Below are 72,089 nucleotides of genomic sequence, written 5' to 3'. Positions count from 1 at the left end.
GAATGGTTCTACAGGTTGAGCCCTGGCCGAGGTGGGGGCTGAAATTCCGGCTGTGGGACGGGCCAGGACAGCCCAGGGGAGGGGCGGCTCCCTTCTAATCACACAAGTTCAGCGAGGGCTTCAGCGGCCGGGGTTGGGGGGTAAAACGACAGTGAGACAGCCCCACGCGCCATAGTGTCGGTACCTGCAGAGGAACCCAGCTCCTGCAGAAAATACAGGATCTGAGAGGAGCATGGGACCAGAGTTCTCTCTGCTGGGCGCTGAAGATTCGATGATGGGTCTGGAAGAGTCTGTCCCCAAAGGAGCTTGCTGTCAGGTAGAGGAAACAGACACGGGACACACTGCAAGGTGTGGTGGGCACTGCTCTGATGGTCCGTTTGGTGACGGGAGAAGGTGCTTTGAAGCCTCCGCGGCCCTCATCCAGGTCCGGGAGGGCTGTGGGCCTTATCACGTTTGTCCAGGAAACCCTCAAAGCGGAATTTCCCTCCGCTCCTTCCTCCGGTCTCTCCCACCCCCTTGCTGTCCCTAAGTTCAGAGACCATGGCCACCACCCCCAGCAGAGCCCAGGCCGGCTCCTCTCCCAGCATCAGACGCTGTCCCAGGCTCTCAGGACTGGAGCTCAGACATGACTTTAAAATGAATGAATTTTGCGGAGAAACATCAGCCCTCAGCCCAAGTTCCTAGCACACTGTAGATGCTCGGTGAACTTTGTGAAGGAGGAAGAGGGAAGGAGGAGGAAGAACGGACTCTGGCTGATCAAGGTTCCCATGCCTTAATGATCTGTCCCGGGGCAAGAGACAAGCTGTGGGGGAGTGGATTTCCCAAAGGTGGCGGCACCATCTTGTGGGTGAGCATCTCCCTCCACTCGGGGGTCGGGGTGGGTGGGGGTGGGGGGGGGGGGGCGAGGTCAACACCCCTCCGTGGAGCATGGGGTCTGCTTCCTCCCCTGAAATCTGGGGAGCCTGAGACTGTTTTGGAAGTGATGTCCCATGATGATAGAGTTCCCTCCTGGCATTCTCTCTTGGGACGTGGCCCCTGGGATCCCTGAGGGACATATAGAAGTCCCTCTACCCTGAAGCCGCCAGCCTGGAGGGGCCACATATAGCTAGAGATGCCTCCAGTCTCACATGGTTGAGTCATCTCAGGAGCCAGACACGGGAGTAGGTCAACCTTCTGATGACTCTCCACCCCGGCCACTGAGCTGCCGGCCCTACCCAAATTGCAGATTCATTAACAAAATAATATTGTTGGAGGCCACTCCATTCTGGGGGTGGTGTCGTTTCACAGCATCAGATAATGAAACACAAGACCTGAAGCTAGGACTGACCACCTATCCCGGTCTGCTTAGGACTAAAAGGTTTCTGGGACTCAAGACTTTCGGTGCTAAAACTGGGAGAGTCCCAGGCACACTGGGCCGGTTGGTCACACCGTAAAGCAGCGGTTCTCAAACTTTAGTGTGCATCAGAAACACCTGGGGACTTCCTGAAACACAGGTGGCCGGGTCTGACCCCCGGAGTTCCCATTAGTGGGTCTCCTGTGGGGTCCAATAATTTGCATTTCTAACAAGTTCCCAGATGCCATTGCTGCTGCTGGTTGGATCCCAAACTTCCAGAACGACTGGCCAGAAGGAAGGGCTGAACTGAGGACCTGCAGATCCCTATTGTTGTATCCCAGTACTTCCTTCTGTCTGACCCAGCAGTGTGGCAGGAAATGGAGGGGCTCAAGGTCCTCTGGCTGACAACCAGGAGACACCCACGTCTTCCTGGCAGGGCGGTTGGGCGCTCTGGAAACAAGCCTAAGCCCAGAAGTGCCCAGCCTACTCGCCGCCAGGGGAGGAGCAAAGTGAACTCACTCGCTCAGAGCGCAGATCAGCCCTTGGCCCTGGAGGGGCGCCCGCGTGCCACCGCCCCCTCAGGAAGCAACCCAGAGCGACCTCAGGAGCCAGCCCTCTGGGAAAGGGACTCGCCTGCCTCCCAGGGCCCCCGCTTGAGGTTGAGAGCTGGAAGGGACCTGTGCAACACTGGGCGACCTCCTCTTTTAACTGGGGAGGAGGGGAATGTGAGTTGACGTGACTTGCCAAGACCGTCCATCAAGAATGAGGCGCAGTCAGAAGGTTCCCACCTCAGACTGGTCCCCCAGCTCAGCCTGGAATGCCACAGCGCTCTCCCCACAGCTCCTAACTCCACTTCGTCCCACACCTGTGAGCCCTCATTTCCCCACGGGCCCTCCACATCTTGGGTGTCTCAGTCCACAGCAGCTCTGGCCACTGTGAACTGCAGGCCTGAGCACAGGAGAAGCAGAGGTGGCGTGTGCTTACTGGAGGACACCAAGCACGGTCGTAGCCAAACCTCAGCTTACAATCGCAGATTCCTGGGCCCACCCCCGGGGGTCTGAGACCAGCCCAGGCACCGACATTTTCAGCAAGAGTCCTAGGTGATTTCGCTGCCGGTGGCATTGGCCACACCCTGAGAAAGAACTGCCTGGCATCATCTTCCACAGAAGCCACCCAGGAAGAAGTGACGGACTGACAGAAGCCCAACTCAGACTTGGGAGGAAGGGGGAATTTATTGTTCCCCAAACCCAGCTAGTGGACAAAGCAGAGCAAGGATATCATTGGGCCTCATGCACAAAGGGGAGTCGAGGCCTGGAATGAGTTCTCTTGTCTCTGCTGGCTAATTTCTCCACCCACTTGGAAAATAATCACCCACAGGGAACATCTTCCATCAGAGAACTGACTCACTCTCTCCCAAATTAAGAAAGTCTGGGGGAGGGCTGCCAGGGTCGGGTGCTTCTCCCTGGATGAATGAACTGCGATCAGGTGAGTGGGGCCCACATGGGCCCCAGTAACCCAGTCTCGGGGGCTAAGGGAGAGAAATGCAGTGAAGGAGGGAGGAAGACCATATAGATTCTTAACTCCAGTCTGTGGAGGCTGCTGCCAACCACTGAGTCTCTGGGCAGGAGACCTGGTGGGTAGCCAGCCTCCAAGATGGCCCCATGATTCTTATCTGGTATGCGTGTCCCTATGTACCCTTTCACGGTGAACAAGGTTGACCTGTGTAAGCAAGAAGATAGTGCAGAAGTGACGGATAGTTTTCCAGGTGAGGCCCTGAGAAACATTGCCACTTCTGCCTTGCTCATTCTTGGGTCTCTGGCTGGGGGAAGCCAGCTGCCATGTTGTAAGGACACTCAATCAGCCTATGGAGCAGGGCTGGGAGGAGGCTGAGGTGAGGCACTTGCCTCCTGTGCAGAATTTCAGGGAATGCCCCAAAAGTCAGTAATCTCAATCTTTTAATGTAATATTTTAAAAAATTAAATTAATGCAAAAAAAAATCCACGATAAAAAAATATCAAAATTTTAAATAAAGACAGGCTTAGTCACAGTACCATGCTGCACCATATTGGAGCCTGAAGCAGAGGGAGAATTCCGTGCTGTTGGTCCTGATCCCGGGCGCAGGAGCCTGCCAGGAGTGTGGGAGGTCTCTGTCCCTTCCCCGGCTGAAGATCTCACTCCCCTGCCAGGTGACTGGTTAGGAAAAAGCATGCGCGTGTGGAGTCATCTGGATCATCTGTCTCCAGGAGGAAGGCAATCGAGCAGGGCCTTACCCTCCGTGTCAGGACAAGGGCGGCGAGCCGGCGTGTCCGCTCAGGCCAGCTCTGGGTCTACAGGCTGACGCCGATAATGAGTAATTGGAGCCCCATTTGCAGAATGCTTATCATGTGCCGGGCCCTCTGCCAAGTACTTTTTGGAATCACTCCTCAGAACAACTCGGGAGATGGGTTCTGTTTACACAGTTTTACAGATGAGGGAACAGAAGTACAGAGCACCAGTGAAGTGTTCAGAGGGTGAGCGGTGGAGTCGGGCTCTGACTCAGGCAGTCTGACTCTAGAAACGACTCGTCACCTTTGGCATCGGGAGTCAGCCAGCCGGGAAGGGGACTCTTGGTCCTGCAAGTGTTTGCTGTCTGCACTGGGGAATCTGCCTGACCTCTGTAAGGCTGTCTTCACCTCTGCATGGTGGGGACAATAAATGGGAGCCGTTTAAAGCACTTAGCACCGTATTTGTTACAAAGTAAATAAACAGCCAGCATTAGCCGCGGTTATTCTTCTCTTGGGTGGAAATGAACTCGAGATGGTAGCTCCCACTCAGGGACAGACTCCCTCTAGTCTGCTTCCTTTCTCACTGACCTGGATAACCACCCGCCCTCACTCAGCAGGGCCCCCTTGGCCTCTCATGGGCTTGTACCTACTCCCCACACACCCCTCTCACAGTGAAGCTCAGAAAATCAGGGAGATGCTGGGGAGAGTCTGGGGCGGGTGGGAGAGAGGGACAGGGAAGTGAGCCAGGCCAGGAGAGGCTGTGGGCCTGGTGCAGGACATTCCCCCTGGGCTAGGATCCCCTGAGAGCCTCAAGTAAGCTCACCTGTGGCTCCAGCCTTGACCCACGAGACCACCTTCCAGAGCAGGTACAGGTGAGCGCAGGCCACCCCCAGGCCACCACCCAGCTGATCCCAGAGGCTTCCGAGGTGGGGCTGAAGACCAGGGAACAGGGGCAGGCTGGGACCTGCATGGGATGCTGGCTGGAGGGGATGGAGGAACCACCTCTGCCCTTTCTTCCCATTCCCTCCCTAGTCACTTTCTACAGCAGCTCGTGGCACAGGTGAGGCCCACCGACTGTGTGTGCACTGGTGTGCAGGCGGCGAGCATGGCTCCAGCCAGGTGCTACTGCCCGTTCAGCCGGGCCATCCCACACACCCACCACGGCTTCCCAAGAGTCTGTCAAGTCTTCTGAGAAGACATGCTCTCTTCTCTTCTCGGCCCTTTGCCCCCTCCCTTCTGGGGAAGGGGACAGCGCTCGCCGCATCATGGCTCTCCCGGTGCTGTGACACAAACTGTCTGAGGCACACAGATGAAGACGGCCCTGCCCTCCAGGCCTCCCCGGGTTCTGGGTCCCGTCTGCGGAGAGGGACAGGCACGAGCCCATTTGGTTCCAATGTCTGGGCCATGGTGGGAGGCCATGGGGGGCAGGGGCAGGGGCAGGGAGGGAGGACGGAGTCCTGAAGGTTGTGAAGACTCAGCCAGGGGCAGGAGGGGCTTTCCCCGGAGGAGAAGCCCTGAAGGGTAACTCTGAGGAGTTCTGGGGGTGTGTTCTGGGAGTGGGGGACAGTGAGAGAGGGTGGGGAGGGAGGCGGGCCGGGTGTCGGGGAGCTTCGTCACTAGCCCTGCTTTCGCAGTTTGCCTTTTATCTAGAATTTTTTATTTTATCTATTTTATTTTATCTATCTGGGGAGCCACAGGAGGGACACGATTAGATCTGCCTTTTGGAAACCTCCCTGGCTGCGCTGCAGAGAACGGACGGATGAGTGGGGAGGCCTGGCAGCGGAGAACCAGGATGGAGAGCCGAGCGAGCCGGGGCTGGCCCGACGGAGGGGGAGCAGCCAGTGCGGGTGATGGCTGGGAGGGGAGAGTCGCTAGGACTTGGGGGCTGACGAGAGGGAGTCCACGGAGGACTATGCGCCCGGGAGGACCATGCGCCCACCTGGGGATTCAGGAGGAGGCAGGTTTGGGAAGCTTCAGAGTGGAGATGCCAGGGGGACTCCGCAGCAGAGTCCAGTGGGTGCCAGGACAGCGTTGTGTGGCATCTCCCTTCACCATTGTGTGCATGAGTAGCAGGCCCGCTATGTTAATACGCACGTCACTCAACCCTCCTTCCCCCGCTCCTCCCATGGGTGTCCCCTCCCATGTGCCTAAGACCCCCGGAACCCCCCCTGTTTAAAGGGTGGCGCTGGTTGGTGTGGGGTCCATGGTCTCCCGTGGAGAACCCCAAAAGACTTGCTAACACTGCTCAGGGCCCCTCCCCGTCAGGTGGGGTGACCCTCAGTATGAACTGTGGCCCAGCTCAGGGAAGGTCCTGTCACCTGTCAGCACCCTCTCCAAAATTTATCTTGAATTCAACCCCTGTCTTCACTGCACCACCCAGTTCAAGCCGCCACAACCTCCACTCTCGATGCACCACCCAGAGAAATCTTTTCAGAAGATAAACCAGAGCATGTCTCTCCTCGTTTTCACATTCTTCCGGCCAGCTCCCCACTGCACCTGGAACAGAATCTAAACTCTTGTCTGGCCCACAAAGCCCTAGGGGATTTGCCCCTGCCTTCTTCTCTGATCTCATGCCTACTACTCCCCTGCCCTTGCTTCTCGCTGCACTGGCCATCTTTCTTCAAATACATAAAATCTGCTCCTGCGGCAGGGCCTTTGCACTTGCTGTTCCCTCCCTAGAAGTCTCTGCAGGCTAAGTGATCATTCAGGCCGCAAACACAATATCCCCTCAGAGCAGCTTTCTTGAATTCTCAAGCTAAGTTGGTGGCCCCGGTGCAGTGTCACACCTTCTGTTTTCTTCATTGCTCCTTCATTATCTGACAATATTGCTTTTCCTTGTTTACTTGGAGTGTCTCTGCCCAGCAAGATGTCAGGTGTCTGATGACAGCAGGGCCCTGCTGGCCTCGATGCCCCAGTATCACCAGTGTCTAGTAGTGGGAGAGCAGGTGCACAGGAATAACAATGAATTGTTACTGAATGCTATAGAGCCCCTGGTCCAAACTGCTTCCTAGCCCTGGCATCTGGGCAGCCTGGTGACATCCCTGCCCCTAAAGACAGCACCTAGTGACAATGTCAGGCTGAGGGGTAGTGAGAGGATCCTGTGTCATCCTTAGTGATGGACTGACTCCCCACACTGTGCTCTCTGTGCCCACGCAGCCAGTCTCCTCCTGCACAGTCCGGGCCAGGTCAGTCTGTGCCCTCCCAGCTAGTCCGCACTAGGGCTAGCCTTTCTCCAGCCCCTCTCCCCCCTGCCAGTGCCAAAGTCCCCTCCACTCCCTGCTCTGGGGAAATGACACTCCTTTTAGAGAGCCACCCACCCGACTCTGGTTGGAGCTGAGCTGGCGGTGAAGACAGGAGCTGAGGGGAGCTGGAGGAGGGGAGAGGTCACGCGGAGCACAGAGCAGCGAGCACTAACTTCGGTTAGAGAGTCCTCTGAGAATAGGGTGAAAGCTGAAAAGGCCCCGCGTCACTGCAGCCTATCCATGGCGTCCACAGACCAAGTTGGGAGCCTCCCTCCAGCCCATGCTCTCAACTGCTAACGCCGCCGTTTACTGCTTCCTGGTTGCCAAAGGCGTTTTATACACGTGACCTCATTAAACCTGACAGGGAGCCCCGAGTCCTAGGTTACAAGAAGAAGCCGGACGCCAGGGTGGGTGCCTCCCCTGGCGCAGGGTGAGAGAGGAACTGGGAACCCTGGCCTTTAGGAGACAGATGGAGAGGGGAGGGGCGCCCAGAGGTGCAGCAGGAGACCAGGAGAGGATGCTGGAGGCCAGCGGAGCAGAGAATCTCAAGAAGGAACTAGTAAACAGGGTCCAATAGCACAAGGCAGCCCAGGACGCAAAGGTGTTGATGGCTTTAACCACAGAGACTGCTGGTGACCTTCAGTGGGACAGAAGCCAGCGTAGTGTTGGGACAGTAGAGACAAGCCTAGGACCTTTTCCTAAGCAGCTGGCATGTGTAATGGAAAGATGGGGCAAAAGCTAATGGAGGCCGGGCTCGCGGGACGTGAGCTCTCTCCTTTTTGAGATGAAACTTGAGCACGCTCACATCTGAAGGGTGCAGGCGGCCGGGCCAAGAAGAGGCCCTAAATGGCGCGGGGGGACTCTGAGACAAGGGATGGGAGGGCATTGGGGGAAGCAAGGCCAGCGGAGGGGAGCAGGACGCAGGGCGGAGATAAGGGCCTCTCGCTTGTTGGAATTGGGCCTGATGGCAGTTGGAGGGGAGCGAGGGCGGGCAAGGCTGCAGAAGGGAGGGCGGGCAAGGCTGCAGAAGGACCCAGAAGCCTGGGGCCACAGGACCTGGAGCAGCCCCTCGGGAGGGAGCAGGGAGACCTCTGCAGCAGCACGACAGCCCAAGCGTGCAGACTCAGTGATTGTGTTCCTCCTCATCCCGCAGACCCTCCTTTTCTGGAGGCAGCAGTCCCGTCCCCACTTTGTTAGTAGCGTGGCTCCCCGAGAGCCAGTTTCAACGAGACACATGGATCACAGAAGAAAACTGTTTCATAAAAGCCAACGAGAACTGGGCAACAAATGAAAAGGGTCATAGCCTCCACCTACAGGTAAAATAGCACAGTCCCACGGAGGTGCACGGACCAAGGCCCCACAGGACTGGAGACCAGAGAATTCAGGGAAAGGTTTCCATCTAAGATGACGGGTAGCCCCCAATCCAGCTTTGCTTCTGCTGCAAATGGCTCGGGGTTTTCGGGGCAGTGCGGCGTTTCCTTGTTTTCTCAAACTTACGGTCAAAAGGGAGTGGAACTACATAGCTGCAGGCAGGCAGCGACCCTGGGCACAGCCTCGGGCTCAGCCTGGCGAAGTGACTGCCCCCAGCCCTGTTGCCCTCGCCCTGACAGTGGACGGTGCCAGCAGGCGCTACTGGGAGTGGGGCTGCTCCCCTCCTGTGGGGGAGCTGCTTTAGCCACTCATTCTTCCTTTCTGTTTAATTCTGTCTGCAGAATTTGGGGCTGTTTCTGACCAGGATGGAGACCAGTGTAGTGGGGGTACCAGAAGGAATGATGTCTGTTCTGAGCACAAAAGAACTGCCCAGGAGGGAAGAAACTGTCACAAAACTTGTCAGAGATCAGCTCATCTGGTCCAATCCTCCCATTTCACAGGTAAGAAATCCAAGCGCAGCCCAGAGAAGTTGTCTCGTCAACCTTACAGTTGGTGGCAGTGTGTGCTCTACCTGCAGAGTGGGGACACACACACACACACTATCCCAGGAAGACAGGGAAACTGAGAAAAGAGGGAAGCAGCCTGTTCAGACACCAGCAGTTAGTACGTGAAACCAGAGAGTATTCCAGAGACTCTCTGGGACACCCATTTTGGGGCCAGAAGAAAGAAAAACCTTCACTTTCATTTTATGTAACCCCCCAGGATTGGCCGTCTGTCTGTGCACTCAGTGCTTTGCTGTATAATATAAAGACTTCCCCAAGACTCAAGGGAGTCAAGGGAGAACGGTCCTTTAGACAGAAACAGTATTCAGAGGATATTAAACACACAGGGACATAAAAACAGTGTTTGCCACAGCATTTTTAAAGGGATTTACTTATACTAAAGAGCAAAATGAATGTGTTCCAGGAGATCCTGTCCCCCTCTCCCAGCCAGCTCGCCTTGAAAGGTTTCTGGGGACAGGCATCTCCCTCAAAGACAAGGAATTGAGGTTTTGGGCTACTGCTGGCTGCCTTATCTAGAAAAGGCTGAACTGAGGAGTCCCTGACAGTCACTGTGGGGGACAATGCAGTCCAAAACCCCTCAGTCTCCTCACAGACTGCTCAGAAAAGGACCTGAAAACAAGGCAGAGAGAAGCCCCCAAAAAGTCAAGTAAAGGTCTTTTGAGAAGACGAAGATGATGCTTACTGAATGCACACCTCAAAGGACAATCCCCAACTGGCTGTGACAGATCTTTGTCCTCCAGACCCTGGACTCTGAAGCTCGTTCTCAATATAACCCTGAAACCCAGGGGATGGGTGCAGACGGCACCGTTCACTCTCTATCCTCTTGCCCCAGGATCCAGGATGGATGCGGACAGCACCGTCCACTCTCTATCCTCTCGCCCCAGGATGGGTGCGGACAGCACCGTCCACTCTCTATCCTCTAGCCCCCTCTGCACCTGTTCTTTAAAAGGTTCAACAATCCTGCTCATGCTACTGGGTAAAAAAGCAACAGCCTTCAAAAAACTGTCTACAGGGATGGTTCAACATCCGCAAATCAATCAACGTGATACACCACATCAACAAACTGAGGAATAAAAACCACATGATCATCTCAATAGATGCAGAGAAGGCATTTGACAAGATCCAACAGCCATTTATGATAAAAACTCTGAACAAAATGGGCATAGAAGGAAACTACCTCAACATAATAAAGGCCATATACGACAAACCCATAGCCAACATCATACTCAATGGGCAAAAACTGAACGCCATCCCCCTGAAAACAGGAACGAGACAAGGATGCCCTCTATCACCACTCTTATTTAACATAGTACTGGAGGTTTTGGCCAGAGCAATCAGGCAAGAAAAAGGAATAAAAGGAATCCAAATAGGGAGGGAAGAAGTGAAACTCTCGCTGTTTGCAGACGACATGTAGAAAACCCCAAAGAATCCACTGGAAAACTCTTAGAAGTAATCAACAACTACAGCAAAGTTGCACGGTATAAAATCAATTTGCATAAATCAGTAGCATTTCTATACTCCAGTAATGAACCAACAGAAAAAGAACTCAAGAATACAATACCATTCACAATCGCAACAAAAAGAATAAAATACCTTGGGGTAAATTTAACTAAGGAAGTGAAGCACCTATATAATGAAAATTACAAGGCCTTTCTGAGAGAATTGGATGACGACATAAGGAGATGGAAAGACATTCCATGTACATGGATTGGAAGAATAAACATAGTTAAAATGTCCGTTCTACCTAAAGCAATCTACAGATTCAACACCATCCCAATCAGAATCCCAATGACATTCTTTACAGAATTAGAACAAAGAATCCTAAAATTCATATGGGGCAACAAAAGACCCCGAATTTCTAAAGCAATCCTGAGAAAAAAGAACAAAACGGGAGGCATCACAATCCCTGACTTCAAAACATACTACAAAGCTACAGTAATCAAAACAGCATGGTACTGGTACAAAAACAGGTGCACAGATCAATGGAACAGAACTGAAAGTCCAGAAATAAAACCACACATCTATGGACAGCTTATCTTTGACAAAGGAGCTGAGGGCATACAATGGAGAAAACAAAGTCTTTTCAACAAATGGTGCTGGGAAAACTGGAAAGCCACATGTAAAAGAATGAAAATTGACCATTCTTTTTCACCATTCACCAAAATAAACTCAAAATGGATTAAAGACCTAAAGGTGAGACCGGAAACCATAAGGCTTCTGGAAGAAAACGTAGGCAGTACACTCTTTGACATCAATATTAAAAGGATCTTTTCAGACACCATGCCTTCTCAGAGAAGGGAAACAATAGAAAGAATAAACAAATGGGACTTCATTAGATTAAAGAGCTTCTTCAAGGCAAATGAAAACAGGATTGAAACAAAAAAAACAACCCACTAACTGGGAAAAAATATTTGCAAGTCATATATCTGACAAAGGCTTAATATCCATAATATATAAAGAACTCTCACAACTCAACCACAAAACATCAAACAACCCAATCAAAAAATGGGCTGGAGACATGAACAGACATTTCTCCAAAGAAGATATACTGATGGCCAATAGGCACATGAAAAGATGCTCATCATCGCTGATCATCAGGGAAATGCAAATCAAAACTACACTAAGATATCACCTTACACCCATTAGAATGACAAAAATATCTAAAACTAATAGCAACAAATGTTGGAGAGGTTGCGGAGAAAAAGGAACCCTCATACACTGCTGGTGGGAATGCAAACTGGTGCAGCCACTATGGAAAACAGTATGGAGATTCCTCAAAAAATTAAAAATAGAACTACCATACGATCCAGCCATCCCACTACTGGGTATTTATCCAAAGAGCTTGAAGTCAGCAATCCCAAAAGTCCTATGTACCCCAATGTTCACTGCAGCACTGTTTACAATAGCCAAGACGTGGAAGCAACCTAAGTGCCCATCAACAGATGATTGGATAAAGAAGATGTGGTACATATATACAATGGAATACTACTCAGCTGCAAAATAGAACAAAATCATTCCATTTGCAATACCATGGATGGACCTTGAGAGAATTATGTTAAGTGAAATAAGCCAGCGAGAGAAAGATAATCTGTGTATGACTCCACTCATAAGAGGAATTTAAAATTATGGACTAAGAACAGTTTAGTGGATACCAGGGGAAAGGTGGGGTGGGGGGTGGGCACAAAGGGTGAAGTGGTGCACCTACAACATGACTGACAAACATTAATGTACAACTGAAATTTCACAAGATTGTAATCTATCAATAACTCAATAAAAAAAATTAATGTGTCTAACGCACAGAATGAGAGAAAATATTTGCAAATCATCTATCAGTTAAGGGACTGATATCCAGAATATATAAAGAACTACAATTCAACAATAGCAAAACAACCAAATTAAAAAATGGGCAAAAGACTTGAATAGACATTTCTCCAAAGAAGATATACGCACAAGAAAAGATGCTCAATATCACTAATTATTAGGGAAATGCAAATCCAAAAAAATATGACACCACTTCACAACCATTAGGATGGCTGTTTCATAGACAAACATTAAAAACAAGTCTCGAGAGAAACTGGAACTCTTGTGCATTGCTAGTGGGAATGTCAAATGGCACAGCCACTGTGGAAAATAATATGGCAATTCCTCAAAAAGTTAATAATAGGGGCTGGCCCCATGGCCAAGTGGTTAAGTTCGTGCACTCCACTTCAGTGGCCCAGGGTCTTGCCGGTTCAGATCCTGAGTGCGGACATGGCACTGCTCGTCAGGCCACGCTGATGTGGTGGTCCCACATGGCACAGGTTGAAGAACCCACAACTAAAAATATACAACTATGTACCAGGGGGCTTTGGGGAGAAAAAAAGGAAAAATAAAATCTTAAAAAAAAAAAAAAAAAGTTAAAAATAGAACTACCATCTGATCCATATCCCATTGCTGAGTATATAGCCAAAAGATGAAAAGTGGGGTCTGCACACTCATGTTCATGGCAGCATTATTCACAATAGCCAAGAGGTACAAACCACCCAGTGTCCATCAATGGATGAAGAGATGAACAAGATGGGGTAGACACATACAAAGGAATGTTATTCAGCCTTAAAAAGGAATGAGATTCTGATACAGGCTGTAATGTGGAGGAACCTGGAAGACATTATGCTAACTGAAATAAGCCAGAAACAAAAAAGACAAACACTGTATGATGCCACTCATATGAGGCACCTGGAGTGGAGATTCAGAGAGACAGAAAGGAGAATGGTGACGACCGGGGGCTGGGGGAGGGATGTGGGAAGTTATTGTTCAATGGGGACAGAGTTCCAGTTTGGGATGACAAAGTTCTGGAGATGGATACTGGAGATGGCTGCACAACACGTGCATATATTTAACGCCACTGAAATGCACACTTAAAAATGGTTAATGCGGTAAATTTTATGTTATGTATATTTTACTACAATAAAAATACATTTAAAAAATCCACCTGTCGCCAGATTGGTAGAATTGCCATGTCTCAAAGCCAGTATCAGGAGGTCCAGTTCTAGGGTGGAGAGAAGAAAGGTGAAATCCTTTCAGGATGGAATAACTTACTCTAAAAGCCTCCTCGATACAGGATCAGTATGCAAAACAATTAGCAACAACCATGAGAAAAGGTATTTTAATATACATTAACAATGAGGAAAAAAGAACCCAAATAATATTCCCAATTGTACCCTTCCTTGGGCCCACTCGGGAGCTATCACAAAGTGATCAAGCACACTGAGCACCAGCAGGCAAACTAGCCCACCCTGAGAGAAGATGCACTGAGCACAGTGTGCCACGCTGAGCATGGAGGAAAAAGGTGGATGCTGCCAGAGACAGCGAAGAAGAAATGAGCTAAAACCATAACGAGTTTCATAATGGCCAAGAGTGGGCTAGTGCATCAGTTCAGACAGCGGAGGCCCAGACAAGGACACTCGTGCTCACTTGGAAGCCCTTCCAGGTGGGACCTCCAGTGGTCCAGGGCAGGAGGCTGAGTGCCCCCGGCAGCACAGCCACGCAGGGGTGATCGGCTGCTCTTAGGAACAGGCAGGAAGACGAACCAGCTCCCCCGGAGCCCTTATTTTCATAAGGTTTATGAAGCAAAAACCTTAAGCTGCTGGATAAAGGAAGCAAACCTCTGCAGCCCAGGCAAAAACCTATTGAAAAGCCACTAGAAAGGAAATGAAGTATACACTGCTGTGATGTTCTTATACAGTACACAAAATGGTATATTTGGAGGCAGACTGTGATATGCTAAAGACATATATTGTAAACTCCAGCACAAACACTGAACAAACAAACAAAACAAACAAAAGAATAAGTCAATATGGGAGAGAGAAAATGGCACCATAAGAAATACTCAATCCAGGGGGCTGGCCCTGTGGCATTAGTGGTTAAGTCCTGCGTGCTCCGCTCCGGCAGCCCAGATTCGCAGGTTAGGATCCCAGGCGCAGACCTACACCACTCATCAAGCCATGCTGTGGCGGTGACCCACATATGAAATAAAGGAAGATCGGCACAGATGTTAGCTCAGAGTGAATCTTCCTCACCAAAAAACAAAACAAAACACTCAATCCAAAAGAAGGCAATAAAAGAAGGGAAAAATAATCCAAAGCACACATAAGACAAGAGAAAAGAGCAAGACTACAGATTTTAGATCCAACCCTATCAATAATTATATTAAATGTAAATTATCTAAACACTCCAATTAAGAGCAAATGACTATCAGATTGGATTTTTAAAAAAGATCCAACTATATGCTATTAACTAGAAACCTTCTTTAAACAGACATAGATAGGTTAAAAGAAAAAAAGATGGAATAAGATATACCCCGTAAATGTCAATCAAAAGAAAGCTGGAGGGGCAACATTAACACCAGATGAAACAGACTTGGGAACAAGGCATGTAGCTTAGGGATGAAGAGACACACTACATAATAAAAAAGGGGTCAATCCCTCAAGACATAATCATAAATGTATAGACACTCAATAACAGAGCTTCAAAATACATGGAGCAACAACTGACACACACACAAAAGACAAGAAATCGACAAACCCACAATTTAGTCGAAGACTTCAACACTCCTCCTTGGCAGCTGACAGAACAAGCAGATATAAAATCAGTAAGGCTGTAAAAGACCAACACCACTATCAAAACCTTGACCTGCTCGACAGTCACACAACATTCCACCCAACAACAGGAAACTACACGTCCTATTTAAGTGAATGCAGAACGTCCACGAGAGGAGATCATTCTGGGACATAACGCAAGTCTCACTAAATTCAAAAGGATTGAAATCATACACAATATGTTCTTTGACCATACGGAATTAAATTAGAAATCAACAATAAAAAAACACTCGGGCGATCTCTAAATAGTTGGAAATGAAACAATGCACTTCTAAATAACTCATGCATCAAAAAAGAAACCACAAAGGAAATTAGAAAATATTTTAAACTAAGTATGAAAAAAACCCAACATACCAAATTTATGGGGTGCAGATAAAGCAGTGTTTAGAGGGAAATTTATAGCTTTCAATGATTAGATTAGACAAAGAAAGATCTCCAATTAATAATCTAAGCTTCTACCTTAAGAAATTAGGGGGAAAGAAACAAAACCAAATTAAACCCAAAACAAGCAAAAGGAAAGAAGTAATAATAAGAGATCAAATCAATTAAATTTAAAATATAGAAACAGTAGAAAAAACCCAAGGAAACCAAAAGCTTCTTCCTTGAAAAGATCAATGAATTGTTAAGTGTCTAGGCAATAAGATCAAGGAAGAGAAGGTACAAACTAACAAAGGGAATGAAGGAGGAGACAACAGACACTACAGAGCCCCAGACACTAAGTGAACAATACGAAATATGAAGAAATTTATGCTAATACATGATAGCTTGATAAAATGGACAAATTCCTCGAAAGGGACAAACTACCACAGCTCATTCAAGAAGAAACAGAAAGCCTGAACAGCCCTAGATATCTATCAAAGAAACTGAGTTCACAGTTAAAAAAGAGAAAATTCCAGGCCTAGATAGCTTCTCTGAAGAATTCTATCAAGATTTAAGGAAGACATAGTCACAATCCTACAATACTCTTCCAGAAAATAGAGAAGGTATACTTCCCAATTCATTTTATGAGGTCTTCATTACTCTGATACCAAAACCAGACAAAGATACTACCAGAAAAAAAACCCTGCATATTAATATCCCTCATGAACGCAGACATAAAACTCCTTAACAAGGTGTTAGCAAATCGAATCCAGCAATATACAGAAAGGATCACTACCAAGTTGGGTTTATCCTAGAAATGCAAAGTTGGTTAAACATTCAAAAAGCAATCAACATAATTCACTACATATCACTAGGCCAGTCAACTCACATGATCTCATTCCCATAGATGCAAAAGAAGCATTTGGCATATTCAACATATAATAATAAAAACTCTCAGCAAACTAAGAATAGAAGGGAACTTCCTCAACCTGATAAAGAAAAACCTACAGCTATCGTCATCCTTAATGGTTAAACACTGAATGTCTTCCCTTTAAGATAGAATAAAGAGGGGCCAGCCCCATGGCTAGTGGTTCAGTTCAGTGTGCTCCACTTTGGCAGCCTGGGTTCAGTTCCCACGTGTGGACCTGCACCACTTGTCAGCAGCCAGGCTGTGGCAGTGACCCACATACAAAATAGAGCAAGACTGGCACAGACATCAGCTCAGGGCTAACCTTCCTCAGCAGGAAAAAAAACGATGGAATCAAGAAAGGATGTCCACTCTTACTACTTCTTTTAAACATTGTACTGGAAGTCCCACCCTGCGCACTAGGAAAGAAAAACAAATAAAAGGCATACCGACTGGAAATAAAGAACTGAAACCTTCTTTGTAGAAGACATGATCTTCCGCACAAAAAGTCTTAAAGAATCTACAAAAAAGTAACCATAACCAAAAAAGTTTAGCAAGGTCACAAGTACAAGTTCCATATAAAAGTTAAGTGAGAAATTGGAAATTGAAATTATAGGGAAAAAGGTACCATTTATAATGTTATCAAAAAAATGTGAAATACGTAAGAATAAATCTACCAAAGTATGTACAAAACTTGTACAGTGTAAACTATAACACACGGCTGAGAAAATTAAAGACTTAATAAAATGGATATATATACCACATTCACAAATTGGAAGACCCAATATTAAGATATCAATTTTCCCCAAATTGATCTGTACATTATGCAATCCCACATATATGGTCAACTAATTTTTGGCAAAGGTGCCAAGGTAATTCAAGAGGAAAGCCAGTCTATTTTTTTTAAGATTGGCACCTGAGCTAACAACTGTTGCCCATCTTATTTTTTTCTGCTTTTTCTCCCCAAATCCCCCCAGTACATAGTTGTATATTTCACTTGTGGGTCCTTCTAGTTGTAGCATGTGGGATGCCGCCTCAGTGTGGCCTGACAAGCAGTGCCACACCCACGCCCAGGATTCGAACCAGCAATACCCTGGGCCACTAAAGCAGAGCGCATGAACTTAACCACTCGGCCATGGGGCTGGCCCTGGAAAGACAATCTTTTTAATAAATGGTGGTAAAATAAGGGGACAACTCAGAAAAACTTTGTTACCTCACATTATATACAAAATCAACTTGAAATGGATCATACAGCTAAAATGTAAAACAAACTATAAAACTTCTAGAAGGAAATAGAGCAGAAAACGTTGAGTTAGCCCAAGGTTTCTCAGAACACAAAAACCATAAATCATAAAAGGAAAAAGAAGCTGATAATTGGGGCTGGTCTGGTGGCATAGTGGTTAAGTTCACATGCTCTGCTTCAGTGGCCTGGGGTTCGCGGGTTCAGAACCTGGGCATAGACCTACACACTGCTCATCAAGCCATGCTGTGGCAGCATCCCATGTACAAAATAGAGGAAGATTAGCACAGATGTTAGCTGAGGGCAAATCTTCCTCAAGAAAAAGAGGAAGATTGGTAATGGATGTTAGCTCAGGGCCAATCTTCCTCACCAAAAACAAAAACTGAAAATTGAACTTCATTAAATTAAAATATCTGCTCATCAAGAGGCACCATTAAAAAAAGGAAAGGACAAGCCAAAAGATGGGAGAAAATATTTGCAAAACATATTCCTGATTAAGGGCTTGTATCCTGAAATATAAGGAACTCTTACAAATAGTTTAAATAGTAAGAGCCCAGTCAAAAAAGGGCAGAAGCTTTGAATTTGCTATTTCACCAAATATCGATGACAAATAAGCCCATGAACAGATGGTCAACATCTTAGTCATTAGGGAACTGGAAATTAAAACCACAATAAGGTACCTCCTATTAAGTGGCTAAAATTTTAAAACTGACCTATAATGTACTGGTGAGGATATGAAGCAACCAGAACTCTCAAATAGTGTTGGTGGGAATGCAAAACTGGCACAGCTACTTTGAAAAACTTTGACAGTTTGTTAAAAATATTAAACCTATACTTACTAGATGACTTAGCAAACCCACTCCTAGATATTACCCCACAAGAAATGAGAACACACGTCCACAAAGATACCTACAAGTGAATGAGTACAACAGCTTTATGCCTAACTACCTAAAAGTGGGAAAACCCAAATATCACCACCAAGGGAAAGGAGAAACAAAGTGTGGTACATCCATACAATGGAGCACTTCTCAGTAGTGAATGGACCAGATACACCACCACCACCAGATGAGTCTCGAAAGCATTATGCTAAGTGAAAGGAGCCAGACACGGAAAGCCCCATGCTACATGACTACTTATACGACACTCTGGCAAAGGCAAATCTACAGGGTCAGAAATCAGGTCACTGGTCGCCAGGAGGCATGAAAAGGAGACTGACTCCAATAGGACAAGGCAACAATTTCTGGCATCATGACATCTAGCGGTGTAACTAAAAAGACTACATTTGTATGAAAATTATAACTCAATAACCCTCAATATAAACCTGATTATTTAAAAAACAAAGATAATCTATAATAGCAACAAGAAAGATTTAAAGATTTACTTATAAAACAAAGGAAACTCCACTGAGATACATATGCAAAATGACATAGTATAAATGATACTATAATGATATAGTATAAATGAAATGATCATTTACTGCAAAATTCTAATGGCAAAAGATTGGAAACAACCTAAATATCTTTTATTAGTGAAGCTGTAAAATTCATTGATTGAGAGGCCAAAAATAAACAGAAACATCTATGGCCAACTGATTTTCAACAAGGATTCCAAAACCATTCAGTGGAAAATGGTTTTGTCTCCAACAAATGGTGCTGGGACAACCACATGCCAAGGAATGAAGCTGGACCCCTACCTCACTCTATATACAAAAAAGGACTCCAAATGGATCAATGACCTAAATTTAATAAGATCCCAAACTATAAAACTATTAGAAGCAAACAGAGGTAAATCTTGGGGCCGGCCTGGTGGCACAGTGGTTAAGCTTCCACCTTCCACTTTAGCGGTCTGGGGTTTGCCGGTTTGGATCCCAGCTGCAGATCTACACACCACTTATCAAGCCATGCTATGGCAGGCATTCCACATATAAAGTAGAGGAAGATGGGCATGGATGTTAGCTCAGGGCCAGTCTTCCTCAGCAGAAAGAGGAGGATTGGCGGCAGATGTTAGCTCAGGGCTAATCTTCCTCAAAAAAAATAAATGAGAAAAAAAGTTAACTGGCCAAATGACATACCATATATTCAGAAAAAGAATGAGGCTCTTATGTATGTATTGATATAGGAAGATTACCAAAATAAATTTTTAAGCGAAAAAAGTTGTAGAACACACTAGGTAAGGGAGAATGTATAAATATGTACCTATTTACTTGGATATGAATGATATATATGAAACCGGTAATACTGGTTGCCTCTAAGGAGCAAAGGCTGAGTCCTCGGGTGGCTGGGGACAGGGTGGGAAACTCTTTTTCACAGAAGCCTTTTGAATTTTGAATCATGTAAATGTATTAATATTCAAAAAGTTAAAAGGAAAAAAAAAGTAAAATTCATACAGCAAAGTACCAAAGCTATCCAAAACAATCTTGAAAAATAAAGCGGAAGGGAAGGGCATTTCACTCTCCCAGATAGTAAGACTTATTTTAAAGCTAAAGTAATTAAGAGTGTGATTCTAGTACAAAAGTAGACAAAAAAATAATATCAGAATAAAAAGCCCACAGATATACACACACAAAGCGTGTGTGTGTGTGTATACACTTTGTATCTATATAGCAGACTCATAAATACATACATAAAAATATACAAAGGATAACTAGTCTATGAACGATACTGGAATAATTTTAGTTATTTCTATAGAAACATAACATCAAACTCCTACCTCACGCCCAAAATAAATCTCAGGTGTACTTAACACTTAAACGCAAAGAACATTTTAAAATACAGAAGACTAGTAACACGGAGAGACGCTTACTCTCACTGGTTAGCAAGGAAATGCAAATTAAACCACAGACGAAATTCTGTTTTACACCCATCAAATTGGTAAAGTTGCTTCTGGGAGGTGAAGTTGGCACCATCACTTACAGAGCAGTTTTGCATTATCGAGAACAGGTGAAGATCTACATGGCTTCTGGCTTAGGTCTATTTTGTGGTACACACACTGGAGAAACTCCTGCACTTCTACATAAGCAGACATGTGCAAGAACGTCTACAGCAGTGGAAACCTGAGGAAAACCCTGAATTCCAACAGCAGGACAGTGACCACATGGAGATATACGGTACCCACACGGTGGATTACTCTAAGAGTAGAGCTATATGCAGCCACCCACTAAAATCACTGTAGATCAGGAAAAAGTGTCAAATGATATTATTTTCTATAAAATTCAAAGCATTCTGCAAAACTATACTATCTCCTTTTTCTGGCAACATATATTGTTATAAAGACCACATGGAACGATAAACATGAAAATCAGGATGACGACTGTCTTTGGGAGGAACGGAGAGGAATGGTGATCAGGGGAAGGCACACAGGGCTCAAACTATCATTAACGTTTCATCATGGAGACAAGAGCTGAAGCAAATAAGGCAAAAGGGCTAATGTGACCAGTGTGCGTGGTGGCACATGAGCACTCATTTACGCTCCATGAGTATGCCAGGATTGTATCATAATCGAAAACTAGAAAAAAAACAGAAGGAAAGTTCCCAAATGATAACTATGATCTCCCAGTGGTAGGTTTATAACTTTAGTTTTATTCATTTCACCTATAGATCCTGTCTAAATTTTCTAAAATGAATGAACTGCAGAAGGGTTTTATAATAGAAAAAATCAATGAAAAGTTAGATATTTTAAAAGTCACCTGATAAATGCAGTCTGCTAACTGTCTCCAGAATCCACTTCCACTCCATAACAGACCCTTACCCCTCTCTGAGTGTTGGCTGGGCAGATGACTGCCCAGTTAGAGACACTGCAGTCGGAGGAGGCCACACAGCTAAGTACTTGCTAACGGAAAGCCAACAGAAGCAACGGTTTTTCCCTTCAAAACTGGGCATGGACCAACCCTCTCCTTATCCTGCTTTAAGCGGTGATGCGATCCTGGCAAGCCTGCCTCTAACTATGCACACAAAATCAAATACCAACCCTTAGGATGGTGGAGCAACAAAATTAAAGAAACGTGCGGCCGTCAATCCCTTCATGACCTCCTTTGGCCTATACAGGAGAGCAAACTGTTTTATTTGAACCATTTCATTTTTGAGTCTCTGTTGTTCCAGATTAGCCAGTATTCTAACTAATAATGGCAGGAAAGACCTCTTAAGGGTTGTATCTTCCATCTCGTCTACTAAAGATACCATTTAAGAACAAAGAATGATCAATCTTTTAAAAAGGCAATCTAAGCTCACATTAAAAATCAGTAGGCCAAATCTCCACCAATTAATCTATAAATTCAATGCAATATTCCAATGTAAATCCCATTAAGATTTTTCATGAAATCTGACAAGCGAATGATTAAATTCATATGGAAGAAAGCCAAGAAAAAGGGGAGATTTGCCTTGTATCAGAATATATTTTAAAACTATAGCAATTTAAGTGTAATATTAGCACATAAAAGGTCAAATAGATAAATGGAACAGAGTTCAGAATCAGACTCATATATATATATGGATATAAGTAAAAGCCATAAAGGAAAAAACGGAATAAAACTGACAACAGTTTATAACATCTGTGACCAAACAGACACATACACACACAAAACACTAAACCAAACTAACAGACTAGCAACAAAATGGGAGAAAGCACTTATATATAATGTATGATTAGTATACAAACTATATTTTTAAATGCTAATAATCAATATAAAAAATTACCCACCTGAAAAATGGGTAAAGGACATAAACAAGTCTTAGAGGAGAGGAAATACAAGTGACCAATAAAAATGGGTGTTTCATCTTTCTAGTTATCAGGGAAACACACATAAAAATGAAGTTTTATTTTTCACCCATCAGATTGACCAACACTGATAATAACTATCAAGTGTTGACGGAAAAAAAGCAGTATTCTTTTGGGGCTGGCCCCGTGGCCGAGTGGTTAAGTTTGCGTACTCCACTTCGGTGGCCCAGGGTTTTGCCTGTTCGGATCCTGGGGGTAGACACGGCACCCTCATCAGGCCATGCTGAGGTGGCATCCCACATGCCACAACTAGAAGGACCCACAACTGAAAATACACAACTATGTACCAGGGGTGCTTTGGGGAGAAAAAGGAAAAAAACAAAATCTTTAAAAAAAGCAGTATTCTCATACTACCAGGGAAATTGGTTTAGCCACCCTGGAGGACAACCTGGCAGGGTCCATTAAAATAAAAAATGCACAGAACTTATGATCCAGCAGTTCCATTTTTTGGTATATATACTCTTGAAAAACTCATGCAGGTTTGCAGTAAGACATATAAAAGGATGTTCACTGGAAAACCATTCACAATAAGAAATCGAAGTAACCTAAAACGTTCAATCACAGAAAAAGGGCCAGAGAGCCACTCTATGGAAAAACACACAGCAGATAAGAACACAGGAGACCCAGATTCACTAACAAGAAAAATTCTCCAAACACGACCTGGAATTTTAAAAGTTGCAAAATTGTAGACTTTATGAAAAAGACATGTTTATGTTTTCCATATTTTACCATGTCCCACCCCAAAAAAGTTATATCACCTTCAACTGGAGACATTTAAATTCATTATCTCAGAAAAGGGCAAAAATTGTTATAATTGTATAGATATACCATTAAGGAAAGGTCAATAAAAAATCAGCACTTACTATCGAATTTGTACTTGCTCTTTTCAGATACAGCCTTGCAAGTCACCAGGTCGTCGTCTGGCCGAACTGAGCAATCACACACAAGCGTTCGTTACAGCTACAACAGGTAAGTTAACTGCTATTTTATACTTTTACCCCATGTTTAACTACCTGAGTCAAATGCCAATGTCAATTCTGGAAAAGTCAGCCTCTTAGTTTCCTGGTACTGAATTAAGTACCCTAATCAAATCACAACCCATAAGTGGCATGTCAACTAATAAAAATGGAGCTAGCGCTTCCGTCTTTCATTGCAGAACAAATCAAGCAAAATAATAAACACCTGAAACAATGACGATGTAATAAATTCAAAATAAGGGTGGTGAAAAGGACAATAATCAACCTGATCTTAAAAAACTTTCAATAAGCAAGCTGAAAAATCCTAGGCAAATAATGAGAGATGAAAGTGCAATACTGAGTAACACACATTTTGAAAAGTTAGTGAATGGACGTTAAGATCTGCTCTGCCCCAGGTAGATACACATGCTTCTATTTTAGGGTGCCGACGGAAGTGCTGAACTGAGAAGGAGCTGGGGACAGACGGAGAGCTGGCTTTGGCTGTAGACTGCTCTACTCTGGGTCCCACGGAACGAACGGCTCCCATTTCTCATTTTGAACTGCTTGCTCCTCCTCTTCCGTACGACAGACGGTCAGACTCAGCAGCCTGGTTTCCATCGTGTGCTCGCATGTCGGCAGCTCTCCCTAACTGTTCTCTGGTTTGGCTTCATGATACCCCAACACAGAAAAAACCAAGATGATCACCTCATTCTCTCTCTCTCCACATTTCAAAAGGAAAAACAACTTTAATGTCCACGTCACTGCATTTCAGGGGTGTCATTTTTAGAACCATCTCTGGCACTCCCCCTCACACTGACTGGGCACCCCCCTCACCACTGCTTTGCAGGGGCCACACCTCAGGAGCTCTTTGTAAAGTAGGCCCTCTCCATATACTGCAAACATGGTAAGCATACGGTTGTGCAGGGGAAATAATTCTATACTAAGTCACTTTCAATAAGAAAGGTCAGTGCCTTCCTTTCCACCAAGAAGTCTGAAACATTTTAAATCTATTTCAACCCTCTAGGGTAATTCACACCAAAACTAAATAATCAGCCAGAAATAGTCTGCTGTTGTGTTTTAACTTTTTAAACAGAGAAGATCATTTAAAACATTTCTTCTTGTCCTACCCAAATGATGAGATACAGAACTAGTGCTTCAAAGAGTAACTATATCAATGAAACGTCAACAAGTTACGGATCAACATTTTAATTGATTAAATATATTATTTTCAGGATCTTTTTGAAATTGCACTTGTACTGTACTAATCAACAGCCAAAGGCAATAAAAAAGTTTAAAACCAAAAACGTTCCGACATGAACACGTGACAGGAATTGCTGCTATGTAAAGTAACATACACTGCTCCCAAGAACAATTATATTTTTAGAAGATAATTCATCTTAACATGTGCAAGGACAAATCTGTAATCAAAGGCTGGAAGAAATATATATTAGTGCCTGCTTTTTAAAAGTTTATTTTACATTTTAAATACAATATTTTCTCATTTAAAAAAAAGCCAGGAAGTGCCTAACCCCGTGGTTTCTAGACCATATATACATGAGAGTTGATGGACAGCCTGACAAATGTTCTGGATGTAACAGTGTAGACACCTATGAGCTGGGACTACTGAATCAAAATTAGAAAACACAAATTAAGCACTGCTTAGGAGAAAATAATCCAGTTTCTGAACAAGCAAAAGAGAACAGAGTTAGATTTACCATCTAACGTCAGGTAAACAAAACAGGTAAAAAAAACAGAAATACAACACACAAAAAAAATAAACAGCCCCTTATGTAGTGAACTGGATATACTGCAGCTAATCGATGGAAACCCTCCGACAAGGAGTGATTTATTATTTGAAATTTTAAAAATCTAAGTATTTCAGTAACAACATATAATAACATCACGTGTATACTGCCATCTTTGTCCCTTTCTATCTATACCGCCCTCCCTTCTGAAAACAAGAATCTCTACACTAGTCAATCACTTATACAAATTTGAGGCAATTAATCCATATTTGTTTTTAGGAAAACAAAGATGTACCTCTTCCCATCAATAAAGATATAATACAGATTAAAGCTATAAAAAATTTAAGCATGGACATATGCATTTCCAATTCTCTCTAATAAGTAATTCCAAACTGGAATCATGTAGGGTTTGTGCCTAAGTAGCAACAAATTAAAAAAAAAAACGGACTCTCTCTGGCAGTGATTTCCATATTAGTGCAATGTTATTCCCCACACACTGAATTATATTTAAATGATTTCAAACATTTTAATTCAGTAGGTGCCAATTTGAGTTTACAAAATATAGTTAGCTATATGCTTGTGTAGAAAACAGTTTCGATTTGAGAAGCTCTAAAAAGCAAAATCAAGACAAAAATGAACTAATTTTGCTTTGCTACGGTAGTATGAATGTCAGATGAAGAAAAAGGACTGAGAGTTTGTGAAGGCTTGCTTACATAGATGTCTGAGGTTCTATTTATCTTGATACCTCAAATTATCAATCAGGTTGGAACATTCTATCTTAAGATTATCTCAAAAATAATTCTCTGTAATATAACTGAACTAAACAGCCATGCCCAAAGCAAAAACAATCTGGGTCATTCAGAACAAGATCAAATTGAGGCAATTTCATTTTCTATTATCATCTGTGAGGTCTTAAGTTTTTAAGTTTTAAAAATGACGACCTTCAGTCAAAGTCAGCTGCACCTCATGTAGACTATTAACAAAAGGATTTCCAATGAGAGGGCAGGGTAACTACGGGCTCTCATAAGACATGTGGAGCAGGCAGCAACGGACTAGCCATCAGCCAGGTGGGGTCAACGTTGGGAGGTTTTATTTCGGAGACTTTAAAGATTTAACACACAGCTCGTGTAACGGCAGCATCCACTAGTGACTCTGCTGGTCAGCACCCAAGGGCCAGCTGAGTCTGAGGAATCCCGTTAACCCCAAAGCATTAACTCCTAAGAGTCTCAAGGAAATCCTGATTCCCAGCAAGAGTTCACAAACCATCAGACCAAAATCAACAGGGTAAACACTGACTGCAACGCTCTACAAAGTCAAAAGAAATTCCAAATTAAATGCCATTGTCTGCCCAACCCTAGACTCCAGACTCTGTAACAACATCTTTATCTAGTATAATAGACTCTGTAGTAGACTGATTTTGACCTCCACAAAGAATAGGAGTTGTCAAACTTGAGGAGATAGACTCCTCTCCCTGGATATTGGTGGCTGCCGGCATACACTTCTTCATGACAGTCCCGTCGGTACACAGGCACAATCTCATCCAGCAGAGGCTTGTTGGCATTTTTTTTGGCTTTCTCTTCAGAACTGATGTTTTCTATGAGAGAGAATAAAGACAAGTCAGTGCAGAGATCCAAAAAAACCCTGTTTGCATCAAGCATTAAAACGCTATCCTTTCTTTGAGAAATTGCTCAGGAGAATTCTCTCAATCCGTTCTACAACTCATGTGCATGCGAGCATATACTGGTTCACTCCCTCATTCATTTACTCCTATATCTGAGCAACTGCCACGCGCCAAGCACTGTCTGGGCCCTGGGAGCCCAGTGGTAAACATCTGGTGGTGGTAGCAGTCAGTATCCTCTCTCTCTCTGTACTCTGACCACTGCTGCTATTTCTAAGCCCCACTTCTCCCCTTCCACATCCATTCAATTCCTAATTCCTCCCAACAGAAGGAATCTCACTCATCTGAGTAAGACCAAGGAAGGGACCAGCCCGGTGGTGCAGCGGTTAAGTTCCCACATTCTGCTTCGGCAGCTCGGGGTTCGCCGATTCAGATCCTGGGTGTGCACATGGCACCACTTGGCAAGCCATGCTGTGGCAGGCATCCCACATATAAAGCAGAGGGAGATGGGCATGGATGCTGGCTCAGGGCCAGTCTTCCTCAGGCAAAAGAGGAGGAGTGGCGGCACGTTAGCTCACGGCTAAACTTCCTTAAAAAAAAAAAAGACCAAGGAAAATGTTGCTCTGATCCTCCTTTTCAACAATATGTAAGTCCACTCTGCTTTAGGAAGTTTCTGGAAAGGGAGCTTATGTGGACTATTAATTTCTTTATGTCTTAAATATAAAGAGTAAAACAAGAAAAACCACAGTAGAGAGGTAGGCATTTAGAGACAGTGAAAACTCAATTATTTTCACTAGGCCTGTGTTGCTCAGGGATGATCCCAGAGGCAAAAAATGAGTTCTGATTCTAGGTTTGCCCTGGTTAACAGTTTTCTGAACTGTACTGATACAAGGTTAGGAAAAAAATACCTCTATAAACCTGCAGGAAAGAGAAAATTATGAACCAGCTTCAAAGTCTGTTTCACATATTAAATATAAACAGCCCCAAGAAAAACAGGTCAAGAGAATATTCAGCACAGAAAAGACGACGACTTTCAGGTTTATAACATGGCAGAGTGAATTTCGGCAACAGGAGTTAAAAGCATGACGACTGTCAATGGCCACCACTAGGAACTTAAACAAGGAAAGTCTGAGAAACTCTCACAGCCTAGAGGAGCTCAAGGAGATATGACAACTAACTATAACGTGGCATCCCGGATGGGATCCACTAACATCAGGTAAAAACTAAGGAAATTTGAATAAATATGAACTTCAGTTAATAATGTATCACTATTGTTTCACTAGTTTGATGAATGCACCATAGTACAATATAAGATGTTAACCATAGGGGAAACTGGATGCAGAGTATATGGGAACTCTGCACTATCTTTGAAACTTTTCTGTAAATCTAAAACTATTCTAAAACAAAAAGTTTATTTGTAGGGGCCGGCCCCTTGGCCAAGTGGTTAAGTTCGTGCTCTCCACTTCGGTGGCCCGGGTTTCGCTGGTTTGGATCCCGGGCATGGACACAGTACCGCTCATCAGGCCACGCTGAGGGGCGTCCCACACAGCACAACCAGAGGCACTCACAACTAGAATATACAACTATGTACTGGGGCGCTTTGGGGAGAAGAAGGGGGTAAAAAAAAAATTGGCAACAGATGTTAGCACAGGCGCCAATCTTTAAAAAAAAAAAAAGTCTATTTTTTAAAAAAGCAGATGACACTCTTATAAATAGGCCCAAATCAGATTTGCTTTGTCATAGCAATACTTAAAATTAAATGTCCTTCATTTACAAATGAGAAATACAGAGCCATTTAAAATGTATACTATTGCCTATAACGATATCCATGAAACCGATTATTGGTCCACAAAGTGAAGATGTAAATTTTGTACAAAATTTGTAAAGCTAAAAGTTACTGGGATGGATGAACAATGCATCTTACATCACTTTAAGCAGACTTGGGACCTGGAAACAATAAAGAAAGTGGAGAATGAGAGCAGTAGGATGGGTTACCACCCACGCTTCTTCCAAGAAAACAAACTCCTCTATCTTTCAAGAACTAAGATAAACCAAAGCAACAAACCAACAAAAAACCTGGACTCCTCTTCCCCCTTCAACTGAGCTAGAAAGGACTCCCCCCATAAACCGCACAACGAGGACAGACATGGTGGCACAGCAGCAGCCCTCCGAAGGAGGCATGAGGCACATGGACAAATGCAGTCTGTGAGCCACATCTTCAGGCGGGAGAAAGATATGCTCACTCTGAGCACACAATTCTCGGGAGCAATAAATCCTCACTGTTCTTACTGTTGATACAGAGGTTTTAACGGATTCGTTTTACTTGTAAATCATTTTATGATTAGGAACGGCACAAGGACAGGTAATGCCACTTTCCATTTGAGGATATCATCTATTAGAGCAAAGGTCAAGGACATCAAGGTTCCCAGCTCTAGAGGGACTAGACCCCGGCCATTGTTACCAGTGCTCTTCCCAACATCAATAACCCCCAAACGATAATCGGTGGAGGGCTCAACTAGGAGGTACCCTCCTTTTAGAAGCTCTGTGGCAGCCAAGTAGGAGAAATATATTACCTCAACCTATTTCTGAACACAGAATTCTTCCACATTATTCACAAAGCTCTTTGTAAGTACAATAATTTGCACACACACACAAAAACTTTCCTTCCCAGACATCTGCAAACAGTCTGATTTTAACGAGTCCCTGTACATCAGAAGGGCCAGCACAGGGCTCAGTCCCTGGTCCCGATGTTGCGGTGGGCACCTGAGACGATGGCAGCGGCACCCACCCTGCAGCCTGCTCAGTCTCTCTCTCACCTCCTGGTGGTTCTTTTCTTTCTCGTTTAGTCAGTAGTATCCTTGGGCAACGCATTACTTTGCTAGCGGAACTCAGAAATAAAGATTGCTGAAAACAAAATGCCATGTAAGACAAGTGTGTGTGTCTCCATATCACTGCAGCCCAGAGGGCGCACACTGCGGCACGGTGTGGCGATGCGATTCACCTGTGTACCTCAAAAGCTGCGTGAGCGTGAGCCTCCCTCCACGCACCTCCACCACCACCTCCTGAAACTCACTCCAGCATCGCTCCGGGAAACGTTCCCAGCCCTCTTCAAGAACACGCGGTCTGCCTGCACGTCACCGGAAAGGAGAGGGATGGCCAAGAACTGAGAAGGTGCCGCCCCAGCCTCGCAGTCGAGGCTCCCGCCACACCACTCTCAATCAAGCCAACGAATATTTAAGTGCTTACGAAGAGTGTACAAAAGTCCTGAGTTCTAACTTTTCTGGATAACAAAATTAAAGAGTCTATCTTCTCAATCAATAAGCAATACATTCGATAACACACTTCTTAGACCAATGTACTTCAGGCTGTCCTTGGAAACACTCAAGTTTGTCTACTTAGAGAAAAGAAAAAACTACACTCAAGTAAAATAGGAAAGAATGATTTCAAGTTTTTTAGGTAGGATGTTCTGGTGAGTTTCTGTATTTACATCAAAAAATCTTAGTAAAAAGCCAATATCAGAAATATAAATTTAAATAAATTCCAGAGTTGGCAGAATTTCTTGCTTGCTCCTTTAAAAATTTTCAAAATGACCTTCTGCATTTAGCTTTTCAACACACAAGGCTGGAAGTAAAATAATATTCAGAAAGCAGTAAAATAAATAGCCAAACAGACCTCATTATCATTCAAAAAAAGATTCATGTCTGGCCCCAGTCCCCTACAGGAGGCTGGCTTCTCTCACAGCCTTTTCAGCCCAAGGTCCCACTAATGAAGAGACTGACCCCCGTCCAGGAAGTGTTAATCAGCAAACATAAGGCTGGCTGACATCTGAACCACTGCCACTTTTGCCAGCATACAACCCAGCAGCTACCGAATACAGACCCATGGTTCTACCTTCCTCGTCCTCGTCGTCATCGCTGGACTCACTGACATGCACGCTGACAGCAGTGTTTGGAGAGTCTGTCCATTCAAAATATACCCCAAACCCAATGTCATAATTGTCTGTAGCAAATTCCCAAAAGAGATACGATCCTTCTTCATGGGTGGGTACTCGAACAGTGACCACTTCTCCTCGGCCCACCGTAATCACGGAATCCGCATCCTGCCGAATCTTCTCTTTAAAGTCTTTGATCTGGGGTCGTGTCCACATGGATGGAGCTGCTATTACTGGAAGAGATTCTAAAGGCAACAGGAATTACAAAAGCTACAGAGGATGAGCCTTCACCTGCAGGCAGCAACATCAGCAGAGGACCACCTGCCCAGCTGTACTTAGGCACCAAGTGCAATACGGTCCACCTCGGACCAGGGACTCAGGAGTGTAAGAGCCTCCCCATTCAGTCTCCCCCTAAGTTACTACATTTCACAGTGTCACAGGTATGCAGAGGGCGTCACACCACTTCAGGTGACAGAGCAATCCACAATCTTAGAGGTGATTTTTCCCAACGCCCTATTTACATATGGGGATTTAAGAATGACCCTGGAAACTCCCTACCTGGAGCCAGAGAATCGTTCTAACAAACAAGAGAGATGTGGACTTCGGAATAAACTCACTTTTGGATGCGGACAAAGAAAGCTGGGCCTTGACTTCAGTCTCTCTCTTGAAAAAAAGTCTTGACCTCTGAATATTCCAAAGTTCTAGGGGCTATTCTAGGAGCTCAAAGAAACAGAGACACTGGGACAGGACTAGAACCGCTGGGCACTGAGTCAAAAGGGGTACGGGCTTGTTACCGAGCAGTATCCAGGTGTGCTGGACTACTCAACGGGTCTTCCCTTTGAGGGAAAACAGAGCCTTTGACAAAAGATTCATTAGAAAATACTGGTAAACTCTTATAACAGGAAAAAGGAAAAAAAAGGAGGAGAGCTGTAAACCAAGGGATTTCAAAGTCTTTCCTGAAGCTCTTTTGTATTACTTGTTCTAAAAAGGCAAGGACGATTTCTGAAACCAGCTTCCTTATGAACCTTACCACTGTCCCTGGTCACTGTCACTGAAATGCTCTTCTCTTCCTACTCAGTTAACTCCTATTCTTGCTTCAGATCTCTCAGCTCAATTGTCCCTTCCCCAGGAAAGCCTCCAGTGACTTCTCTGACTAGGTCACAGGCCCCATATTACATGCTCTCAAACTAAAATATACCTCTCACTCCATCACAGTACTTACCACGACTACAGTTTATATTTTATGTATGTTACTTTGTCTCACCACTGTACCCCTAGCACTCAGAAAATCTTCAACCAATTGTTGAATGAATGAGCTGCCCATGAAAAGAGAGCAGACCTTTGAAAATCCCAAGTTATCTCATAGGTAAAACGGTACTTTAGTCTCAAAAAATACATTGTAATATGGCAGCCAGCCTCCAAGATGGCCCCCAGTAATCCACCTCTGGGTATTCATGCACTGAGGTCACCACCCAAAATGTATCAGGGTTGGTGTGTGTGACCAATAGGATGCAGCAGAAGTGTTGATGTGCTACTTCCCAAGGAAGGGCACAAGACACGGCCACTTCTGCCTTGTTCTCTTTTGAATCACGTGCTCTGGAGGAAGCCAGCCACTGTGCTGAGGACACTGAAGCAGCTCTAAGGAGAGACTTCCCAGCACAAGAACTGAGGCCTCCTGCCAAGCGCCAGCGCCAACTTGCCAGCCGTATGAGGGAACCATTCTGGAAGCACAGCCTCTAGTCCCAGGCAAGCCATCACATGATTACAGTCCCAGACACTAGCTTGACTGCAACCCATGAGAGACCAGAACCACCGGCACTCAGCTAAGCTGCTCCTGAATTCCTGACCCACAGAAACCGTGTGAGATAATAAATGTTTACTATTATTTTAAGCTGCTAAATTTGGGTGTTATTTGTCACACAGCACTAGAGAACCAATATATATAATAAGACAACCCAAAGTGTCCACAGGATATCTGATTTGCTCTTCTATACTATTGGAAGGGTCACCAGAAGCATGAGATTCAGACTAAAATGAGTGAAAAAGCATTCAATTCTCACAAATATGTAACTACTATCAAAATCTAGTTACCCTGTCTTCCTGACTTGTGCTTTTCACGAAGTCTAAATTATGACATCTGGGTGGACGAACACATACGCCAAACTGTACCTTTTGGTCCATTCTCCAGGGCTTCTTCTGCAGCTTCTGGTTCAAGTTCTTTTTCAGAGTTGTCAGTGTGGGTTTTGGCCTGTCCATTAACTGACAGCATATCACTCGGTGCAGCTGCATTCACTTTTGATGATGCAGGCAAAGAAGCCCCAGCTACTGCTACTTCCTGTTGCTTCTGCAATGCTGCCTACAAGTCGAGACAAAGTGAAGATACGCTGACCAGGAAGGCTAACAAATGGGACATTCGCCTTGGAATGCATTCTGACCCCCAGTTTTTGCCCTACCACAGCACTCTCCTTCAAGAAATTACTAATAAACTTTATCAGTTTTTATCCTATCTATAATGAATTTTAGTACAATATCAAACCAACAGCTGAAAATGATAAAAAAAATCAACATGTCCAAAAATCTACAACTGAGGATCACATTTCTGTGACTTGAGGATCACCAGAAAAACTAGGAAAAATTAAAGTAGGTAGAAATAATCAACCCAAAATAAAATTAAGGGCAAAAACTGAACATTGTAACATTTGTTCTTAATATTGAAAGAAGAAAATCTTCTTGATACAATTCAGATACAAAAAATTTGAATCAGGAAAATTAAACCTGGTAGAAATAAATGGTCACAGAAGAAAATTCACAAAGGCAGAAGCAGTAATTGGTAAAAATCTGATGTGGGCCCCCAAAGTAACCAACAAATAAAATACAATTATTCTAATAGGGACCAAAAAAATCAATAAATTAAATCTTCACTGTAAACTATATACAAAAAATTCTTATCACAATTAAATTGAAAACTATTAATCACGTTGTAAAATGAATTAAATAGGCTTATAAAATGGAGTTTGAGGTCAAAACACTTTCTCAATGAAAATTCGTCACTGTTTACATAATTATGATTAAAATATGTATATTCATAAATATGAAATAAAAATGTCTTCTGAGTCAAAATTGGAGAGTAAATACACCTTAAACCCAAAGGACAACTATTTTGGGACGTTCTTCTCTTACATTAAGATGGATAGTTATTACTAGTAGAAATACCTAAGTATTACTTAAGTAACTTTTGGGGGAACTTTAAATTGAATTATTACATACAGAGAAGTATCTAAATCATAAATGCACAGCTTGATCATTTTTCATAAATCAAACATACATGTAACCAACACCCAGATCCAGACTCTCTGCATCTCAGGACCCTCCCTGGCGCCCCTTCCCATAAACTCCCCAAGGGTAACACCTATTCTGACTTGTGAGACTACAGATTTGCTTTGCCCGTCTTTGAAGTTTATATAAATGGAATTGTACAATATATGCTCTTTTCTGTGTCTGGCTTCTTTCACAACATTATTTTTGTGAGGTTCATCTCCAGGGTCACAAGTAATTGTATTTAGTTTGTTTGCATTGTTATAGGATATTCCATTGTGAAAATACAAAATTTACTTATCCATTTTACTGCTGATGAGCATCTAAGTAACTTTTTAAACTAAAACACTAATTTATAAGTAAGCATATGTTTACAATAGTAAAAAAGAAAGAGAAAATTTAGAGGAAAAAGCTGTTATAATCTCATGGTTTAGGGACAGTGACGTATTTTGGCATATCTGTATAAACATTTCATTTGACATATCATTTACAAACCACTTACTTAAACAAATGGCAATACCTCTCTGCAGCTAGCGCAGGCTAGTAACACTTAAGATTTTAAAATACCTTCTTCCAAGGCCTAGATTCTCAATAATTTCCGAATTCGTTTTCTAGAAAGTACCAGCTTCCAGAAAAAGTGCATAGAACAAAAACAAGCCAGCACACTCAGAACATTCACTACATGAAGGAAAGCAAAAGAAGCATTTCTGTTGATGATCAGCAGGTCCAGCGCACAGCCCCTCCGTCCAGTAAGCCTTTCTTGAAACTCTCTAGCAGAATAAACAACTCCTTCCCCGGGATCCACTGTCCATGAATATACATCTATTGTATGTAATAGACTGAAATTATTTTCATAATCCTCTTCTATACTTTTAAGTTTTAAAAGCACAGAAAGATACAGCAACAATGTAACAAACACCCCGTAACTATACACCCAAATTAACAAGTGTTCGCATTTTGTCATTTTGCTCAGTATTTATATAAAAATTAATACTTTCTGGGGCTGAAGTTCCCTGTGTTTCTTCCTCAGTCCCTTTCCTTTTCTCTTCCCAGAGACAACTGATCAATTTGATAAACCAAATTTGATCGCTATAATCTAAATTACAGCTTTCTAGCTCTGTTTCAAATATTCTTGGTTTTGCCCTATTGACTGTGTTCTCATTAAGTGAGAGCAGTCTACAAACAGGACAGTGTGTGTGTGAGCTATCCCACTGAAAAATTATCTCCAAGCCTATCAAAGAAGCAGGAAAAGGGGAGTGATACGCTAAAGTAGAAACAGGCTTTAGAGGACAGAAAAGAAATTCCTCAAAAATACCGCTTGTTATCTTGAAGGAACTCTTGTTTGACATCCTTTTCCTCCTCTCATGGACTGCACAAAACCTGCACTGCTTTTTAACTGTTCACTAATGGTAAAGACTCAGGCAAAAACGTAGTTTAGGTAAGAATAATTTTCAAGGACTTTAAAGAGCTTGGCAAAACAACAAAGCATTACTTCATCTAACAAGAAATGTTGAGCAACACTAACGTAACACTTTTCTTCACTCAGATTTTTTGACAGGTGGTAACTGCTTTATAAGTGAAAATTAAATAAGTAAAACTTAGCTAGGTTAAGATCAAGGAGGCATTTTAGACCTGTGCAAGATGTAAAAAATGAATGTAAGGGGCCAGCCACGTGGCACAGTGGTTAAGGCCAGCATGCTCTGCTTCAGCCGCCCGCATTTACAGGTTCAGATCCCAGGCACAGACCTACACCATTCATCAGCCATGCTGTGGCTGTGACCCACATACAAAGTAGAGGAGGACTGGCACAGATGTTAGCTCAGGTCTAATCTTCCTCAAGCAAAAAAAGAGGAAGATTAGCAAGAGATGTTAGCTCAGGGCTAATCTTACTCACCAAAAAAAAAAAAGAAAGAAAGTAAAGTTGGTTATTTTCCATATGTACCAAACACTCCTAGAGAGTAACTATTTTCTCATGGTACTCCTCTGGTAGTCCTGTGAGGTTAACAAAACAGGTACCAGGATTTTATATCCCATTCTTACTGATTGGGAGAAAAGGCAGAACAATCAGAGTAGCAGGTAACTTGTCTGAGCTTAAACAAGAGCGCCAAAGCCAGCACAGAATCCAAGGGTTATCTGCCCCCGCCCCCAACTCAAACCCTTGTTTTTCCCCCCCTAAACCACCTACTCCTGTGTGGAAGCAAAGTGTGGGGGTAGGGAGGTGGAGGACTACCACTGTGTTGTGGATGAGCACTGTCTAGCTGCTGTACTTAGCACAAACATCAAGATAGACCCACCCAGCTCTGCAGAACCAACTGACAGCCTCAGGGGACAGGGTGCTCCTACTGGAAGCTATCCGGGCCTGTGACAGTGCACTGCCTGAAGGACATCCTTGAGCTAACGCCAGTGAGTCCTCACGGTTCCAGGACCACTATCAGAGTCTACGTCAGACTCACGAGAATGACACTCGGTTCATGCAACTCCCAAACACCCTTACGACAATAGGACGGTGGCCCCATCATTTATTGCTTCACTATCATATACTGTCTTTCATAACTGCCAGTGAAACTCTAAAGTCTCCCCCCCCAAGGAAGGTCAGCTAAAAGTTACTTTATACCTCAGGAGCTAACTAATGCAAAATTCATTAGCAACTGTTAAAGAACTTGAGTTCCAACGAAACTAAAAACCCTCTCTGAGGCTGAATTCTGGGCTTGTCTATCGTACCTGTTGCTGTGCAAGCTGGACTTGATACAACTGCTGCATATACTGCTGATAGTGCTGCTCCTGCAACTGGCGGATGAGAATCTGCTGCTGCTCGTAGTTCCCTGGATACTGCTGGGCTGCGTACTGCTGGAACTGCACGGCAGTCTGGGAGTTTAAGGCTGCCATTATCTGCTGCCTAGAAACATTAAAAAATATATACTAGTCTGACTACAGGAGATCGTTCACGACAAAATAAAATGTCCTTGTCATTTATAATGTATAACTCTTAAAATTGACTAAGCTAGTAATATATATCAATCAGCATGTGTCCCAGGCCCAAAAGAAAGACTTAAGAAAATAAACTTGGCCTCTAATTTTTCACTTGGGTTTTTCAAGGAAGATCTGGGATGGAGAGGAAGAATAAGCATGTCATTGTCATTGTCGTTGTCATCATCATCACCACCACCACCATCGTCACTGCTAGCATTTATTGCACCTGTACTATGAGCCATGAGTGTTCACAGCACTTCCACATACTAAGCCACTCGGTCCTCACACCATGCTCTGAGGCAGGGTTCCAGGGAGGAGGGAGTGAGGGTGCTCAGTAACTTGACCATGATTACAGTGCTAGTAGATGCCAGAGCCAGGCTTCAAGGCTAGGCTCTTTGGCTCCAGCCTATGTCTCTAACCATGATGCTCTAAGAGGACGGGTTGTCATCGATGGCAAGATGAGATATTTCAGTGGTGGCCATGGCTTCTCTACCTAAATACATGAAAAGCAGTAAGAGGCAGAAGAATAGCTAAAAGATGTTACAGGTGGCCCTGTGTAAGTATAAATAAAACCAGTGAAAATGTGAGGATCCTTAGCATTTCATTTAAAGTCTGTCTTAAAGAGAACACTGAAAATAATATCTGGGCACACTAGGTTTAGAGATACTAATTTCTGTAAACTATTACAATTCTCTTTTACCTTTTTTCAGAGGAACCACATGCTTCTTAACTCAGTTATGTGACCACCTTAACAAAGACCTCAAAGCCATCTATTAATAGATAAACAGATAAATAACAAAGCAAAATCTCACAAACTGCTGAATAAAACAGGACACTGGGTCCACCTAGGGCATGCCTCTCCCCCTCCCCACCCCTCATAGTCTCTCTCCAGAGAAGAATGAGGCTCTGGGTCAGTTTGAAGCTTTTGAGGAACAAATAATCAAGAAAAATCAATGGACTCTGTTGTTCTCTGGTTTAATCTATATGCTGTGCCACCTCTTGGACCCCAGGCCTTCTTCTCACAGTGTTTTATGGCTGGTAATCCCTTCCTCCTTGGGCCCTTGGCTCCCTCTTGAAGAACCAGTCCCTTCTGAGACAGGTGCTCTCATCGCCCTTACTGAATAAGAAATGGCTTCAGCTCCCAAGTTCCGTACTAGGGGACTAGGAATAGATATCTGACAGGCTGGATCAACTAGCTTCTCTGTCCTGGGGATCTGTAACTGGGTCTCTGAGATCCCAGCCAGTCTCTGTCAGATGCATGGAAACAAAGACCACATAAACGCAGGCTGGGACAGCCTTGCACATGCCAAAGCAGAGTGTGACAACTTGCAGAGAACAGGAAGAATGAAACAGAGACAAAAGCTGAGAAGCAAAGACAAGAAATCATGTGAACCCAGAGACAGAGAGAAAGCGAGAAACCTTAGCTCCTGTTCTAGTCATGAGTTCTGGGAACGAATCCCAAATCCTTCCAATACAGTCCCCTTTTTGCAACCAAATGATGCTTAAGATGAGGCCCTCTTTGCTAACACATCATTGGTACAAACGGCAAGCAGCTAACATCGGTCTACCTCCCAGTCATACAAACCACAGAATGACTGTAAGGCACACAATGCTAAAAGGTCGATGACAACAGTGTGGCAGTCCACTTCTCCTGCTTAATCTAAGCCAGAAAACAAGCTTACTTTTGCTGCTCCAACCGAAGCCTCTCTTCCTCTATCCGCCTCCTCTCCTCCTCCTCCCGCCGAAGCCTTTCTTCTTCTTCTCTTCTGCGTTTCTCTTCCTCCTTTTGCACACGTTCTCTTTCTTCCTCTTCACGCCGCCTTCGCTCCTCCTCCTCCTTCCTACACCGTTGAGGACAGACAATGAACCTCAGACAAGGAATCCCGTCTAAAAACAACTTAAGACTTTATTTTCCAGTGAAAATCAACACAACCTTTTTAGAGAACAATGTGGTAATATTATTAAAATTTGCAAAGCATACACTCCACTAGTACAAATTTATCATATGGAGTCAATCTCACAGTATACAGGATCACAGCAAGAAATACTGCTGCACAGCAACAGAAAAAGATGTCTGTCAGTAAGATACTACTACTTAAATCACTGTAATATACCCATACCCTGAAGATTCCCCTCTATATATACTCACAGCACAAGCTCTTCCTTCACACTACTCGCTGTAGTTGCAATTAAATTCGTGTGATAAATTTACCAATATATCCGTCAATCATTAAAATGCATGCTGTGTAAGGGCAGACACTGCCTGTCTCACACCGCTACATCCTCAGGATTTAGCACAGTGCTGGAAAGAACAAGCACTCAACGAATGCGTACAGAAATGAATAATTCACCCTGAAATGCCAAACAGGCACAAACAAAGGACAGAACTACATGGCCAAATATGTAAAGACATTTACTATATTTGTTTAATGAAAAATCCAGGTAAATACACAGAAAAAGGTCTGGAAAGACATACCTTAAACTTGTCATTTGTTAGCTATAGAGAGAAGAGTGGTATTAAAAAGAAAGGTGGGAAGGAAGGTCTTCAGTTTGTGCTTCATAAACTGTCACAAATGGAAAATCATTTATATTGCATATATTTGTATATTATTTCTGAAATTTAAAAAAATTTAGGGGCCAGCCTGGTGGTGCAGCAGTTAAGTTCCCACGTTCTGCTTTGGCAGCCCGGGGTTCACCGGTTCGGATCCCGGGTGTGGACATGGTACCACTTGCAAGCCATGCTGCGGCAGGCGTCCCACATATAAAGTAGAGGAAGATGGGCACGGATGTGAGCTCAGGGCCAGTCTTCCTCAGCAAAAAGAGAAGGATTGGCTGCAGATGTTAGCTCAGGGCTAATCTCCACCCCCCTCAAAATAAATAAATAAATTTAAAGTTTTTTAATTTAAAAAAGAAAACAAGAGTTGCAAACCTAGGTGCAGACCTCACCTAGCCCCCCAACCACAAGGGAGGACGGACTCCTGCACTAGGAATGGGTGCACACGGGTCTGAGAGTGCTGTGGAGCACAGGGGGGCTGCAGACAGGATGAAAGACAAGCTGCTGAGGATTCTCAGAGAAGACACCATCTCTTGGTCCTACCGTGAGAACTGTCTGGGTTACCCTATTCTCCTCTCCAAACTCCTATAAGTGATTAACAACACACCCGAGCCACAGTCAAGGCTCAAAATATAGCAATAACATGACCTACTTGTAATGTGTCTCAGCTGGTACACAGGCCAAAATGTTCCACAAGCCAGAGCTCAGGCTTCAGGATAGAGGAAGTCTAGTCTTTAAATGCTTTGGAAGGATTCTATATGGGCTTCACCTCATGACAGAAGTATATTTTTGAAAGGAAAAACGCAGCTTATAATGTTTAGCAGTAACTTAAATATTCAATTTATCATTAAAAAAAGAACTTAGAAAGCAATGTTTACATACTTCCAAAGACTTTATAGCTACACCTCATTGGTTCAACATCACTACATGTGGACTGTAGTACATAAATCAATTTTCCAGTAAAGGAATCTCATTCCATTCTGATAAGAATCAAAACTTCCTTTGCATAAATATCTTCCGAAAATGTATTAAGCTATTTCTTATTCCCTTAAACAGAATAAATTATATCTAGTGCTCTCTCTCACGATGACTCAGGAGTTATAACCACAAACATAAAAATCATATATGTCATAATACAGTGATGGAGAAGTTTATCTTCATATTAAATGGCCCCTGACTGCCACACTTTATAATTCTTGTGTCTAGTTTTCGTAGTTTCTGTCTTATCCCTATCAGGCTATTTTCTCTTCTAATCTGTTATGTCCAATCCAGGTTAAGGTGGGAAATCAGAGAACCAACTGTTTCTAAAGTAAGTATAACATAATCTGAGGAAAAACTGGTTTTATGGCATCATTCTCATTGCCTAGAAATTTCAGATAGTCAGTTATTGAAAATATAACCTCTTCAATAAATAAGATAAGGTGCTAACTATAATTCTGTTGAGTTCACAATCATGACAGAGAAACCCGCAAAGAGAACAGCGCATTCAGCAGCTGTTCCCCCTCCAACCCCTGGAAATCAGTAAGAAGCCACCTGGAAGACAGAGCCAATACGAAATGGCTACTTAAGGCCTATGTGCAGCACAGCTGGTAACCATGACATGGAGTATGAATATTCTAGAAACTCAAGGGAGACAGCAGCAAAGGGTGTGTCAGACCAGAGAGCAAGGAGGAGGGGCGGCTGAGTTCATGGTGCTTGCTCAAAAACTTAAGGGTAGTAACACAAGAGGAATGCTGCCATGCTGGATGGGTAGTTCCTTTTAAAAGTATAGTCAGATGGAAGCAGCAAGCCCCGTCCCCCCAAAACTAATAATATAAACACCTGCTCACATCAGGAAGTTTGAGCAACTGCCATAAGAAGTGGGGATCCAAGGGCAGTAGGACACCTGATCTAGAATAGACACCCCGTAAAGCAAAAGCATCAGTACATTGGGCTGCATAAGGACAGAGCACTCCGTGCCCTCAAACTTCACCTTTTTTTCTCTTGCTCTTCCTTCTCTATTTTGTGGGATGCAACATATGTCGAGAAGAGATGGCAACACCTGTTTAGGAGCTTGACAAACTCTACCATGGCGTCCTCTTTAGACATGTTTCCCAGGGCTGCCCACTCTCTCCTGTAAGGAATAACAAGAAAAGTTACCTCCTCTTCTCAACAGAATGAGAATTTGATTAATCCTAAACATGAACAATTCTCAATTATAACTAAAATGAAGAATGATTCTACTATAAACAAAAGGCTCAAAACATCCAGTTTCAACGGCATGTATTGATTTCCTAAATTAGATACGCCACACGCAATCCAAACTCACTACTGTAAACTAGAATGGAACTCCACTGCCCATAATTTCCATACTAGCAAAAGAGTATCAGAGTGTTACTTTCCTTCTATCATATTTTAGCCTTAACTAAATAAACTACTCAATGTATTCTCTTTTCTCACAACTCTCTATATGTCCCAATAAGAGAATCAATTACTATATATTTTAAATGGCTGCTTTTAATATTACTTAGGAAGAATCAAATAAAGCTGTCCTTATGTTCATAATCAGAGGAGTAAACTTCTTCCACAATATTTAGCCATAAACATCTCCAAGCCAAAAACAGATAAACATCCGGAGTTTCCAGAAGCTGTAAGCAAAAATGTTTCAGTTCTTATTCTGAGCCAATGAACCAGCTCTTTACATCTTAACCAATTTACTTTATACCCTTTTTCAATATTATTCTCATTATATGCATTATACAACAAAATACTTACCTCCTGTCATTCCCCAACACGTCAAAAAATCCAACCTCAGGACAAGTGTCTGGATTATATGGACCCAGAAGAACCTGCTTATGCAGTGCCACAAGCTTCAGTTTTTCTTCGTAAGTTGGATGAAATGCTTTGCCATCTTTTTCTACAAGAAAAAGAAATGAAGAAAACAATCAGCACTGGCAAAATACATAATTTTCAGCATCATATGCTAAAGTTTTGCTATAAGGTATGTTACCAAACTTCCTGTGACAGACACAAACACTATCATGGTGAGATTTTAATTTTAAACACCAAATTTTAATAGTCAGATCCTAAGACAGAAACCCTTTATGCTGAATTAATTTTTTAAAATGAAGTCAAGTACTAATGTTTATTCTAAGACTACTACAGAGAAACCAATCTGTCAAGCTACAGTCAGGCACACACATACAGGTGTACCACTGGACATCTTTTATACATATTAAAAATGTTCAACAATCACTTTTTAAAAGTTTTTAAAAATAATTTTATATCAGTCACTCTTAATACGATCATGCATAAGAGATTACATGTATTTAGAAAAGCTACATTCAAAACATATCCATTCCACGGCAGCAGTATGACGTGGCGGAAGGGGCTCTGGAACAGCATAGGTTTAAACCGCATCTCAGACGCTCCCACAGCTGTAGGACCATTTAGCCCCTCCGTTCGTTCATCGATAAAGTGAGGAGTCCACTGCCCCTTCAGAGGTTAACAGGATATTATTAATAATAGTAACTGTCAGGTCCTTTTCCTTCCCTCATATTATGCTTGGCTCTGGCAGGTTTCCAGTGGGCAATTAAGAGTGAAGCCCATTTGACCTGCAAAGACTTTACGATCAACGTTCAAAAGTAGTACGAAATTGGGTGCTGGTAAAATAGGAAATCCTCAGAGAATAGTTCTGCTTCTTCAATAAACAGTAGCATTATTTATCAGTTGATTCTAATGATAATAAGAGATTGCAAAATTTCAAAAAAAGAAAAAAAGGAAGTAGAAAGTATATATTGCCTACAAATTTTATCCATGTACATAGTGGTCACCAAAATAAAATCTCTGATGATAAGAGAAGAATATGAGTTAAAGGTTATGAACAGGAAACTCAGAGGAGAAAAAAGAATAGAAGCTGTCAATAAGTTTCCCAAGATAGTCAATCTCACTAGTCAAGGAAATGGAAATTGAAACCATTAGATACCAAGAGCCACCCCACGCCCGCCCCCGCCATCAGATAGGTCAAAAAAAGATAACACCAAGAGTTGCCAAGAATAGATAACCAGGTACCCACTCTCACACACTAACGTTGAAAGTATAAACTATTACAGTTATCTTAGAAGGCAATTTGGCAATATATTTCAAAATTATACATGTGCCTGTCCTGTGATCGAGTAACTCCAATTCTCATTATCTACCCTTGATAAGCACTCTCAAATACATTGAAGGAGGCGGATACAGAGATGTTCATTACAGCACTGTTTTCTTGTTACGATAAACAATTTAAAAGTTCACTGATAAGGGAACGGCTAAATAATGCGGTATATTCAGACCGTGGTATAAATGAAGCAAGTACAGGAAATATTGTTAAGTGAAAAAAGCAAGCTGCAGGAAACTATATACAATCACAGTGCACAATAAATTTCATCGATTCTAAGCACTCCCACCAACACACACTTTAACATCTCTAAAATCAGAGATGGGTTTTACCATCTATATTTTACAGTTGTAATTGGCAGTTTTTCTTTCTTAATAGTATGTAAGATAATAGTTAAGTCTTAGAATTGATGAAATACAGCATGCAGACACACCCACATATTCTACAGCTATATTTATACAAATGTAAATACAAAGGACAAGACCTAGAAGAAGAAATGAGAGAAGATGAGAAGGAGAAAGTGAGAGGGGGCTAGGATTAGGAGGAGACAGAAGGGAATTTAAACCTTACTTGCAACATTTTAATCTTTCAAAGGAAAATGTGTGGAAGACCAAACTGAACCGTTAAGAGGACCTGCCTCTGGGGATTGGCAAAACTGTGGGCGAGGACTGACGAAGAGTGTCCCATTTACACATACTTGTATATATCCGAAATTTTTTCAACAACAACAAACTCAAGTAATACCTGGAAAAAACAAAAATTAAAAAAAGACAAAACCGAGCCAGCCCAATGGCCTAGTGGTTAAGTTCAGCGCGCTCCGCTTTGGCAGCCCAGGTTCGGTTCCCGGGCGCAGAACCACACCACTCGTCTGTCGGTGGCCATGCTGCAGCAGTGGCTTACACAGAAGAACCAGAAGGACCACTAGAATCCACAGCTAGGTCCTGGGGCTTTGGGGAGGGAAAAAAAGAGAGGAAGACTGGCAACAGACGTTAGCTCAAAGCGAATCTTTCCCAGCAAAACAAACAAACCATACTTCAAAAAAAAAAAGAAAAGACAAAACTGTGGCACTGACCTTATTTGTTTAATAAAAATCAAAACTCAGTAAGTTGTGAATCTGCCATCTGTTTTTGCTACTGAGCAAACAGTATCACTAGGCAATCAGCAACAAGAGCAACTTCCTTTAAATAAGCTTTTAGAACAGTATTATCATAGTTCTGTATTTACCAACTAAAAGGCAATTTTCATTTTAAAATCTCTTAGAATGCTATTTTAATCAACGATGGACATCACCTAAGATCTTCTCTTAATATTCATTCCTACAACTTTATAAATGTTTATTGAGCCGCTGTTTGTAAATCACTGTGCTAGATGCTAGGGATTCACTGTTCTCATGGAGCTTACAAACTATTGAGTTCAACTGAAAAATTGTAACTTGGGAATGGAGTAAATAATTGTGTCTAGATGCATATTTCAGGTATACATATTACATATAGCGCAAATAAATTATAACAAAATTATATCGAGATAAAGAAAAGAGAGACTTTACTTCTGACCTAGGGAAAAAATAAAATTAGGTCAAAAAGGTAACGAAGTAGAATTGTTCCAACTCCTTCGGATGGGCCAATAGTTGCCTTAAATTCCAACATAGCATATAATTAAAATAAAGCAAAATGGATTCAAGTTTACAAAACCAAAATACAGCTTTACGTTATCTTTCACGTAAAAACCAACAAGCCTAAAAGAACTGCTCTTTCCTTCATTTCATTCCATTCCCAATGAAATCTCTCTGAAATACAACCTTGAAAAATTATCTTAGCAAGAAAAACAGTGTTACACCTGTTCACTGCTGCATTATTTAAAATTAAAAAAGGAATCCAACCATTCAACAATAACACACTGCTTAAATTACAGTAACCCACTGACTGGATTACACAGCTATTCAAACGACAACTACAAGGGCTACACGGCATTTCAAAGAACAGGTTTATGACGCATGTGACCCAAGACCCAAAGAGAACGTAGAAAAATAAAATTTTAAGAATTTGGTCAAGTGATTACACATTTAGATCTTTCTTTTAAAAAATTACAGTGAAGATTTTTCTTACGAAGTCAGCTAGCTAGAACTCTGAATTCTAAAATGTTAGGTAGTTAAAATATGTAAATCAATAGTAGCTACTTTTTGGTTACTAGTTACCAAGAAATCTTTCCCCACTTTGAAAGTGCCTGTAACCTTCCTTCACCATCTACCTTAATTTTACACATATTAATCACTACAAGTTTTCTTATGCTAATTACGTCACAGGTAATCATTAGAGAAACACAGTCCAGAAAAACTTTCTTCTCACTTCACCAAATTGTGATGATTTGAAAAACTTCAACTTCTGATCCTGGCCTATTAGTTAAAGATTATTATTATTTAGAAAGTTTTTGTTTTTTAAAACCAAAAAGGCACCAACCTAACCATGTCATTTTATCTTCAGCCTCACGAAAGGAAAACATCCCGGCGGCCGCAGAGAAAGGGGTGGTGAGCCTGAGAAACGGGCGGAGTGCTGAGTAGAAGGAAACATCCCTGGAGTGCTGAGTAGAAGGAAACGTCCCTGTTCTGCTCAGTCAGGACTCCCAGGATTTCGTTTTGCTTTTTCCTTTGTTTATTTTCAAGAAAGTCTGAATTCTATGAAAGTGGTTGCTTTGACCTAAACGTCAACAAAGATAAAAAACTGATGGCCACTGGAAGACCAAACACTATTCTGATTAATTGCTTAATGGAGCCATTTTCAAACAGACACACACACATTCTTATTTGCTTCAAGGAGATGAAGTGAAGCTAAGAGGACTAGTGGGTATGAAAATTTCTTTCTACTATGTCTACAAGTTATTTCAGTAGAGGGAGGGGCCATTTCTTACCAGGTGGTCCACGAGCCTGTTTGTTTCGAACACTCCTTAGTGCAGACGAGCTGCAGGGGACAAGGGCAGAGAGCGAGTCAACAAGGACGCTGTTCTCCTCCTTCAGCACGGGGTGAGTCTAACCCCTAGCCCTCAAAAGTGACTCCTCGATAGGCAGGGTGAGTTTCAGGATTTGGGGATGTCATTTTAAACCTCAGCCCTTTTATGCCTGACGGGATTACGAATATATTGCCAAAATGTAAAGGATTTTTCAAAAGGAGAATATGTTTCTTAAGTGTTAGTTCTGGCCACGCAGTCAAACAGATCTGTCCACCACCATGAACCCCAGCACTCAGCAGCAGGCTTGTCCACAGGCACTCACCGCCAACACCACACCCAACAAATCTCACCAAAGAAGAAACCGGCGGTCCGCGTCAATCTCTGTGAGAATGGCGAAACAGTACCTCCACCCTCGCAAACTGTACTGGCACTTCCATAGAATCTTCTACACACGTTAGTTTGAAGAATCGCTCTATAATCCTTACTTTAAGTCCTATTAGTAAATCTTCAAAAATTAATCATTACTCTAGCTGGGGACCAAATTTGTCTCAAAAAAAATCAAAACAAAGGAAACATACCAAAATGTTAATACTAATAATTATTTCTGAAAGACTGGATTACAGATTAGTTTTTTCTTTATTCATTTTTGATTTTCCCAAGTTTTCTTCAATATGCATAACGCACTTTTATATCAAACACACATACGCTGTTTTCTTTTCTAACAAACGTTTTGAAAGAGTGAAGGCAACTTATCTTTCAGCTTTTGGGATGAGGTTAACAGCTCAATCTCCCCTGAGGAACAGACAACACCCAGGAGGACGTGCTAATAATCCCAACCACGTTTAGGACAGGACAGCCCACGTCGTGTTGACGTTCTACACTTCCAAGAAAACACACAAAATGAAAACCCGTCACAACCTTCGTTGTTAGGCAGACTGTTAGTATTATAAAAAAGTAACTTCTCTTCTACTCTTCAGGTGGCTCAGGTTCTTATATCACGAGGGTTTGTTTTTAGTTTTTTGAGTTAGATGAGAATAACTTCTTTCTAAATTATTTCTGATTCTATGGGCATCAAACATAGTTAGCAGGAAAGAAGTTATAACTACTATTAACTGCATAGACAAAAAAAGCCTTGCTAAAACTCAAAAATCTTTAACCAGGACCCTATTGCTAAAGGACAGTTCTATTTCAGTCCCGCCAGAAAGGAACACAGGCATCACCCTAGGTTTCTGCACTCATAGCATTAATTATTACGAAGTGAATTTTGGAATTTTGTTTTGTATGACAACCAAAGAAAGAAACATAAATTATGCTTGGAAAAAAGCTGCAGAGTATTTTTTTGGTGCAAGTGTGGAAACACATCAACGAGAAGTAGAAAAGAATGAGGTCTCCTACCTAGAGAAGCATGACTACAAAGCTGGCCCTTCTCAATCGAATGGACTGAAAGGGATCACTTGTTGACATGTGTCCAGCAACAATTATAAAAAAGGTTCATTTTCTACAAATGGAAGACCAATCAAAGTCAGATTAAAAATCTATTTTACCTAAAAGAGACAGACTAAAGCAAGGATTGGCAAACCAGACCAAGCCTGCCCACAGCTGTTTTTATAAGACCTGCACACTAAGAATGATTTTTATATATCTTAAGGGTTGTAAAACAACAACAAAAAGAAAAACAGACCAAAAAAAACAGTACGAACACAGACCATATGTGGCCTTAAAGCCTAAAATACTTACTATCTGGTCCTGTATAGGGAAAGTTTGCTAACCCTGGAGTAGATGAAGAAGTTAACTCAAAAGCCAAATGATTTCCAGCTATTTAAAAAAATTCAAATATAACGAAAAGGATAGAAAACATATAAACTTCCAGTTAAACATGGTGGACTGAGCACACACAACTACCTCTGATCCTCAGTGCAACCTCACTAAAAGGAATAAGGGAGCCAACTTAGAGAACCGTGGAAAGGCTCAGAAATTGAAGGCCCCAGGGTCTTCAAAAGCTAGAGTCTAGATAAACACAGGAGCTTTGGTTTCCAATCTATCTGAGAAGCAGGTAACCCTCCCTTCCCATTGTGTTTGGCAACCCCAAGCAGCAGATGTGCCCCAGCTTCAGCAGAGGTCTGGAGATGTTTACTAGAGAACACCAACCACAGGGGCTCTGGATGGGACGACACCAGGCTAGGCGTGAACTGCAGAACTGAAAACAGAGAAATGAAAATGAAAGTGTTCCTAGTAAATGGTAAACTACGCCCACACACCTCCCTTCTCCTGCCTAGCTCCTGAATGCTGGCAACTAGGTTCATACATTCCAGGCAGAAGTCAGGAGTATTTTTCGTGAAAAACTGGCCCCAAAGAAAAGACCTAAAAATATCTGAAAGATGCTGACACCTGAGAGTTCCCCTCTGAAACCTCTGCCTGAGCAACCTACAAGAAAGGCTCTACTCAAGGTTACAATAAGCTGTTCAGTGCCTATCCTTTAACATGAATGAACACCCAAGGATCACCAGACATTTGAAAAAGCCGCCAACATGGGAATAAAGTCCAAAAAATTTTTTAAAAATAAAAATTTTTATTTAATAACCTCAGAGATGCAAGCTAATGTGTCCATGAAGCAAAGTAAAGTACTAGAAAGAAAGACCACTCAGAGAATAAAAACTCTCGAAAACTAAAAACGCAAAAACAGAATTACCAAAATAATCTTTCATAGGCTGGAAAATAGACTTGAGACTATCTCGTAGAAAACAGAGCAAAAAGACAAAGATGGAAAAGATAAGAGAATTAGAAGTTCAGTCCAGAAGATCCAATATCTGAATATTAACAGTACCAGAGTGAAAACAAAAAGAGAGGAAATCAAAGAAATAATATAAGAAAATTTCCCAAAAACAAAGATTACAGGCTTACAGACTGAAAGGACTATGAAATGTTCAGCACAAGCACTGAAATAATAAACAAACAAACAAAAAGGCAACAACTGAGGGCCTGGCCCTGTGGCAGAGTGGTTAAAGTTCCATGCTCCACTTCAGCAGCCCGAGGTCAGAGGTTCAGATCCTGAGCGTGGACCTACTCCACTCACCAGCCAGGCTGTGGTGGTGTCCCATATACAAATAACAGATGAGGACTGGTACAGATGTTAGCTCCAGGCTAATCTTCCTCAAGCCACACACACACAAAAAGACAACTGAGAAATTTCTGAACACTGGAGATAAAGAGAAAACTACAAAAACTTCTAGAAAAACAGGTCATATACAGGATCAAGAAAGAAAGAACTACAGACTTAAGAGGATGATTAATGAAAGCAAGAAAACAATGGAACACTACCTTGAAATTCTGGGGGGAGAGTTATTTGCAATATAGATTTTTATGCCCAATCACATGTAACGGTAAAAATAGACACATTTTTGGAAAGGCAAGATCTCAAAACTTTTACTTCCCATGCACTCTTTTCTCAAGAAGCTACGGGGGGGGGGGGTGCATTTCCAAAGTAAGAGAACAAACAACAACAACAAAGGAAGTAAAAGGGATTCAACACCATAGAGAGATGAAGGTGATTCCAGGAGGACAGCTGGGCAGGAGACTCAGAAGACAGAAAAAGAACACTGGATCAAGAACTTAAGGACATTGAGGAGAGATGTCTTTAAAAAAAAGTTTACCTGAGGACAAATAAAACAAATAGTAATCATCTCCTTCAAAGAGCTTGCAGAAGAACCAAAATATAATCAAAGTACGCGATCTCTCTCGGTTACGAAAACAAATCTAAACCACCACCAGGGATTTAATCACGAAACGTGGTATCATAAAATTAGGAGTTTAGGAAGAGGGAAGGAGGAAGAAAAAAACATGTATGTAAGTTAGAATTTTTCTTTAAAAGTTAAAGCAGGGGCTGGCCTGGTGGCACGGTAGTTAAAGTTTGCACGTTCTGCTTCAGTGGCCCAGGGTTCCCCGGTTCGGGTCCTAGGTGTGGACCTACACACCGCTTGTCAAGCCATGCTATGGCAGGAATCTCACATATAAAGTAGAAAAGATGGGCACAGATGTCAGCTCAGGGCCAATCTTCCTCAGCAAAAAGAGGATTGGCCGCAGATGTTAGCTCAGGGCTAATTGTCCTCAAAAAAAAAAAAGTTAAAGCAGCAGCAGGAAAATGGAGATAAATGCCAGAAGAAATAGTTAAAATAGTGGAAAGTGGCTGCCTCGGAGGAGAGGGGCTTGGAGATGGGAAAAAATAGACACGAGCTAAAGCACGCAGGTGGCCTCTAGAAGCTGGAAAAGGCAAGGCAACAGGTTCTTCCCTAGAGCCTCCAGAAGGAAGGCAGCTCTGCTGACACCGTGACTTTAGCCCAGTGAGACCTATTTTGAACTTCTGACCTCCAGAACTATAAGACAGTCTGTGTTGTTTTAAGCCATTAAATTTGTTACAGGAGAAATAGGGAAACTAATAGAAAACTAACAGGAAATAAGAAACTAGTATACACAAAGCACATTTTCCTAAGCAACTAAAAAGAGAAATGGCTTCTAGATTATGTTATTAAATTCATAAGTATTTAACTTTACAGTTCTAATAAGACAGCATAAATAATTGATAACATCTTTATAATCACAGTTACCAAGCCCAAAGCTCTGAAAGATTAAGTCCCTTCCACCTTAAATTAGTTACACAAAAGGTAATTAGTCTCACATCTCAATTGCTAGAACAAACTTGCAGAGAAATCATATATTTCTCTTCTCTCTGGAAATAAAGTTAGAGGGATGGAACAAATTATTTCGATGTCTTCCAGCCTTTAGTTGATGAAATGAAAGCCATAAGATCTATGGGTTGGAAAGGATATTAAAGACAGGTGACTGAAATGTACAACCAAAGCTCAAATCCCCTCTACATATCCACTTGGCCTACAATAATTTGTTATTGGATACACAAATAAGAAAGATGTAAATGGCAACATCAAGAACCCAAAATGTGAGGGAGGAAGTAAAAGAATAGTTTCTGTATGCTATGGAAGTTATCACCTTAAACTAGTAAAACTATAAAATATTTTACAGAAGCCTCATGGTAACCACAGAGGAAAAACCTGTAGCAGACACACAAAAGATTATGATAAAGGAATCAAAGCATATCCACGTAGCAATTCTAACTTTTTTTTTTTTGAGGAAGATTAGCCCTGAGGTAACATCTGCTACCAATCCTCCTCTTTTTGCTGAGGAAGACTGGCCCTGAGATAACATCCATGCCCATCTTCCTCTACTTTATATGTGGGACACCTACCACAGCACGGCTTGCCAAGCGGTGCCATGTCCGCACCTGGGATCTGAACCGGCGAACCCCGGGCCGCCGAAGAGGAACGTGTGCACTTAACCACTGTGCCACCAGGCCGGCCCCACACCTAGCAATTCTAACCTATGCATGAATACTTCTTGGTGATGGGAACACACTGTCCCAAAGCAGTCTATTCCATCTCTGGATAACTGATTTTTAGTTCTTTATTGAGTTGATCTCTCTCATTTCTGTCCAGAGAGTCTATTTCTAGTCCTCAGCTTTAATTAAAACATATCTAACAGATCAGACCTCAAAAAAACTCAAAATACCCATCATGTTTGCCCTGAGTTCTCTATTCTCTAGGCTAAACATCCCCGGCTTACTCACTCATACCTCCCAAAGACCTACTTTCAAACCCCAGCTCTGCTATTTACTAAATACGTAACATGGGCAATGTTATATATTTTCTGAGCATCAGTTCTGTTCTCAAGAAAATGGAGCTAACTTCTCCTTAGGGCTCTCGTGAGGGTTGGAAATAGTGTGTTCCAAAGTCTCGGTACAGGGACTGGACAGAGCAGACGCCGACCAAGGGGCACCTACTATGGTGATGAGGGCAGGGATGTGACTCCCCATGTTATGCAAATTGCTCTCTTCTGAATGAGCTCCACTTTGTCTTTAACCCTAAAGGATGATGCCTCAAACTAAAACCACTATCTATCCAGTGTTGTCCGATCTGTGCAGAAGAGGGCAGGGCCATCTCTCCCTACCTTCATCCTAGATACCATATTTCCACCAAAGCAGCCTAATATCAAATCTGTTGTCTTTCATGGCCCTATCACACTGTTGCCTCACAGAGAATATACTTTGAATAAAATCCATCTTTTAGAAACATTAAAATTAAAACTATATCTCTCCCATGTTGGACTGAGAAAAAATCCAAATGATAGTTCTTATACTACTTATTAGGCAGTATAATACATTGCAGTGTTTCTGAGGCAAGAAATATAAAACATTACGGAAACTGCCTGGCATGTATTAAGTGCTCAATAAAAGTTGACATTCTCCCCCCATTAATTCAACATATCCCATGATATATTCTTGGAAACTTCTCCTCCTCAACAACATAAGCAGCCACAGAACACCAACCGCCAGGTATTCTGCAAGGAGTTTATATACATAATTCCTTATAATTCTTACAGCAACCCTTTGAGTAAAAGGAAGGCATAGACTTTAAATAACTGAGTGGCAGAACTAGGAAAAAGTACTCCAGGCAGTGTTGACTCCAGAGCTCAACTCCCTAAATACTGAGCCAAGGTAGCTCTCATTTTAGTTAACTGATAAAAGTACACATTATCTCCTCCTGGGTGTTGGTTGCCAGGGTGTTCACTATGTGAAAATTCATCGAGCTATACACTGAGGATTTGTGTACTTTTCTCTGCATGTGGTAAATAAAAGGGAGGCCTCAGGCAAAGCACTTATGATACCGAAACTCTTAATCTCAAGTTCGTCCCTGATGCACAGCAAGCCAATTACTGAGACATCGGTGCTTGGAGAAAATTCAAATTGACCAAAATGTGAAGGTGGGAGGATGGGTTCTCTCAAATCCACCTTACAAAAGAAGAAAGCAGGGGGTCTTTACAGAGCTAAGGGGCTTGGCAGGAGGAGTTTCCAAGAAACAAGGGGAATGGTGTTTCTTTCACTCCAGATAAGCCCCTGGGCAAGCTGACTTCTGGGCACCAGTGGCAACTAGGGGCTGGTTATCTGGTGATCTTAACTTCCTTGAAGGCATTCTCTTTCTTCTGTAAAACAAGCTCATAAATCCTTGTGACCCTTGAGTCACCCCTCAGGTTAAACAAGAAAACAGCAAATTGACAAGACTAACTTCTTTCCAACTATGTCCACGGACAACAAAGTTGAAAGGTAATATTATTGAATATTTACAGTAACCCTCAAGTACCCGGCCTCAATCCCCAATGTCTTTTATCCCTTCCTCATTCTTGTAGGAGGTGGGGCATCAATCAGTTCCAGCTACTTCCTTCTGAAAGGGGGCAAAGATGGGGAAACTGCGGAATGAAATTTTTCAACATGAGACTGAAAATATTCTTGGGTACCAGGTTATATTTTGCATTAGAATTTCTGCACCTCATTCAACAGTTTTAGTACAATATCTAAAAGCACACTTTATCATGGAATATCAGGCCAGAAAGATAACAGGTATGGACAATCCAAATTTTAATAGTCCCTGAAAAATAGGTCTAATCCCTTGGGGAATCCAAGAGAACATTCCTGAAAACCAATCCAGACATCATGAACAGAAATTATCAAGGTGTCCTCATGGTCATGCACTGAATAAGGCTTGGGATGACATATCTCACCTCTAGAAAGATTACTTGCCTATGCCAACATCTGAAAAATTTTAATAATCCAATTGTTCTTCCAGGCTTAGGGGTCAAAGTCAACAAGGAAGCATATTAGCCAGTTTTCCAAAAATAAAATAAAATAAAATAAAATCACTCTCATTAGGAGTATTACGTTAAGCGAAATAAGCCAGACAAAGACAAACTCTGTATGATTTCACTCGTATGTGGAAGATAAACACATAGATAAAGAGACGAGATTAGTGGTTACCAGAGCGGGGCAGGGTGAAAGGAATAAAGAGGCACATACATATAGCTATGGATAAAAACCAGATTATTGGTAGTGAACAATGCAGTATACACAGAAACTGACATATAAGAACATAGACCTGAAATTACACAATGTTATAAACCAATGTGACCTCAATAAGTAACTTTTTAAATGCTAAAAAAAAAAAAAAAAAAATGCATCACCCTCATTTTTACCAAGGATAGCCAAATTAAGACTAATTGGTTGGTTTGACCCAATTATTTACATAAGTACAGCAAGAATAGCGATTGATCATATAACCTCTTTTAAATCTGCTTTGCTGGAACATTTTATAAGGAATCTCAGATTGAACTTTAAAGTTCAAGGCCTCTCAAGGCCAGGTCAGGCCAAGTCAAGGGCTTGTCATAGGACTCTGCCTGCAATACCTATAGATTTGGGTGAATTCCTCTCTTCTCTTGAGGCTCCCCAAAATATCCAGAAGTTCTTTGCTCCTGCCAGGGAAGGGACCTTCTTTACTCACCTGATAAGATTGCTCGGAACCCTGCAGGCAAGGTACCAGGCCAATGTTTTCAAGTGGCTTTACTCCATAAAGTCAACCTTTGCTCCTCAAAAGCTGTTTGGTCATATCTGAGCCTATGCATGTTTCTCTCAAATACGACATTCCAGTCACAGCTTTGGTAATATAACCAATGTTTCCAACTGTGTCCTGTTACAAGGCAAATAGAGTCTTACTGAACTTATGCAAATAACTATATTGCCATGTAAAATAATTATTATTCACTATGAGTTTCAAAATTCTAGGGGGACCAGGTGGGGAGAAAAAGATATAAATTCTGCTTCCAAAGGTATAATTTACCAAATTGCTATAAGTCATAGTTAGCTTAAGAGAAAAGAGAAAAAGGTTTCCTTAAATCTGGAAAAACAAGACATTTAAAAAAACCAGCAACATTTCAAACAAAAAGTCATAAAAATTATAATCACAAAAATCTTTCATAATCTCTTTATCAAGAGCAGACAAAGTTTATGAAAACTATCCTTTTAAGGGGGGGGGGGAAGGGCCAGCCTGGTGCCTTAGTGGTTAAGTTCCTGCACACCACTTCAGCAGCCCGGGGTTCACGGGTTTGGATGCCAGAAGCAGACCTACACACCACTCATCAAGCCATACTGTGGTGGTATCCCATATACAAAATAGAGAAAGACTGGTGAGAGATGTTAGCTCAGGGCCAATCTTCCTCACCAAAAAAACGAGAGAGATAGAGAAAAAGAGAGAGAGAGAGAGAAACAAATTCTGATTTTGCACCAGCTTACTTTTGATATTAAAATTAATTCACTTAATTGAATTCATTTTAATCTTAGCCAATTGGACCATGTACAAAATCCTTTGCTCACTCTTTCTCCCAAAAACCTTCTTAACTTTAACAAACAAAAATATCTTTATTTCTTATACCTTCTTTACTGAAAACATACACCTCACTTTCCTTGAATACAAAGATGTTTCTCCTATTAATTTTAGCGGCTTCAATCACATATATTAATTAGAATTCTTAACCCTTAGAAACCTTAATTTCTGGTGAAAACTAAGAAGTAAGCAGTTACAAACTTTTATATAAGCATTCTGTGGCTTGGCAAATTGATAAGTACTTTTTATAATTTCTAGAAACATGCTACTTCATAGTACAATCTTTTTAATAAAACACAAGACATGTTTACTAATAGACCCAAATATGTTTTGGTTTCTCTGTAATAAGAAGACAAGGGTGAAGAAACCTATAGTTGGTCATTTCATATGTATCAATAAAACAATTATGATAGAGCTCTCTAAAAACTTTTCCAATTTAGCAGTTCTTCCAATTTAAGGATCCACTGTCTGGCCATTTTCTATACAGAGTCTAAAGAATACTGTGGCCATGTGGTGTTACAAAAGAATATCATCTTTTTCCCCTAAACAAACACATGGACAAAGAGAACAGATTAGTGCTTACCAGAGGGGAAGGGGGTTGTAGGGTGGGTATAAGGGGTGAAGGGGCACATATATATGGTGACTGACAAATAATAATGTACAAGTGAAATTTCACAATGTTATAAACTATTATGACTTCAATAAAATAAAAACTTAAAAAAACAAGATATTAAAAAAAGAAAAAAGAATATCATTTTTTCCCCTTTTCATGGGCTTATAGCTAAAAGTTGCCCAATTCTGGAGAATGTAGCCCAGGGGGCTACAGGTGGGGATCAAATTAGTGTTCCCCACAGCTGACTCACACACAAGACAAATGCATCCAAAGACAGAATCTGACTCCCTGCAGGACAAAAACGAAAGGTGAAGTCCAACAATCCCCTAGATCTCAAACAAGGGGCCCTCCTTTCCAATCACACAAAGTGCAAATGGAGACACAGAGAATTCATGACTGCGCATGTCATGGCGACTCACTCAGCAAGTGCAAAAGGGAAAATACTCACATGCAAGACAAACGCATCCACGCAAGGACAAAACCCAACTCCCGGCAAATGCAAAACAGAAATTAGTGGGAGGTCCAACGCACTCCTCCACTCCAAGTGAGCACTGCACCTGGAGGGCTGACACTGGTGGGAAGCAGGGAGCGGCAGAGGGAGTCCCCTAGGCAAAGACCCCTGGGCAGCTGCTGGAGACTGCCAACTGCTGGAACCCCCACCAGGCCCATCCAGCCACGGGCACAAGACTCCTGGCTGGCAAGCCAAAATTGATACTGAACCTCTTTATCTCAAGTTTCATGTGCCTGATGGGCAGCAAGTCTATCACTGGCCCAAATGAGGACAGGTTCTCTCAAATAGCCTTAACAAGAGAAGAAAACGGTGGGGGGGGGGGGGGGGGGGGGGGGGGGGGTGTCAGGGGTCACAGCAGCTGGTCTTGTAGAGCTAAGGGGCTCGCAGAAGGAGTTTCAGAGAAACAAGGGGTAATCCAGAGAAGCCCTTGGGCAATTTGACTTCTGAGCATCTAGGCAGCTGGGGGCTGGTTATCTGGTGAGCATAACTTCCTTGAAGGCATTCTCTTTCTTCTCTAAAACAAGCTCATAAATCCTTGTGACCCTTTAGTCACCCCTCAGGTTAAACAAGAAAATAGCAAATTGACAAGGTTAACTTTTTTTTCATGTGTGTTGGGAACAAGGCCAAAAGGTAATCTTACTGAATACTTACAGAAACCCTCAGGTACCCAACTTCACTTACATTAAAACATATACATATAGATATATACATATACACATCACACATTATTTACATATGTGTATACATATATTTATAATATATATACATATCCTTGAATCCAATCTTCAAAGGAAAATTTTAGTTCAGCTCAAAACTATGAACCAGGAAATAAAAAAATCAAATGTTTGAGAGGTATTCCTATTCTTAGTGGCTATAATTTTCTTTCTTACAACGGTCTCTTAGGTCTATATGTCCTCCTATATTACTTATTTTTTTTGTGAGGAAGATTAGCTCTGAGCTAACTGCTGCCAATCCTCCTCTTTTTGCTGAGGAAGACTGGCCCTGAGCTAACATCGGTGCCCATTTTCCTGTTTTATATGTGGGATGGCTACCACAGGATGGCATGCCAAGTGGTGCCTTGTCTGCACCTGGGATCCGAATTGGTGAAACCCGGGCCGCCGAGAAGCGGAACATACAAACTTAACTGCTGCGCCACGGGGCGGGCCCCCCGTCCTTCTATATTATTAGACACTTATGTCTAAAGGTAAAGACAATAAAGGAAAAATAAACTCAAAATGTAACAGATGTTTAATAGTAACAATTAAACTTGAAATTATCTGAGGCTAGACCACTTAAGTCCACAAGGCACACACTAATTATGTATGTTACCAAAGAATAAATTACAGCTGTACAGTATTTTAAAACATTAATAGGGCTATTTATAAAAGTTCTTGCAGATGCATATGTTTAAAGAGAACAAAAGGAGGGGGCTGGCCCGGTGGCGCAGCGGTTAAGTTCTCACGTTCTGATTCTCGGCGGCCCGAGAGGTGGCCCAGGGTTTGCCGGTTCGGATCCCGGGTGCAGACATGGCACCGCTTGGCACACCATGCTGTGGGAGGTGTCCCATATATAAAGTAGAGGAAGATGGGCACGGATGCTAGCTCAGGGCCAGGCTTCCTCAGCAAAAAGAGGAAGATTGGCAGCAGTTAGCTCAGGGCTAATCTTCCTCAAAAAAAAGAAACAAAACAAAAGGAGATGGAACCATTTCAGCATGTCCATACATACGTCTCTGTTATCAGTAATATAATTGAGTGTAATCAACATCAACACTAGTGGAAATGATTAACAATTCCATAAAGAAACTGAGTCCAAGATTTAAGTTCCCCCAAATTCAACCACAGCTTCCTTTTACATATCACTCCCTCAAAAATAACCCCCTCACACGTACACACCCTAGATCTGTCTACTGCAAAGACCTAGAAATAATGACCAATCCAGCAGCAATGAGCACCTACTTCTACCACCTAGATTATGGCTCTTCAAATGCCATTTCCCACCAAAAGGAACCATGTCTCAGAGAAATGATGATTCTGGCCGAGGCAGAAACTGTATAAGGTGAACCTGGAATATCTCATCACACCAGGCAGCAAGGAAGCTATGGAAGTCATGTCAAAGAAAGTTAGGAGCCAATGTGATGAGATGGTACATCAATAATAGTAATAGCTAAAAAAAAAAAAAAAAATTTTAATCAAGTATGTTTAAAAATATGAGTACATAATGACATTTAAAAAAATTATCACCTTTTGAGGCTGCTAGGGAAACAATTCATTATTTTGAAAACTAATACATAAAGGGCAAGACACATTGATCTTTTTTTCCCTATGTGAACTTGTACCCCAAACCAAATAGTATAAGAAGACAACTGTTCCAGTGAAGGAAAGACAATTAGATTATCACCATTTTTCAATACTTAATGAATTAATATGTCCATTTTCAATTTACAAGAGTAAAAAAAAATCATTAGCTAAACACAGGCCTCCCAAAAGGTCTAATATTGCAGCAGTAGCAATGGGATTTAGCATATCCGTATTTTTGATGGGCATACTTATTAATTCCTTTGAAGGCAACTTTTCCCCCATTACATCCAAAATTTCAAACCTGACAGCAATGTTATGCAGGAACTCAGAGTAGATGGTTCTCTCTCACTTTTCCAGATATCTGAAGAGACTCTTAATAAAGTAATCAAATGTAGAAAAATAATATGAGTCTTTCTATTAGCCCTTAATATTTTCAAGCAAATATATTAAAGAAGTTCCAAATTGTGATAAGGCAACACGGTAGGTAGTTTTGAGTATTTTCCTCAGAATGCTATCAGCAGGGTTCTGATTTGCTTTTCATCTCCTGTAGTGGGAAGAACTGTCTTTGGAATCAGACAGAGAACCAACCCTACCTCTTACTAATAATAACTGAGCGGCCTTAGGCAAGTCCTTCAACCAAGAAACCAGGATAGCACCCTCTCTGGAGGGCTTGTGGAGGATTAAACAAAATAGTGTGAATGTACAGCTCTCAAAATAGTCCTGACATTTAGTGAACATCTGTTCAATAACTGGTGGCGATTATTACTCTGGAATTTTAAGTGAAAGCAACCATCCACCACCTTAATGTAATGAGGTAATCAGGTATTGGAGACGGAAAAAGTCACCCTCAAGAACTCTAAAAACCAAAATACAATTCCCCAGGTTAACTCTATCCAAGAGGTATAAAGGCCACAATAAAGCCAACCAGTTTAGTCCTTACCCAAAGAGGTAAGAAGACCAGCTTAATCTTGCTAATCTAGAATCGGGTAACTTCGACCCTCCCTTTAAAAACCTTCAATGGTCCCTCACTGTCTACTGACAAAAAGGCTGTTTACAATGGCATTCAAGTCCTTCCACTGATCTCACACCAACTTACCTTTCTAGCTCCCTCCATCAAACTACTCACTCCCCATTTGCCATTTCCCAGACACACGGGCCTTGCCCTTTATGGTTCTTGGCACTCCTGCCTCTCTGGAACGGCATCTGCTCCCTGGATCCTCCACATTGTACTGCATTTGTCATGGGTCTTTAACTCCTCTTTTGGACTCCAAGTTCCTTACTAGCAAAAGGGAATGTACTACTCACTTGCAGTGGTAACCTGATATAAAACTTGATCCATAACAAGGATTCAACGTCTGGGTTTAGATGGTCAAACGCTAACTTACATTTACCCACATCTTCATCGATTATTTTACTTTTACCTTCATAAATTTAAGAGGGTAGGTAGTTGACATAATGGGTTCAGTCACTGGCCCATGACCACGTCCCAGGGACGCAATGAGAAACAAGGTTTCTGACTGCCAATCCAAGTTATTTTCAATGGAAAAGATATCCACGTTTTCAAGATTCTTATTTATTCTACAGCAGAAGATAAAATGTAGTATTATTTCTAATTCTTGTGAGATACTAGTTAGTGCAAAAACCACAAAACACTGATCTATTAGAAGTCCATGCAGGACTGATAAAAATGTCAAGTATTACCCTGAAAAAACTCACATTAAAACAAAGGCAGCGGGGGCCGGCTCCATGGCCGAGTGGTTAAGTTCGCGCGCTCCGCTGCGGCAGCCCAGGGTTCGGATCCTGGGCGCGGACATAGCACCGCTCGTCAGGCCACGTTGAAGCGGCGTCCCACATCCCACAACTAGAAGGACCTGCAACTAAGATATACAACTGGGGGGTGGGGAGATAAAGCAGGAAAAAAAAACAAAAACAAAGGCAGCAACACTTGACTCATCCCACTTTCCGTAATTCTTCTGACTGCTTTTAGACCCTTCCTTTTTTCGTTCTGCCCAATTAGGCATCTCATATGCCGGCAGCCTCTTCATTGCTAACTATGAAACGATCCATGCAGAAAGGCAGCCTTTAATTGCTACATGCTATTTCTCATTTTAAGTATGTGGATAGCGCTTTGAGAGCAGAACTTAGAAAGTGAGCGAACCATGCCTATCAATGTAGCTTTTTTCTCTAAGGTGACTGATAACTAGCCCCCCAAATGACAGGTTCCCCTAAGAGTCCTACTACTCAACAAACATGTCAAAATAATGTTAGATTTAGACCACTAAATCTTAAATAAGAGACAAGTTTCACCTGATCCGGCTCCATATGTGTCTATATGGAAACTGAATTTGGGAGAGAAAAGTTAATTGTCTAAGAGTTTACACAGTAAACAGAATCCAGGGCTTTCTGACTCCCAAAGCAATGCTAAGTATACTGAATATTACACAGTGTTTTACTCTTTCAAAGAAGATATTACTACTATTTTCAAATAAGACAGGCTCAGAAGATGAAACTACCCATTTTTTTTTGTTAGTCATGTGGCAAAAGCTAGGATTAGAAGTTGGTTCTTTTCTATTCTAATACGTTCTTCTGCTATGATATACTTTAATCTTATTGAACACTGGAAAATTAAGTTCCCAGAATAAAAACTTAAGGTACAACGTAGTTGCATGACTTGTACAGAAACCACCAGATTTTTACATCAGTCGTCCTATATTGTCACCAAGGAAACTCTAAATTCAAGCCAGTGACCTAAGGGTCAACTGATCCAAAACCCATTAGCCATGACCAACTCCCCAAGCTAGCTAGTGCACAGAGTGCTGAACTCACTGTACAATGATGATGAATATCTCAAGGGTTAACTTTTTCATAAAAAATGCAATGAACGTGGAATAATCCAATGTTCTGGAAAATTTTTAAAAGTCAAGACTTTCATTAGTTTGCATAATTAAAGTTATTTTGAAAGAAAACAAGTAGCTTTTGCATGTGTCACTACAGTGCACTGCTCAACTTCAGCTAGTAAAATATGTACTCCAAAAGGTACTCCCTCTGGGAGAAGTGTCATAAATATGCTGTTCTGGAATGTACACGGAACCTAGCAACCACTTTTAAACTTTCCTTTTCCGAAGTCTCTCTCCTTGCCCAACCACCCCACGAGATCTAAATAGCTCTAAGAATCAAACCAACGGGCTTATCAGTCTTTCCCACTGACAAGATCATGTGACCGGTATCACCACCGTCTGACTAAATGAATCACTCAATATAAAACCCACACGCCACAATCTTGCTCTAAGAGACATTTTACGATTAATTCTGCCAGAAGCACAGAGGGTTCTTTTAGGCCTTACTCTGAGAATTCAGTCTTGCACGTTGCTCATAGGGTAAAAATATAACCATCTAGAAGTTGCTAGAACATAGTGGACATCCCTTCTCCTTCCTGTTTGACAAGTCAGAGGGAATGTATTAGCTTAAGACTTTATGTCCTCGTCTCTGCCAATCAATACTGCCCGGTGGATGAGGTCCTATTCGAGTTTATGGCTCCCCAGAATGACCGGAAAGGGTTTGTAGGCAAGCGATGGAAAGATTTCTTCCACGATGGAAGACGGTTAAAATCGTTGGGGTCTGATGTGCCAACACACAGGAAACAGGAAAAGGAATATGACGGGGGGGGGGGGGGAACCCAATCCCAAAACGTGACACTCCGGGAGGGAGAGGGCTCCTTCTCCCACCCCGGCTCCTGGAAACAGAGAAGCTGAATCAGGTACAACGCCCTGGTCACCTCGGGGAGGCGGGACTCGGAGGCTCCAGGCCCTGCAGGGGTGTGACCCAGGCCAAGCGGGTAGTGACAACTTCGGGTGCCCCCATGGACGGCGCTGTGCTCCGGTCGCCGCGTCCCTACACGGGTGGGTGCGGGCGAGGCGGGTCCGGTCCCCCCGAGGCCCCGGCCCGAGGCGGCGGGGCGGGCGGCGCGGCTCACCTTTGAAGAAGCGCAGCGCCAGGCCGTACAGCTCCTCCAGGCCGAAGCCCCAGCGCTGCTCCAGCCGCCGCGCCTCCTCCGCCGCGCCCCCGGCCGCCGCCTCCCCGAGCTCCGGCTGCTCCCCGGCGGCGCCCGGGCCCCGGCCCGCCCCGGGAGGCGAAGGCGGCGGCAGCGGCGGCGGCAGCAGCGGGGCGCCCTCCGCGCCGGGCCGCTCCTCCGGGTCCGGGCTGAGCGTGAGGCCGTCGACGGAGACCTCCAGGCGCTCTGCGTTCAGCACCGCCGCCATCTCCCCCTGCTGCGCCTCCTCGGCGGGGACTGGCGGCGGCCACGTATCGACTTCCTGCTGACCTCTGACCTCCGCGTCCCGACACCGGAACTTCCGCCGCGGAGGAGGGTCTAAGGCTCCTGGAGAGCTGCTGAAGCCGGGGGCCCCGCCCCTCCGGGACCACCCGCCCCGCCTCCCCCTCCCCCAGGGTCCCCAGCGCCCTGCCCCACCCCCACTCCATTCCCCTCCAGCCCGAGTTCTTTCGGGTGGGCGGGTCCGCGCCCCCGCCGTCCCCGCAGTCGTCGCCGCTCCGCTCTGTCCGGCGGGGCGGGGTCGGGCGAGCCCCGCGGGTGGTCTGCAGGGAGGGTGACCGGACAGGTTCCCCCACCCCCAGTCGGAGACCCTCCCTTTCGTAGAGTCGTGTAGTTGGCAGGACTCTATTGCCCATCACAGTTGTTTGGTTTTCACAGTAACTCAGCAAATACAGGGCAAATGCCTTTTTTTTTTCTTAAGAGGGAACTGAGGCTGCAGAGAAATTCAGTGGCTTCTCTGAGATCAACGGGCAGATCCTCGTTTTGCGGGAACTGAATGAAGCTCGTACAGTTTGTGGGGCCCTCATTAAGAAAAAAGTACGAAACATTATGAGCAGCAAGGTAGGAGAGTGAATATCGAGAATGAGAAAGAAGTCACAAATGACATTTGGAAAAGTTAACCCACAAATATCACACACATAACCATAAAATTTTTGTTAACTGCCTGACACACTTCTCCAGGATGTCCAAAGTCCAGAAACATAATTATTTTATTTTCTTTAAGATTGAAAATGCCCTTAATGACATTGTATATATTCACCTGTGTTTCCAGACCGTATGGGCACCATTTATGATCATTTTCCCCACATTTTTTGGCTGCATACTTTTGATCGCCTTTTCCTATGATAATTTTTGTAATATTTTCTATAAAGAAAATAGATCAGCCTTTTTTTGGCATGATGATCAAAAATTTTTTATGTGTGTTGTTTATGAGTTTCGGCTTCACAACTTATTACTAATATTGGTGTGTACTTTTTTAAGATTATTGTCAAGTTTGGGAAAACCTGTATAAAGTTTTTCTCATATGAGCTATACTATTTCAGGGCTGTTTGGCTACTGGAATGGCAATTTTGTGTCTGGTTTTTACTGGATCCCCAGCGTTCTTCAGGACGAGATTTGCTGGCTACATTAAGGCACAATCTAATCCATTAAGATGAATAAAACATGTGACTTCACATACACAGAGACTCACTGTAGTACAACTAAAAGTTTGTGTCCCATAAACACAGGAATTCTAATATATCCCCTTTTGCATGATTCACATAAACACAAAAATAAGTATGATGCATTTATAATTGTGTATGACATTACTTAGTAGATTCCTGACGAGTGACAACCTCCATCCTAGGTCAGGCATTTTGGATTAGGCATTGAAAGAATGGATCCCTCCACTTACAGTATTTTACTTCTGATGGTTGGAAGGATTTTCTACACCCTAGTTTCTCCTTTTCTTTCCAGTCTTTTTTCTCCTCCACTACCCATGTATTTCCTGTGCCAGGCATCACAGAGCTCCTTTGCCCTGTGGCCCTACACCTTTGGGACATGGTGCTGGCTGAGTTGGCATAATGGGCCGTAGGTGTGTTCCAGAAAGCCGTTCCTACACCCACAGTGAGCATTCATTTAACAATATGCGGAAGTGACTGCAAACCCTATAAATGCATGTCACTAAAGCCAAATTAAATGTATTCCTTATTCAATCGTTGTCCCATTAGCCAGATCCCAGGAAGACCCACGTCCATACATATACCTCCTAGCATGAAGGAGGAGCGATGGAAGGAAGTCAGAATGCAGAGAGACGGTGGTCTTAAATATCTTACTTTAGAAACGTTTACAGAAACATTTGACCCGGTGAATGTACTGCTAGGACTCCTCCAAGCGTCTTGGAAGGGGCCTGTGTAAGCGAGGGGCCTGAAGCTTAAGCTTCATTCACTTATGGCAAACCCGCTTCTAGTTGTAGGGGATTCACAACTAATTCTACTAGTCCAGGTGCAGTGGTTTTTCCACTTAGCCTGGATCTTTAGATTTAGCTTTAATTACTTAAGAAATAAGCGTATTACAAGACCTAACCTCCCAGACATGATAAATATATTACGTTATTGGGTCTAGCTCAGTGTGCCTTTGGTATTCAATAACCTTTGAGGGTGGTAATGAGATGCGTAAATATAACTCTATTTCATGGAATTATAAATTCTGTTTTCCAAGTTTTCTACAAACAGCATTTCTTTTGTAATCAGAAAAAAAATTTTTAAACAGTGTCAACACAAATAATCCATAATCAACCTATAAATCAAAACTGGGGTGAGTTTATTATATGAGCCAGAGTGAGGACTGTAGCCCACAAGAACCTTCCCACCAAGGAAGGAAGCTCTCTGAAGAAGTAGGGTGTACAGAGCGGTTATGTGCCGTCTTAGAACAAAGAGCATGCATCACATGTGACGGGAATATCTCTTTTACTACAGTCTCAGGATGTTTTCCTAGCACAGCAGGTCAGTGGTCAGCAGGTCAGTAACTAATCCTGAGTTTCTGGGAAGAAACGCTTATCCTTAAAGAAACGCTGATATGGGGGAGGCAACATCCCTATCTTTAAGGGCATCTTTCTTGACTTTGCGACGTCGTAATTGTTCAAAGCGGATGTACAAGGCATGCTCAGCAGGCCACATCAGCCCTTTCTAGAAAAACAAGGCCAGGCCAAATTAGTTTTAAACCAAATGGCTTCCTCCTATACTCCAATATATCCTTTTACTTTTTTACTTATTCATCAAACAGTATAAATATTAAAACCTATAGAATACACTTAAGAAGATGGGTAGGTAAATATGATAAACTAATCATTACTGACTTTTTTTATCGTTTTGGAATTTAACATATTGAATATTCTTGAAAAACCTGCCCATCCTCTAGATCAAACATTTAAACCTATTTCTTTCTTATTTTTTCTCTTCAAAGCCCCAGCACATTGTTGTATATCCTAGTTGTAGGTCATTCTAGTTCTTCTGTGTGGGATGCTGCCTCAGCATGGCCTGATGAGTAGTGCCATGTCTGTGCCCAAGATCCGAACCGGCAAAATCCTGGGCCGCTGAAGCAGAGCGCACGAACTTAAGCCCTCGGCCACAGGGCGGGCCCCTAAACCTCTTTCTAATAGAGCCATCAAGGAATGTCCTACAGGGAGCTGCTTTTAGTGACCTAAAGAAGATTGGGGAATGTAACTTCCCTTTAACAACTTGTTGTGGGAAATGAGTTCCAGACGTTCACCGTAATAAGAGGTCAAACTTTAACGGGCATGAGCGTCACCTGAGGGTCTCGTTAAACTGCAGATTCTGACTCACGAGAGGCCTGAGAGCCTGCATTTCTAATAAGCTTCTGGCCGCTGCTGCTGTCTGCAGACCACATTTTGAAAACCAAGAAGCTTTTTTCACAGCTCTATTGAGATATAACTGATGTCCAATAAACTGAAAATATTCAATATTTACAATTTGATGAGTTTTGACATTCTCATATACTTGTAAAACCATCACCACAATCAGGATTACAAACATATCCATCACCCCTTCTGTAATCCCTCCCGCCCCGAGACTTTGATAGACATTTGTTAGAACATGCTCGTCACAATAGAATCTGACTTCTGTAAACAGGTCAGAGAAACAACCTGCATTTCCATACTCCTGTCTTTTATGTGTGAGTGCACACACAGAGTTAGCAAAATGGTGTGTTTTCTGAAACCTTTCAAATATTCTCCCCGTCTGTTCTTAGACAAAAGAGGGTACTTTTCAACGAACCAACTTTCTGTGTGCACTCAGGCATGCTCCATTCTGTTCAGTCATTGGCCAGATGAGTATTACCATTTCCCAAACGCTTTCCCTAATATCAACCTTCCCCTTTGTTCTCTCCACATATCTTCATCTTCTCTGTGAAATATTGTTAGATCACCAGACAGAGATTTCGTTCAGTTGTCCGTTTCCTGCTTTATCTGGTGAATGAATAATCCGTACTCAATGTTTTGCCGTTGGTCATATGTAGCAATGCAGTACACTTTAGTAGCGATAGTTATTTTCTGCTCCTTAACTGCGAGCACCTGGAGGGCGAAGGCCGTGTCCCTGGACTCCCAGAGTCCCTAACACCCGACGGGAACTGTGGTGGACACTCAGAATGTTTCACTGAGTGAATGAATGAAAGTGTAATGACATCTATTACATGCAATATCAAGGCAGCTCACTGTGCATGTAAGAAGTGCCTCGTACGCCAGACACTGCAGGAAATACCAAGGTGAGTGGCTGTGGTGTCTAAACGAAGGACTTGTGGTCCCATAGGTAAGACCATGCAAGGAGCACTACGTTAGGGCCGGGCCACCAGTGCTGGAATGCACTTACCGACTCTGTGACCTTGAGCAGCTTGCTTAACTTCTGTCTCCTCCTTTGTAAAAAGGAGATAATAATAGCATCCACCTCTTAGGCTGCTGAAAAGACTGGATACGTGAATACACGTAAAGCACTTAGAAAAGGATCTGCCTGGTGCATAGTGAGCTTTTAATAAATTTGGGCCACCATTATGCACCACGTTCCATCAAAATGTAGAAGGGAGATTGCGCACTGCGGCTCACTGGATAAAGCCTGCCCACTGATGTCTCTGACTTGGCTTGTAAGAGTTGGCCCCTTACAGTGCTGGAAATTTGAATTGGTTGCTAGCATCTTAAAATCTGGAGTTTTAATGTAAAAATCCAGATTTCTGACTTACCTTAAAAAATTAAGAAATTTGGTGACACTTGGCCTGGCCTTGGTGCTAGACAGCAACGAGCTGGAGCTGTGTAGAGGCTGCCTGCTTGAGGAGGGACGTGGGCTCTCAGGTTGGCGACAATCCCCCTACCCCCGGCCCACTGTGACAGACACTGTTGTTGCTATTTATCACAGGCCTGTATCTGGTGCTATTTCTCCTTTTACACCAACTCCATCTATTTATATTGCTACCTGCCTGGCCACAGTAGGCATCTGTGTTCGTGACCCCCTGATATAGAAGAAAGAGAACAGCATACTGCCTGGAAGGCTTGGGGATGACTTCAGAGAGGAGATCATCCTGATTGATCACTGTGCATCTTTAGGTTTAAATAACATGGAAACGACATTCTAGGCAGAGAGAATACCATTTGCAAAAGCCCTGAGGGTTAAGAGAACCCGGCATGTTTAGTTAGCCTTGGTCTAGCAGGAACTGGAAGGGGAGGAGTGATGGGAGATGAGCCCGAAGAGGCAGGCAGGGCACGGAAGTGCAGGGCCTAGAAGCCTAGACCAGAGATTGTCCTGAAGGTAGTGGGAGCCACTGGAGGATTTTACACAAGGGAAGGTCATGAGTAACTCGGGCAGGGTGGAAGGAGAATCTGGAGGGGAGGCTGGCAGTAGGGAACTCAGAATGGAAGCTGCTGTTACAGCCCAGGCGAAGATGATGAGACCCTGAAGAGGAGCAGCACAGAGCGATGACAAGGAAGAGACGGATTCCAAAGAGATGTGCGACAGAGCCAATAGCCAGCAGGTGTGGGTGAGGGAAGGGACTGTGAAACTGCCGTGACCTTAGGCCCACTTTCTGGACCGTTGTCTCTTTATGTGTAAAAGTAGAAATTGTTTCTGCCCTGGTTCCTTCACAAGATGTTGATAGGCCTAAATTAAGTTATGTCTGAGAAAGTGCTTTAGAAACCATCAAATACCGTGAACAGCTAAGGTACGATTCATACAGCTGCTGTCACCATTCCTCTCTGGCCTTCGTGTCCAAACACTCTTAACAGCCACTATGAAATTATGTATATTTTTTCAGATTCAAAAGTTAGGGGCTGGCCCGATGTCACAGTGGTTAAGCGGGCACGTTCCACTTTGGCGGCCCAGGGTCCGCCGGTTTGCATCCCGGGTGCGAACATGGCACCGTTTGGCATGCCATGCTGTGGTAGGTGTCCCACATATAAAGTAGAGGAAGATGGGCATGGATGTTAGCTCAGGACCAGTCTTCCTCAGCAAAAAGAGGAGGATTGGCAGCAGTTAGCTCTGGGCTAATCTTCCTCAAAAAGAAAAAGAGTTAAAATTATTCTAACAAAAGAAATCAAAGACATAGAAATTTGTATTTGAAAAAACAAGTCTCCCATGATCCTATTACTGAGATCTAACCAACATTAGCAATGTGGGGCACAGTCTTCCACTCGTCTTGCAAATACTAATATTGATATAATAATAATACTGATAATTATTGTCCAATAATGTCCTCAACCTACAGTGAGAAGAAGTGAAAAGTTTAGGAAAGGAGCTCCCTGATTGCAAGGATCTGTGGAAAAGATGCTCAGCGACTGACCCTTAAGCTTCAGGGCCCCTCAGCCCCACCTGCTGGCCGGAGGCGGTAGTGCTGCCCCAGATAGGCTTATTTCTCTACACCCGGAGCTGCCGGAGCTGCCAGATTCCGCTCGGCGGCCACAGAAAGAGCGACTGAGGGGCGGAGAGGGGCAGCCGCTGTGGCCTCGCTTGGGACATGCAGAGCCAGGGCAAAGACTGGAGCTCTGGGCATGGCTGCCCGAACCAAGACAGCGCGGATGATGAAACTTTTCTAAATGATGATACAAAAACCGAAGTTTAATCAGCCACGCTAAGGAGAGACTGAATTATCTTTCCATTCTTTCAGTAAAAAATTAAATGATGAAGCTATTATCATATGGAGACCAGGAAATATGCAGCCAAAAAATTGTAGGAAGAAAAATAAGTATAGAGATGTGTCAGGAAGTCAAATAATAATAATAATCATTGTTATTATTACTAAGCTATTTGAATTTTGTCATGCTAGTTAGCATTAACATTTGTGATTCATTGTGGTTTTTTTCCTCATTCTAAATAAACATTCATTTTTGTACCTAATTTTCTATTTTAAAGAATGCCCTTTCTCCCCCATAACTGAATCAGCTTCGGGTCCCACAAAGTCTCGATGCTCCCCTGCTTGGGTATATTTGAGGGCTGCTCTCAAAGGAACATAGAACTGAAGTGGAGAGACCTGACCTCTGGGATGACTCGGTCACCCACTGGTCCTGCAACCAGCCATGGTTCCTTCCAGCTCCAGCACGCACACATTCATGCAACACAACCTTCCTAGACCGTGCTGTAAAACTAGTTAAGATCATCTCTAGGTTGCTTTTTTTTTTTCCTATAAAAGTATGTTTGTTGTAGAAAATTTCATCGACATAGAATAACATAAAGAAAAAGAATCATGCAGGATTCTGCCACCCAGAGAGCCACTATGAACACAGGTTCTACTAACGGTATTAGCATTGTTTCATAATGGCTCGCTCTCCTGGCCCAGCAGAGGTTGCTATTTGAGTGGCAAACTCTCCACCTCCTTCCCCTCCCTCTGCCTGGGGTTGGCCGGGCGAGGACAAAATTTGAATCCAGTCTCTTGGCCAGGGATGCAGAGACTCCCAGGTGAGGCTTTAGAGGCAGTAACTCTGAAGTTCCAGAAGCAGCCCAGTCACACCGCATATCTGCAAACAGCAGGAGGGCCTGACACCTGGGAAAAATGTGGTGTGCAAGCCCCAGAGCAGGACCAGGGTGTTGACTTTCCAGGTGTCAGACAGCGGGATTCTGGCTGAGGCAGACATGAAGGTGACAATCAAACAAAACCTCCTTTATGGAGAACCTTAAAACAAGCACGAAGGGTGCGCCAGCTCTGCCTCCCCCCCACCACAGGGCTGGGTGCCAGGCTACATCTATTTATCTACAAACAACAACGACATTTTTAAAGCTGCCTGGGCAGCAGGGCCACCGCAGCTCTTGTGTCAGAGTGTGGGAGAGGGTAAGAGCCCCAGAGAACATACTGATAGTCAAAAGCCAGACAAGGGGACCAGACAATATATATATATATATTTTTGGTGGGGAAGATTGGCCCTGAGCTAACATCTGTGCCCATCTTCCTCTATTTTGTATGTGGGACGCTGCCACAGCATGGCTTGATGAGTGGTGTGTCAGTCTGTGTCTGGGATCTGAACCCGTGAACCCCAGGCCACCAAGTTGGAGCATGTGAACTTAACCACTACACCACCAGGCCAGCCCCCAATATTTTCTTCTTATTATTGTTATTCCTTGTGAATTTTATTTATTAAGCCTTACTAATATTAATTATAAGTAATAGATTTCAATATATGGTATATTCTTTATTAACTTCTTTCTAATATATTTAGTTTTTAATTAATCACAAAATAACATATCTGCTGTTAAGAAATATTCACACAGCACTGAAGGTTATAAGGTGAAAAGTAAAATTCCCCTCCTTCATCCTGAAGCTCCCACTGCCCAGAGGTGTGAGTTTCTCGTGTGTCTTTCCCTGAATTTGTTCTCTGCATACCCAAATATATACATGTACGTACCGTATAGAGCCTTTTTTTTTTTTTAAAGATTGGCACCTGGCCTAAGAACTGTTGCCAATCTTCTTTTTCTTTTTCTTTTTTTTCTTCCCAAATGCCCCCAGTACATAGTTGTATATTTCATTTGTGGCTCCTTCTAGTTGTGGCATGTGGGATGCCGCCTCAGCGTGGCCTGACGAGCAGTGCCATGTCCGCGCCCAGGATCCGAACCAGCGAAACCCTGGCCCGCCGAAGCGGAGCTCAAACTTAACCACTCAGCCACGGCCAGTCCCTGGAGCCTTTTTAAAAACATACAAATGTGCTCACAGTATACATCTTGTTTGGCAATTTGC

General features: G+C 42.9%; 1 protein-coding gene across 2 annotated transcripts; it reads right to left on the bottom strand.

The window, feature by feature from the left end:
- Positions 1-24,336: 24,336 nt before the first annotated feature.
- ACBD3 (acyl-CoA binding domain containing 3) lies at positions 24,337-63,372 on the bottom strand. 2 transcript variants are annotated; one of them, XM_046679100.1, is made up of 8 exons: positions 63,030-63,372; positions 42,034-42,175; positions 41,252-41,392; positions 38,408-38,566; positions 36,477-36,651; positions 32,610-32,796; positions 30,401-30,685; positions 24,337-26,485 (listed from the first exon to the last, which is right to left on the bottom strand). In XM_046679100.1, the coding sequence occupies exons 1-8, from the start codon at positions 63,313-63,315 to the stop codon at positions 26,274-26,276; spliced, it is 1,587 nt and encodes a 528-aa protein (XP_046535056.1). In that variant the 5' UTR covers positions 63,316-63,372; the 3' UTR covers positions 24,337-26,273. The 2 variants fall into 2 exon arrangements, with proteins under 2 accessions (XP_046535056.1, XP_046535057.1); XM_046679101.1 differs by lacking the exon at positions 63,030-63,372 and adding an exon at positions 45,874-45,997 and having other exon boundaries at positions 30,389-30,685.
- Between the last annotated feature and the right edge of the window lie 8,717 nt (positions 63,373-72,089).

Source organism: Equus quagga, chromosome 12 (assembly GCF_021613505.1).
Source record: "Equus quagga isolate Etosha38 chromosome 12, UCLA_HA_Equagga_1.0, whole genome shotgun sequence".
Classification (NCBI taxonomy): Eukaryota; Metazoa; Chordata; class Mammalia; order Perissodactyla; family Equidae; genus Equus; species Equus quagga.
This window is presented reverse-complemented; position numbering and strand designations above follow the sequence as displayed.

Bases quoted from the DNA above. Each gene is read 5' to 3' on its own strand.
- ACBD3 (XM_046679100.1), bottom strand. From the start codon at position 63,315: ATGGCGGCGGTGCTGAACGCAGAGCGCCTGGAGGTCTCCGTCGACGGC. The intron at 41,393-42,033 runs GTAAGTATTTTG...TATTCCTTACAG, and splicing joins GTGTTGGGGAATGACAGGAG to GAGAGAGTGGGCAGCCCTGG. The intron at 38,567-41,251 runs GTGAAGTTTGAG...TCAACGGTGTAG, and splicing joins GAAGAGCAAGAGAAAAAAAG to GAAGGAGGAGGAGGAGCGAA.